Raw genomic sequence first — 56,395 nt, 5'->3', positions numbered from 1 at the left:
GGGCAGGACAAAGCGAGAGGGAAAGCAAATCAATATTTATACCACTGGCTTGTAAGGTGCCCAAATGAAATAAGAGATGCTGTTCCAACAATTTGAATTGTCTAGCTTGATGGTTGTTGGGAAGAAGCTGTCCCTGAACTTTGAAATTAGAGTTTTCAGACTCACTCATGAGCACCCGAGGCAGATGCCATCGCCCCTCCCTTTTCCCAGTGCTTTCGTTCGGTCCATGGGATGAATGAAGGGCTGAATCTGGCGAGCAGAGGTTGAACCATCTGTGTGAAACAGAGCACACATTATTCCCTCGTGGCTTTGATAAAGCAGTCCTGCCATTAAGTCTTAGGGTGGGAGATCCTTCACATGGTCCACCTGTTTCGACTAATGCAATCAACCCGACGTGCACAAACAAAAGATCAAATAGAACAAGTTGACCTACAACTTTAGGCTGTGCATGCCCTATGCAAGCAGAAGATGATCAACTTTATTTTTAGGGACTGCACAAAGCCCTGTAGAATGGTAGAGAGAGAGATTGGGGGCTTCATGGTTTTCTGTGCTTCAGTTCTATTTGTAAATCGCCCAGCTTTTGGACAGAATGGAGGCCTCTGCTGTGTTTCCAGGCACTGTATTGACCATAACAGCGATCCTCTGTGCCACAGAGGATTCTCTTGCAATATGTACTTGTTAGGAGAGAGCAATAGCGTTAATCCATTGAAATGAACCAGCAGCTATTCAGTTACAGCACAGATTTGTGCTTTTTTTTTTAAACCATTATATTGAATATAAGAACTGTTATATTTGAATCTTTGTTGTTATGCTGTTTACAAAATGTTGTCACAGCATGGTGCCATTTTGAAATAAAAACAGTGATCTAAGATGCCGAACAATGAACTGTGTGCGCTACTAGCTGCAGCAGATTTACATCTAGCAGGTCACATCCTCCCTGGGTAAAACACAACCCAACCTCAAAACTAGCTCAGTTAAATCAATAATCGTGTGTTATACAGGTAAACGGATAAGGATAACAAAAAGTAATATTTAAAATCACAATTACAAAGAACTGAAGGGAAGAAATTCTACCCAGGTAATAGATTATTTTGGTACAAGGAAGGCTGACAGTGATTATTGTTTGCCAAACCATTAACAGGACTTGGTTCAGGCCGAAATGTTCTGAGGTAAATGAAACATTAAAAAAACAAAATCAGAACCACATTTCACACTGACTAGGTCACGCAACAACCCCAGGATGAGAAACCAAGTCAACAACTCAGATCTGAAGCCCTGTCGTAGCTGCAAGGGTAAATAATTGTCTCAGAAAAGTCTAATTGAATTAGCTAAAATATAGAAAAGTAAACCAACTGATAGACATGCAGCATCTTTGTTACGCTAATAAAATTGATATTTGGCCTTTAACAGTCAAAGATTCACTGAGAATAACTAGAAACAAGGAACTGCGGATGCTCATTTAGAAAAGGCACACCATGCTGGAGTAACTCGACGGGTTAGGCATAATCCCTGAAGAACACGGATAGGTGACATTGAGTCAAAACCCTTCTTCTTTTGGGTCCCAACCCAAAACATAACCTATCCATGTTCTCCAGGGATGCTGCCTGACCTGCTCAGTTACTTCAGCACTTTGTATCTTATCACACAAAATAATATGGGCATAGAATGATCTTTACCCATTTAGAGTATAACATTCATCACTCAGTGGCTCAGCATTGACAAATAGATTGTGTTGGAGAAGTTGCAAAGAATAAATGCAATAAATCCAAGGACTCACTGATCCATATCACTCTGTTTCGGAGGCTACTCTAGTTATTATCTTTCAACATTTTATAGATTCTGAATTATTCCTATGAATTGCACAATAACAGCTATAATCACCACTAATTAAGAAGGAGATTAAAGTGGGAACTAACAAGTTGTTACACTTTGCCACCAGTAGGGAAATTGCTGGAAACTATAAAGGATTGAGGCCAGAAACTTTGAAAAGAATAATTGCATTGAGCAAAATCAAGCATGGGTTCGGAAGGCAACTCAAATTTGACTAATCTGGAAATATGACTGTTACAATAGAGGGGAAACCAATGACAGTGGGTTTTCAGATGGCTTTCGATAAGGTCCTATGCAGGAAGTTTGTCTTTTACTGTTTGCATGTGGTTTATTCAGTTAAAATGTCACTGCCTTCCAAAAACTGACTACACTCCTTAGTAGGAGCAGTGTTGCTAAACTTCAAGACCACAATGATTTTGTAGTTCTGGGAAAAGCTTATGTTGGTCAGGTATTAAAAACATTTTTTCCACATTGGCTTGCATTAGTACACAATTCCAGTAATTTATGGTGGTGTAGATAAATATAAAATACTGATAATCAAATAAAGCTATTATTAATGCACACTGACTGATAGTGTAGAGAAAGTAGTCTCAGGTTGCAGGGCTGATTGCATATATTAAATGATCAGCATGGATAAAAAGTTTAATGCGTTTTCCCATTGGTTAAATCAATTTGGGATTTACCCAATGATAATATGGTGTTTAAAGAAATGTTATTGGAAAATTGGCTTTGTCTAATGCTTTAATTCTCTCTCCAACACCCCTTCGTATCCAGTCATTTGTCCACTGCTCCCACCTCAATAAAGCCCCACCAAATCCAGGTCATCTGAACACAAATTTAAGTTTTCAAAATGGATGCACAAAGTTCTGTACAAATGCATAACATTGAAATTATATTAATTGCATGAGAATTTCACTTTCCATCTCTATCCCCTCACCACAATCTTCTAATTAAGCTTACAAGATGTTAACAAATCCAATGTTCCAACTGGCCTTTACAGCTCGAGAAGACATTTAATAATTTTAGAAGTCAATTTTGCTTCTTGTATTTATTCGGCCTCCAGATAATTTTTGTCTTTGTCATTCTTTATTGCCATTTTCTCTCTTGTGCTTGCCAATTTGCCCAATAACCTCTTGCTCTTTAACCACTTCCCCCCTCCACCAACTTCCCTGCATATTAAACTGTTTCAATTCTCAAAGCTTTTGTAAACTGTTATTCATTTCAATTGCCAATGCAATCCTGCTTGATAAGCATTTGGATTTTTTTTTACATTCATTATCCAGATTATATTGTTTTGCATACTGTCTATTCTCAATACATCTCAAAGATTGCACGGAAAGCTAAGCAAAGCTCCATATCTTAAACAAAACAAAACTCAAATGATCCATTATTGGAAGTTCAGCCATCTTGTGTTTAACACGTGTTTGATTTATGAGTTTTAGAAAAAAACACGCTTGTTCCTTTAATACCAAAGCTTGATTTATGTGCTGGTATTTTGGAAACACGTGTTCAAATTTACTGCTGACAGCATAGTCACATAAATATTTAATTTAATAGATGTTTGAATTACACACCGCTTTAAGCAAGTAACCCCCACCTAAAATGTGAGGTGTCTGTAATTTATTATATGGGAGGCAAACAGAAAATAAAAGTACACGTTTTCCAAACAACAGTCCAATATCAATGTTGCCATATTTCATGAAGTATATATTTCATGGTTATTTTGGAAATAAAGTGCAGCAGCAGCAGACTTTAATTTGCTTATTTGAAAAGAATCATACAGTTCGCTGTACAGTGGGCATGTATCTGAGGGAGCTAGTTTGTGGGGGAAGCAATGGGAAGGTCAAATGGCGGTGCTGGCTCGAAGGGCCGATTGGCCTACTCCTGCACCTATTGTCTATTGATACTGTGGAAGGTAAGACATAGGAGTAGAATTAGGCCATTTGGCCCATTGAGTCTGTCCACCATTCAATCATGGCTGATCTATTTTTCCCTCTCAACCGCATTCTCCCACCTTCTCCCCCCAACATTTGACACCCTAACTAATCAATAATCTATCAATCTCCACTTTAAAAATTGTAACAACCATACAAGGTAAAATCATATTTATTAGCAAGGATACATTAAATTTTTAGGGCATTTAAATTTTTTTATTTTAATAGCTGTTCATTTATTACCCCATATAGCAGCTGTGAAACAAACTGCAATTATGCCAAAACTGCATTCTTTCATAATTGAATGCACAGTCATAATGCCTATCTTCACTACAGTAATAAGTTTTTTAAACAGTCTGAAACAATGCAGCTGTGCAAATACTGGCAATTAGGTTTCTGACTGTGCAATTATTTTTCCCTACAAAATAACACACTGTTAACAACCTCAAAGAACGGACATAATATTTTAAATTAGAATTAAGATTTTTGCATTCTAACAATGTTGCAGCGTGTGGTCCAATTTTACATTTTCTTTTGCAGAGCAGCATATTCCTAAAACGGAGAATGGCCAGTTTATTGACTTTTCTAAAACTGCATCAAAAAGGACCGTAATCTGGTCATTTCAGGCACCTGAAAAATGCTGTGCTTTCAGAGCAGAGTTTGACCATGGTCTTACCAAAACTGTAGAGTTGTGTCTTCAACAATTTGAATGTTAATGGTGACATCATAAGTGGATTAGCCCTGAAACAAGATTATTATTGGAGCATCACTGCTTGTATGAATTCTGAATTAGAGATATTAGTATTCCCATTTTCCAAACTGAAAGAAAGTATAAACATTTGAAAGATGGTGAAAGGAGACTTGTAATTTATAGCAAACAGAATCTTTTACCTTCCAATGTTAACCCACGCCGCAAAATTTCTCAATAAAAATATAAAATGTGCTACTTTATTTTGCAGTGGGTATCATTTATCACAGCTCTGAATACACTAATTTTGCATGATCAGATTGAGAATATTCATTCCAAACAAATTGGGAATTCACCCCAATTTCTGTACAAGAGAAACATTTGAATTAATCATTTTGAATAGCATTTTTTAAAATGCTATTCAAAATGTGCATTATATATAATTAAGTGCAATATCATTTAATGTGTATAATATGCAAGCTACTTGACATGAAACAGTTTCAAAAGTACATTTCATGTTGCTGCACCATTGTAGTCTTTGACTATTCTAGTTATCAATGTTCCCAAATGATAAAAGGATTGGCCTGTATTTTTTTAATTTAAAGAGTAAAGAAGCATACAAAAGACAAAATCTGTTTATTCATGAGCTTTTATTGTTATATTTAACAATATGCATGTCAAGTTTCCTGTTCCCATTTCCACAGAATGCATTTGGTACCGAGTCAACACAATGCAAAAAATATAGCAAAGGCAATTAAAGTGCAATATGTCAGTTATTTCCATTTAATTAATGTACAATTTGATGGAATAGTTTAAGTAATTTCAAAATTTAAAATCCTGATCACAAAAGTGATCGAACTCTGCAAATCCAAGATTATGTGGGTGCAAATCATTAACTCAAGGCTTTTGATTATCTTAATTGCCAAATTGCTCAGACATTTCTCTGAACATATTGGATGATTTGAAAACTCATGATCAAAGTATGGAAAGAAATTCATGAACTGCATGAAGCACATTTGACCATTAATGTCTTAATCCCAATTGAAAGAAAAATTAAAAAAAAACCACAATGCTTTCTGTAGCACAGGAAAACCGGATCTCAATAACTACAAAATTGAAGCCTCTACTTTCTCCAGTCCATACAAAATATATTAAGCACGAGGCTACAATCTCCAATTCTAAATCGTAAAGTTTCTCTCTAGTGTAATCATATAAATGTACATTGTATAGTGGTATGAAAATACTGATATTTGTGCCTATTCTTTACAAATTTTCCCATATAAAAGTGGTAAAAAAAATCAAGCCATAGCACATTTTTCACAAGGTATAGTTAAACACAGCACAGGAATTTTCAACTATAGTTGTTTTAAAGAGAAGCAATTTGTGGCTGTATATTCACCATGGAATACAAACTAGTTGGAATGATGTTAATTGGTCAAGAACAAGTCAGAGTGTTTAAAAGAACATAATTCAGAGGTAGTAAATGAAACAATAAAGACTAAGACCAAGACTAAAGAGTATTGATAATCTTCAATTAGTTTTCTCATTTGAGTAATTACTCATGCAATACAACTCGACGATAACAATTTTGGAAAGTATTTCAATTACACATTCTCTCCAGCGGTTGGAGATGTAATTAACATTGGCCCACAATGAAACGTGCTTCACAGTCATACGAAATGGTGTACTACTCATAGCCAGCAGAGGGTGTTTGCACAACTAAAAATATACCGTCTGAGGTATTGTACCATTAGCTATTTTGTCCATTACCCTGTTCTTCAATTAATTATTGAGCAGTACAATGTTCTGAAAATACAAGTCTGTGCTTTATAAAAAAGATGCAATTAGTTTGTAAAAGGAAGATCAGCGTTTTGATTATTTAGAGCAAACGAAAATATTTTCACAATATGGTTCATGATATCCAAACGTTGTCCAGTGTCAATCCAAATTGAAGTGCATGTTGTATACTTTGTCCAGTATAATTTAATAATTGTTTAGTAACTTTTAGTTTACTAAATACACATTTAGTATCTTGGAATGCAAAGGTGAATCTTCCATTTGAAAGCGATTCAAAAGCACATGATCACACATGTGCAAATTAATAAGCTGGGGAGGGGGCAAGTGAAATAATTACATAACATTCATATATTCAGCCAATTCACACAAATTACTTCAGAAAATCATGTGTGTATTTTAGATTGTACATAAACTTTCCAACATAAAAGTCTTCTGCACCCAGGAATTAAACATAACTGTACTGCAATCATGGCATCATTAAGCCTATTTTAGTCCGTTTCCCCTCTCACCCGCCACCCCTTCAATAAAGAACAATTTTAGGAGCTAAAATTTAAGCTAACAAAGCACAGGATAGATTGAGTAACAGATTTTTTTAAATGAATAAACTAATGTAGGGAAAAAACTTCTAAAATTGCCCATTTCATTCAGTATCAGAGAGATTGTATCTGCAATGTTCTGGTAATTATGTAAATTTCAATTTGCAGTTATCAAGTTTATAAAATAAATCTACTTCTTTCCCTTTAAAAGTTGTTCACATTTTAATCTCTTTACTAAAGAAACATTCTAGGAACTCTTAGCTCATCAAAAGATGTACAATTAAAAATGAAATCCTTACCAATGCAATTCAGAAAGTCAAATTAGTGTTGGTTCAAAGTCAAGGTTCTCAGTTACATTCAGTATTCTTGCATCTACTAGGCTATTAAAAAAACAATAACTGAACCAAGTTAATGTGATTTCAATAGCACTTACACTACCATGAGATTCAAACTATGTAAATTATGTTTCTTTGTGATGGCAGATATAAAGTATTGGGAAGCACTGCATCATCAATGAAAGACAACCACTCAAAGCACTCCATTAATTTGATAGGAACCTTTACAAAATTCTCATACGCTTTTTAGCTGTTTGATTTCTGCAAGGGTCAAGTATTTCAGCTGTCAGCTAATTATTTTTAAAAGATAAAATTCTAGAAATAATTAATATATATCAAGTGGCAATTGTGGAGAGAGAAGAAAGTTTACATTTCAGGTCTGTAACCTTACGCAAACAAGAAACACTCTTGAAAAGATCATTAACATGAAACAAATTTATTTTTCTCTCCACAGACTTTATGAGTTGACTACAGTATTTTGTATTTTTATCAGAAATTTCAAGCATCTACATTGCCATTGGTTGATTATCAAAACTCTGCAGACAAGAGAATTCAAAACTGATGATTTAAAAGTTTACAATTTCACTCTGGACATTTGACAAATTATTTGCACCATTAGCAAAAGGAAAATGAAGTTACCTTTTATTTGATATGAAAGAGGTATTGAATTTATGCAGAATGAAATCTCTTCTCTATAATAGATGAAAAAGAAAAAAAACTAGGGCAAGACTATTAAAATTTGTGAATCTGTATACAATTTTATTAAATGGTATCGAATAGATAGCTAAACAAACTTTTATTATGGATTATAGTTCCATTAGAATTTAATTTGGATTAATGATCAAGATAAACGTATAAAAGAGTGTATAAACCCATATTCAATTATAATTTGTTAAGGATCAATTATTTAACTACATTTATGTTGATTAACATAAATGCATGAAGCATATTGCAACTTGCCAATAGAAAAATCAGTTTTGATAATAACAACTGAAATTCAACAAATTCTGAACAACAGTTGCAATTTCTTAAATTAGGTGAATTCTGGCCTGCATTAAGCAAACTTGAAGCATACTTAACTCAGGTGGTTGGATCACGGATGTATGTTTAAGCTGCACATAGACATCAAATGCCTACTTTGCACCAGGTGCATGTGATGGAGTAGATCAATTTATCCAACTCAGAGTTGCCTACTTTTGTTTCCATTAAACAGGCAGCAATTTTGAACCAGTAGTTGGACTACAACAAAATCAAATTGCCATGCAGCCTGTCAAAATGACAGCCGGGCATCCTGCTTCCTAATCTCTGCCAATGGTGCTCTAATCTGAGCAGATGGGCGAGTTTGAGGAACAGACTACTCAATGTATTTTCCCTTTTGGAAGAGTGAATGAAGTGGCCGAATTAATGAAAAACATCAATGTGAATACACACTCAATTTGTGCAGAATATAGTGTAATCAAACATTTAAAAAAATAGCAGTGAAATCACTCTGAATGGAACACCACTGATTGGTCAAAATGGTTGTTCTTCCATCATTTAAAGGCTTCAAGTGACTTCTCAAACTATGAATTCAAAATACTTAAGTCTCTTACAAAAATATCAATCCTATGCATTCAAATAAAAGCTGCATACCATAAAATGTCTGGTATACATTGTTATTAGAATGTTTGCTTAAAAAAAAAAATCAAAGTGTTAGAACAATTATATTTATATTGTTTAAAAAAACACAGGGATGCTCAAATGACAAATCTGTCCTGATGAAAGTCAAGTATTTCTCTCTGGCAATGTCACTTAACATTGAGTATTTATAGTATCCACGGAGTTTGATTTTGTATTAAAATGTTAGTCCTACAGCATAGAAACAGCTCCATCAGTCCTACCCACCCATGTCAACCAAGAAACCCTATCTGAGCTAGTCTAACTTTTCCATGTTTGGGCCACATCTCTTTCAACCTTTCCGATCCATGTACCCATTTAAATGCCTTAAATACTATTTGTACCTGTCTCAACCACTTCCTCCGGCAGCTCTTTCCATCTATCCCTATCTTAGAAGGTAGAAAGGTCTGTGCAAATACTTCCAAACCCAATTAACATGTACAAACTAAACTTCTGAATGTAATTTAGCTAAATGTGCTACAGTAGAAACATATAGAATTTGGAGGAGTTCTCGCATCACAACCTTGTTCAGTTTGTTCCAATCCTGACTCAATATGGAGAACAAGTGGAAATCAAGGGCAAACTTCTTTAAAACTATAAAAATATGTTTTAAAGTTAAAAAAAGCTTTTAAGTTAAAATTATAACGATTTTTAATCTAAAAGTTAAGCTTGTTACCCAATTCAAAATATATAGATAATCTTAAATTTAAAGGAGATATACTGATTGTGCTGGGTGACAACTGGAATTCATGAAAGCTAATGGGCCTGTCCCACTTAGGCGACTTTTTAGGCGACTCTGCAGTCACATGTTCGCAGGTGGTTGCCGGGTAGTCGCCTTCATGGTCGTGAGGAGTTCCCGCATTCTGGGAACTAGTCGCGGCCTCATGATGGTTGCCGCAAATTTTTCAACATGTTGAAAAATTAGCGGCGACTAGAATGAAGCCGCCATGGAGAGTAGAGAGAATTCTCGGTCCGTAGGTGGGTCGCCAGGAGGTCCTAGTGGGTTGCCAGGAGATCGCAGGTTCTCTTAGGTTCTCGTAGGTTGTAGCCGGTGCTGACTGGTGAATTTCATTGGCTCATTGGGGGAAAAAAAAACATAAGCAGTAGTTTCAGAACCAAGGATAACCGACCGGTAATGTTAACGTCTGCCGAGCTTCACAGCCGTGTATCTCTGGCTTCTTAAGAGTTGTCTCCACTCCTTCTCCCCCCCCCCCCCCCCCCCCTCTCTCTCTCCCTTCTCCCCACCTCTTTTACTGTTCACTGTGCTTTTTAGCTTCTTAATTACAGCACCAACCTTCCTGTTCATTGCGGTGTGTCTGTTTCACATTGGCTTTACACCGTGTGAATTTCATTCACACAGCGCTCCCCCAGCTTGCTGTGTGTGTGTGTGTGTGTGTGTGTGTGTGTGTGTGTGTGTGTGTGTGTGTGTGTGTCTCTCTCTCTGCGTGTGTGTGCGCGTGTGTGTCTCTCTGCATGTGTGTGCGCGTGTGTGTGTGTGTCTGTGTCTCTCTCTGTGTCTCTGTGTGTGCGCGTCTCTGTCTGTGCGTGTGCGCGTCTCTGTCTGTGCTTGTGCCTGCGTACGTGTGCGCGCCTGTTCCACTTTGACAGTCGCCGTTCCAGTTGCCAGTTTTTCACCCAAGATCGGAAAAATCGCCTAAGTGGGACAGGCCCACAAGGCAACAGACTGAGAAATCAAGGTCAAGTGAAAACATAGCTCCACAACCCCAAACCCATCTTAATTGCTCACCTAAAATGGCTCACAAAATATGAATGTATTCTTGCAAATCCTTTAAAAAATATATATATATATATGCAGGCATGAATCAATAAGTTAAGGAACTTAAAAAACCTCAGAAGTACCATAAAACTCTTCCTTAAATAATTGGGGTTAAAAAAAAATTCATTAGCTTTTGAGCTTGATGAGGCACCTAGACATACCCAGAATATTAAAAAGAAAACCCTGGCAACTTGAACACTCAGGGGATTGGATAAGTAAAGGATGGGGAACCAACCTTTTGGAACCACGGCTTCAGTCAAACCAGAAAGTTTAACTTTTTTTTTCTTTTTTTAAGTATTTTATTCCGTTATTTTTACTATTATTTTGTTTTAAACAAGGCCTCCCAAATTAATTTAGTTAAACAAGATGAATAGGGTTTTACAAGACAGTTTTTATACCTGCTTATAAGTTAATTATGTTGTTTTATAGAGGCAGGGTTGGGAACTTCACAATTTTCCAGTTCAAAGTGCAAATCCCACTGTCCATTATTTTTTTTTAAAAATCTGATTTTAAAGGTGCCGAAGATAGGACAACGGGGTTGAGCTTTGGACAGACAGAATTGATGCAAATGCAGTGATTTGGAGATATCACGACCGTGGGTGTTTATCAGCTACTAGTTATATTGTTGAGGTAGTAAGAGATAATTTTAGTAGGACAATAAGGGCGACACGTAATAACTGGCAGAATGTAGCGTTTGAGGCCTGGAATAATATGGGATATCAGGGAATATGTCTCATATTACAAAAAATGTGCTCCAGACCCACAGCTGGATTGACAGATTTTCATCCCTTAAGCAATCAAAATACATCACGTCTTTACCATTTAGAATACACACCTATCCCAAAAGGAATATCCTAGCCCTTTTCAGAAAATATTTGTTGAGGATATGGTCTGTTTGACCTTTAAGCAAGAGGTAATTTCTGCCAGCATTGCAACCACCCAACATGTTTTCAAAAGAGAAGACAAGTGGACCTTGTATGCCTGTACTTGTTCTTTGATGGAGCTAATTCAGATCACCAATAGGTCTGTTTGGTTTTCACTGTTATGATGCTTGGACAAGGCAGAAGAATTACACAATGTGTACGAGCACCGGCACTTAAATTCATGTCCCGAATAAATTCCCAGGTTCATAAATACAGCAGCTCGGCAGACAATTTCTTGTGTTTAGAAAAGAATAATCAGCTAGGAATATTCTGGTAATTAATATTAAAATTTTACTATCAGGAATTCCTGAATTCCTATGAATTTTATTGAGTTAGTTATACACATGTACTGTTATTACTTCAGTTTGTCTTTGAGCATTTGTTAAATGTATTGTTCATTTAACTTGAGCAGTATACTTAATCCAGACTAGTTAAAAGACAAAAGCCCGAAAGAACAGATTTTGTGCAGTCTCTGCAACATGCATTTTATAAAGGAATTAAATAGCAACTATATAATTATAGAAAAAGGGTTATAATTATACTTAATCCCATTTTGTTGTTAATGCATGCTTCTTATAAAAAAGTGCCTAATGATACCTTACCAATTGCATGCAGACATGCAACAAAGTCTTCTAAATTAGGGAAATAAAAACACACGAGAAGTGTCGAGTGTGATTAATAGTCATTTTTGAAAAAGTTTACAATCTGTAAAGAACATTTTGTAGACCACCACTTCCAATAACTACCGTTTACAGCTATCCCAATCTACTTTAATAGCAATTAAAATATATTTTTGCCTATAGGTAGGAACAATACCAGTTCATTCTTTTCTTTGTTATATCTGTTTGGGAAGTAGTGGTTCTGTTTCTCTTTTCTAAAAGTGGGGTTTTTTTTTTTAAATTTCCATTTGTAAAAAAAATATACACAAGGAATGAGCCCAGCCAGTGAAACTCTTACTACCCTGTCCACTTAAGTCTATACTTCTGGTGATATTAACTCGATAGATTATGAAGCTCATTTCATAAAAGTGAGTAATTTACAATGATAGTGCTACTGTACAACAGGCAAACTTTAAACAAAACACTGGCACCTGTAAGTGCAGATCAAGAAACCTAGAGTGTAATAACAGTGCCATCCTCCTCAATGCTTTGCCTGTTCACGTTTTCAACAGGATCCGCTTTTATGGGACCTGATGGCATGTACACGTTTCCTTTAACTCCAGCAACAGAGCCATTTGAAGTTACACCATGATTATGGTCATTTTTTGTTAACGATGCTATGCTAGCACTGGTAGAAGTTGCCACTGAAATGTGTTGTGGCTCACCACTGCCCTCAATGACAATGTCAGTATCTTCATCACTGTCCATGTCTTCTGAATGGAAATTTTGCACAATGTGTGGAGACGCCATATAAGCAAGGTGGCTAGTTCCACTGTCAGTAGACTGACCTGAACTACCAGAAGTCCGACTGATTCTCACAATATTATTCCTTTGATTTGCTGGCTTCACAGTAATGATGAGATTATGGCTGTTTGCTATCATCATATCAGTCACTTGATCAAGACTTTTTCCTGACACTTCAATCCCATTCACCTCAAGAACTTCATCATTTACAGCTAGCAGACCAGTGCTTTCTGCCAATCCCCCTTGCACCAATCTGGAAATGAAAATTCCAGGGACTTTCTCAAGTCCATTGGGGGTTACTCGAACACTTGAGCCATCGCGAATATAGAATCCAAGTGGTTTATCAGACCCGTGCTTGTACAGCCGCACTCTTCGGTGGGTTTCTGGCAGAATATCCACATCAATGATTGAAGACACAGGACGGAAGTCACGCGGCAAGCTGATTGCAATTGAGGATTTTTTTCGATTAACATCAGGACGCAGTACGTTTGACAGGACGTTCTTTCTCCGCGTTAAAGTGTCTGTACCAAAAGCACTGTAGTCAGCATCCTCTGCAAAACAAGAAATATCTCGTTATATATACACACCACATTAATAGACAGATTATACATTTCTAAAGCTTTAATTTCAAAAACCATGAAAATATCGAATAAAATAATTGTCATCATCCAGTTTTTCTCCCTCGCTTTGTGGAAAGTTTTTCATATGTGATTGTATTGAAATACTGGCAGTATAACCATTTCTCAGTTGCCTTCTGGTACAGCAAGTGCCATTTGTTTGCAACAGAATTTGGCTATGCTTTTGTACTGCAAATCGATGGTGTATGACTACAAGCTCAAGGAAATTTCAACAATTCAATTAAGACAATGAAATGTAGGCAGCTGAACATGTAATATGTTCATGAAATGTGAATGTCACTGGTAATGCTAGCATTTATTGTCTACCTTTAATTGTTTCCAAATTAAGGAGGTTATTAAGAGTCAGCCACATGAGTATATCAAGAGTCACATATACCCCACATAGGGCAAGGATTGTTGATTTTCTTTCCGGAAGGACATGTGAACCAAATGTGTACATTTTATAACTATTATGGAGTAAAGTTATTAAATAAATTACAGCAAGTTCTATAGGAGTGAAAATCTCATATACCCTTCACTAAAACACTCAATAGTGATATCCATGCAAAATCATAGGTTAAATGGCTAGGTTCAGTTCATTTTTGGGAAGGCTGGGATGCAAGCCTCGATAAGTCTTTCCAGTTAGGAAAGTGATTAGAAATGGTAAGTATAAGCCTACATGACCATATCTTCACCAAGTTACATCGACATGCATCTGTCTATGGTAATGCTGGTTGATGTCATCAGTACCGAATCCTTGTACAGCCAAATCTCCGTTTCCACACCAAGAGCACTCACCAAAGTGTGTGGCACTGTACAGTGTAAACAACAACAGTGACCAGTAACAGGCCCTCCAGCCTATAATGTCTGTGCCAATACTAATGCCAATTTAAACTAATCCCATCTGCCAGCACATGGTCTATATCCGCCCCAAATCCCTGCCTATTTCTGTACCTATCAAAATACTTCTGAAATGTTTTATTGTTTCTGCTTCACACCTCCCTTCCTCTGCCGCTAACACAGCACCAACCAATCTCTGTAAAAAGATGACACATCAACTTTAAACCTCCTCCTCCGCTCCCTTTCACATTAGAGCTATGCTCTCTAGTATTTAACCTTTCCACCCTAGGGGAGAGCCAATCTACCCTACTCATGCCTTGCATTGTTTATATACTCTATGAGATTGTCACTCATTCTCCAATACTCCAGTAAAAACATTCCAAGTCTGTCCAGCTTTCCTGATAACATACTTTCTAAACCAGGCAACATCCTTCTACTTCTGAACTACTTCTGCTCTCTTTCCAATCACTATGGCCAAGAAAGCACACCAATACCTCTACTTCCACAGAAGAGGATGGAAATGTGGCATGTCCAATTTCAGTAGATGCCCTGCAGAAAACATATTTTTGTGCTACACCACAAATTAATTTGGCAATTGCTCTGCCCAATACTGCAATTATTGTCATATGTCCCAGATGGGACAATGAAATTCTTACTTGCTGCAGCACAACAGAATATGTGAATATGTAAACAGAGTACATAACGGGAAAAATCAAAAAGAAAAAGTAAAATAAATAACAAATATAGTGCAAATAACAATATAGTCTTTTGCAGTTCAGAGCTCAGAGCTTATTTGTTGTTGTGTTTAATAGCCTGATGACTGTAGGGAAGAAGCTGTTTCTGAACCTGGACGTTAGTTTTCAGGCTCCGGTACCTTCTTCTTGATGACAATGGTGAGAGTGTGTGGCCACGATGGTGTGGTTCCTTGATGGTTTTGACTGCCTTTTTGAGGCAGCGACTACGATAGATCCCTTCACCGTGGGGAGGTCAAAGCCGGTGATGGACTGGACAGTGGTCACAACTTTTTGCAGTCTTTTTCGCTCCTGGACTTTCAAGTGGCCGAACCAGGCCCTGATGCAACCAGTCAGAATGCTCTCTACCGTGCACCTGTAGAAGTTTAGGAGAATCCTCGTCGACATGCCGAATCTCCGTAATCTTCTCAGGAAGTAGAGTCGCTGATGTGCCTTCTTTATAATTGCAACAGTGTGCTGGGTCCAGGAAAGATCATCGGAAATATGCACGCCCAGGAATTGACCCTCTCCACCATCGTCCCATTGATATGAACATAGCATACCACCAGATTCAGGAACAGCTTTTTTCACACTGAACTGACCTCTCATAAGCTGAGGTAGATAAAAATGCTGGAGAAACTCTGCGGGTGAGGCAGCATATAGGGAGCATATAGGGAGAGAAGGAATAGGTGACGTTTTGGGTTGAGGCCCTTCTTCAGACTGATGTGGAGGTGGGGGGGCGGGAAGAAGAAAGGAAGAGGTGGAGACAGTAGGCTGTGGGAGAGCTGGGAAGGGGAGGGGAAGGAGGGAGAAAGCAAGGACTACCTTAAATTGGTGAAGTCAATGTTCATACCGCTGGGGTATAAACTGCCCAAGCGAAATATGAGGTGCTGCTCCTCCAATTTGCGGTGGGACTCACTCTGGCCAGGGAGGAGGCCCAGGACAGAAAGGTCGGATTCGGAATGGGAGGGGGAGTTGAAGTGCTGAGCCACCGGCAAATCAGAATGGTTAATGCGAACCGAGCGGAAGTGTTGGGCGAAGCGATCGCCAAGTCTCACCGATGTAGAGTAGCTGACATCTAGAGCAGCAGATGCAATAGATGAGGTTGGAGGAGGTGCAGGTGAACCTCTGCCTCACCTGGAAAGACTGCTTGCGTCCTTGGAAGGAGTCAAGGGGAGCGGTAAAACGACAAGTGTAGCATTTCCTGCGGTTGCAAGGGAAAGTGCCAGGGCAGGGGGTGGTTTGGGTGGGAAGGGACGAATTGACCAGGAGTTACGGAGGGAGCGGTCTCTGCGGAAAGCAGAAAGGGGAGGGGATGGGAAGATGTGGCCAGTGGTGGGATCCCGTTGGAAGTGGCGAAAATGTCAGAGGATTATAAGCTGAGCGTCGCCTCAATCTCCCACTCCTACCTTATTGTGGCACTTGCACTTTGCTTTATATTAACACTTTTTCTGCAGCGGTAACTTTTTTCATAAGTTCTAGGTTGGCCCATTCGGCCCACCAAGTCTACTCTGCCATTCACTCATGGCTGATCTATCTTTCCCTCTCAATCCCATTCTCCTGCTTTCTCCCCATAACCCCTGACATCTTGAATAATCAAGTAACACTATTCTGTCTCTGGTTATTTTTCTCTTTGGATCACCCATTGTACTTATGTGTATGGCTTAATTGTAAGGTAGGACTGGATAGTATGCAAACAAGGTTCTGCACAATATTGAAAGGCACGACAATAAACCAATAATAACCAAGGTCTTCACATCCTTCCTGTAATGCACACAATATTCCAAATGTGGCCTAACCAAAGTTTTATAGGGTGCGAGATGACCTTGCCAACTTTTATATTCAATATGCCAACTGTGCAGAAGACCAGTGTGCAGTTTGTTTGCTTGCAGTTGTACTGCTTGCAATTTTGCCGTCCGGTATAGTCTCAATACAGATGTGGCATGGTGAATTTCAGAAAGGTTGTAGGCCATCAGTAACAACAGAAATACAGTGCATTCAGAAAGTATTCAGACTCCTTCATTTTTTAAAATCATAAATCTACACACAATACTCCAGACTGAAGAAGTGAAATCAGGTGTTTAGAAATGTTTGCGAAGTAATTAAAAAGAAATAACTGAAATATCACATTTACATAACAGGGCTCTCACTTAACTTTTTTCCCCTGTCAAGAGATGGCCAAAGGGCATAACTGCAGCAAATGTTCTTTTGGTAATATGTTTAAGGGTGTCAAAACGCCACGTTACCGGACATTCAGATTAGATGTACGTGTTGTGAACAGCAATGAAGATACCCAGTTTGTATGCAACAGATTAAAAAAAAATTATTGATAAACGCTGTTTTCATCATTCCCACCAGAATTAACATTAAAACTTCAACTGAAATATCTCCTGACCAAATTCGTGATGTATATGACTGACTGTAGAAGTTAAACCTGGATAAATCCAACGTATAGTTGTGAATGTTGCTCATTAAATAACTACAGTACTGATACTCCATTTTAAGAGCATTGATTTGCCGTTAAAATTAATTCTGTAATACGCAGCCATGGTAGCAGTGACAATCAAACACTGCGGTTTTAATGTTTCACGTGTTCACAATTTAATTAATCCATCTTTATGGATTAAAATAATAGCATTGGAAATTAAAACACATTTGATTGCATTCCGTTATCAAATATAGTCAATGTTCGCTCTGAAGACATTTCCAGCACAGTGGGGTCGGGGGGTTGGGTGAATCAGTGCGGGATGGATAGATGGCGGTGGGGGGGGGGGGGAGGTGAGAAGGCAATCGGTGCGGAATGGATGGATTGAGGCAGGGGAATTAGTCCGTGTTGGTTGGAGTAGGTAAAATTGTGAGGGGAGAGTGCAGGGGATGTCAGTGGGGGTTGAATGGGGGATCAGTACGGGATGGATGGGGGGGGGGGGGGGGGAGGATCAGTGCAGGATGGATGGGGGGAAATCATCAGTACAGGATGAATGGGGGGGGGGGGGGATCAGTACGGGGTGGATGGGGGAAGGGTATAAAACAGATGTGGGGAAGGATATAAAACAGATGTGGGGAAGGGTATAAAACAGATGTGGGGAAGGGTATAAAACAATGTCTGCAGCATTGCAGGTCCCAAAGAGCACAGTGTCCTCCATCATTCTTAAATGGAAGAACTGGAACCACCAGGACTTTTCATAGAGCTGGCTGCCCGGCCAAACTGAGCAATCGGGGGAGAAGGGCCTTGGTCAGGGAGGTGACCACGAACCTGAAGTTCACTCTGACAGAGGTCCAGAGTTGCTCTGTGGAGATGGGAGAACTTTCCAGAAGGACAACTATATCTGCAGCACTCCACCAATCAGGCCTCTACCATAGTGGCCAGATGGAAGCCACTCCTCGGTAAAAGCCCGCTTGGAGTTTGCCAAAATGCATGAGAAACAAGATTCTCTGGTCTGATGAAACTAAGATTGAACTCTTTGGCCTAAATGCCAAGCATCACGTCTGGAGAAAACCAGGCACCGCTCATCACCTGGCCAATACCTTAGCTAATGTGAAGCATGGTGGTGGCAGCATCATGCTGTGGGAATGTTTTTCAGCAGCAGGAACTGGGAGACTAGTCAGGATCGAGGGAAAGATGAACGGAGCAAAGTACAGAGAGATCCTTGATGAAAATCTGCTCCAGAGCGTTCTGGACCTTAGACAGGGGTGGAGGTTCATCTTCCAACAGGACAACGACCCTAAGCACACAGCCAAGACAACGCAGGAGTGGCTTCATGACAAGTCTGTGAATGTCCATGAGAGGCCCAACCAGAGACCGGACTTGAACCCGATCGAACATCTCTGGAGGGATCTGAAAATAGCTGTGCATCGACGTTCCCCATCCAACCTGACAGAGCTTGAGAAGATCTGAAGAGAAGAATGGGAGAAATTACCCAAATACAGGTCTGCCAAGCTTGTAGCGACATACCCAAGAAGACTTGAGGTATGCCAAAGGTGCCTCAAAGTATTGTAAAGGGTCTGAATACTTATGTAAATGTGATATTTCAGTTATTTCTTTTTAATTACTTTGCAAAAATTTCTAAACACCTGTTTTCGTTTTTTTATTATGGAGTATTGTGTGTAGATTGGTGATATTCTAAAATGGATTAAATTCATTTTTAAGGCTGTAAAATAACAAAATGTGGAAAAAGTGAAGTGGTCTGAATACTTTCTGAATGCACTGTATGCATAAGATGCAAGTTCATAGCCCACCATTTCCATCACTCTCGTTACTGATCAGGCCAGGGGATCAATGAGTGCAAAAGATCACGAGCAATTTAAAGCTATACTTAGAGATGCCAGCCCAGTGAAGCTGCAGAACAGGATTACATGTTTTTTTTAAACAGCAAAAAACACATGCAACAGATATAAGCAATCTCATAACAGACAAAAGCTGTATAGTCCTACCACATGAATGGTGGCACCCAATTAAACAAGGGCAAGTAGGGATCAGTAATAAATTTTGCGAGTGACACCCGGATGCCAAAAATGAATCAAAAACAACCCACTAAGAATAGAAACTTTGCACAAAATCTCTTTCCAATTCACCAAGCTTCTACCATCCCGCAGAGTACTAAGCAGCTTAATTCGCTCTACATATATCAAGCAGTACAGGAATTCCTTTCACTAATCCACTGAAAAATGACAATTTAACTTTTAAATGAATTCATACTGCTGGCATTGTTGTGTTCCATTAAGTGGACTGTATCCCAATGTAAGAAAACGAGTAGTGACTCCTGGACACAATGTTAAAAAAAAATAAAAAATAAAAAATCACAAAAATCAGTTTTGTAAGATCACAATACAATTTCTTGCCTCAACTTCCTGGCTGTGGTAAGAGGTAGGGTTTCACAACAGACTGCATACAGAAAATAGAGAAACATTAATGGTGGGAGAGGAGGTTGTTTCTGGGGTGTAGAATTATTATAAAGCAGTAAAAGGAATTAATCTTATGGAAAAAATGCATTTAATTCCAGAGAAACAGTTTGTTGCTTCGATTCAATTTGTGAGAATCAATAATAGGAGGGCAAAAATTATTCTTCATGTGGAAGATGGGGAGGAGCATGGGATCTCCAAAAAAACTAATTTGCATGCAAAAATTGAAAAATCCATACCTTCTGAAATGCAGCCAGTCGGATTAAAAAGAGAATTAAACCAACATTATGAAATAAGGGCAAAAAATATATATTTTTTCCATGGTGCTAGTGACTAACATAGATAACGCAATGCCAATTCTGATGGGCAAGCCAAAATCTTGTGTACATAAATTTCAGTCTCAAATTGAGACAGCCTAATGTGATATTTCTGTTTCTCCATCTGATGGGAGATTCAATTTTACTGTTTTTTGTACTGTATAATCCAATGCATCAACCAGCTGAATTACCCTCCATGGTTGGTTTTCAATAGTCAGAACTATGGCAAAGTGTAATACCATTTGGTTTTCATTTTTTCCCCAAATTTGTTTGCAAAATATACTTGATATTCTGAAAACTGGTTATTACTCATTAGTTTCCCTGAAGCAAGATGGTAGATCTCCTTATGTTGCTGGTGCTTACATAAATGATACAGCGAAGAAAACTCCAGATCTTTGTCCGTGAAGTAACAGCAATAAATTCCCAGCTCACAATGCTTGTTATTAGGGGTCACGGTGCCCCTACTGCATGGTTCTTTTTTCTGTTTGGTTGTAGGCAGTTAGGAAGACTACTGAAAATGAAAGGTTGGCAGGATGCTGTAGCCCACCCTTTTGTGTGCATATAGTGCAGCCAAAACGAAGGGCTACATTTTAAATGCAAATGCTTTTTTCAACCAAAAAAAATTTACATCAAGAACAATGAGAAATTTAACAAATTAGAAGAGAGCTACATTAAAAATGATTGGCAAAGCAATAGTTAACCTATTGTTTACATGTTATTGAGTGTTGTACTGTGTGCAAACTTTTACAGTAGTATTCCCTACTCCTCCTGTATATGATCCAAATAAGTTCCAACCATGGACTATTCTAGTTCAGTTGATAAAATGGAGAGTTAGCCTATTTTGATTAAGGTGACAATGCACTGGGGTGTTTTGATTAGATGAGGAGAAAACTGCTAAGATTTCAGCATAGAAAACGTCAGAGAATGTTCTTCTTCCGTCTGAAGAAGGGTCTCGACCTGAAATGTTGCTTAACCATGTATTCCTGAGATGCTGCCCGAGCCGCTGAGCTACTCCAGCACTCTCTTCTTCAGAGAACGTAAGCAAGGGATATGGGGAGAAGGCAGGCATGGGTTATTGATTGGGGATGATCAGCCATGATCGCAATGAATGGCAGTGCTGGCTCGAAGGGCCGAATGGCCTCCTCCCGCACCTATTTTCTATGTTTCTAAGATTGGCCTCTCTCGCTGCTATGGTTGGGATTGCGGTGACATTTATTGCTAATTCTCAAAAATGAAGGATGACTATTTGGGTAAAGTAGTACATATATTCAATCATGCAGGAGAAAAATCAAAAGCAAAGGAATGGGATGACTAAAGAAAATGATGGCTGACAGATTTCAACCATATCTTGAAAATATTGGGGATTCTCATTTGCGCAATCACTAGATTGAGGTAACAGGGTGTAACACAAGATCATAGAAATTCTTAAGTAACAAAGTCATTTCCAAGTTTAAATTACAATTTATCTCAATGTTAACTGTACAAACTGCTTAGTTTGTTACAGCTTGGCAAGGGTGGGTGGGGAAAAGACTGATTTAATGTTTTCATCAGGTACACGCTTATCCAGATTCCATTGAATGAGTCATCATCCTGGAATGCGTATAAAGATAAAATCAAATTAATTCCCCAATAAAGGGACTTTGAATATGTCAACAATATCACTTATTAATATTACACTGGAATCATGTCTAATGTCTCTCGCACCTTTGTAGATAGATATTTGAGTAAAAATATTACTTTTAATCACACAAGTAAACCAAGCTCTGCGAATGACCTGTCAAGAAATGTTCATATGGTATTCAAAAAGATAACAAACATTTCACTTTTGACCCCTTAAATTGTGGTGTATTTGGATGATGTTAACCAGATGGATATTCAAATGGCCTTAATGTCCATAGACTGAGGAATAAGAGAATTTACCAAAATTCTCATCCAATTGTGCATCAGTGACTAAATATGTCTATTTGAACAGAGTCATGTGTCAATGCTTGGTGATTGAAACACTTGCAAATCAGGTTAACATGAAAGGTCATGCGAGACTTGTTAATATTTGGGATGCAGTAGAGGAAAAAAAATGTGCTTTAACTGCAGTGGCATGCTAAGAATGCTAGATTGCATAACAACACAAGGGAAGAGGAAAGAGATGATAGTGCCATATTGCACTGGGCTTTAAGTATTAAAATAGTTAATCGAAACAAATGATGGAATCACAATCTGGACTAAGTTAGGGTGAAAAAAATGAGGAAGAGAAAATGAGAGGCTGATAACGCTGCTCACTACCCTCAAACATTTTCTGCTAAGAATATGATTTACCCTTTCATAATGTACCAGTTTTATCGTTGTTCAGGTTTGAAATGGCGACCCATCAGTGGTGTGGACAAAGATAGTAATAATTTATGACCGAGAGAATTAAACATTCAAATTTTGTAAAATTATATTTAATTTAGCTACAGTAAACTACTATCTATGTTTAGAGATTCTCAAAAACTGGGGACACCATTCAAAGGAACATTAATACTGTCAGTATTAATATAGAAAATAGGTAATGGAGACTCAAGGGTCAGATCAATCTTTTTAAAGTTCTTAGTTGGACAGCAGCTGGTTAAGTAAATTTGGGATTTTTTAAATTTTGAAAATGTTACAAATTCATTCAATTGCTCAAAGCTGAACCTTCGTAAGTGCCAACATAATCTCCTTTCAGAATATCTGTGATGGGCATCTCCTAACAACTACAAGCTGAAGCAAATGACTGACTAACTGGTTCAATGAGAGCAGAAACTAGTTTAAGATCAGTGCCTCATTAGAGCCTTCGCCGCTCCCAAACATTTGCTTGCTGCCAACTTGGAGGAGAGAGAGTTGACAATCATAAGATAGGTAATATTCCAAAGATTTTATGGTGTGTTGGCAAGTCTGGAGGCAGCAATGAGATTAGTACAAATCAGTTTTTCACAAATGGCAAGTACCAGAGAGTAGCAGGAGCACCGTGGAGAAAGACAATTTGTATGAAAGGTTTTATAGCTTCAGCAGCAGTCTCCATTAAGTTCTGGCAATCTACTGGTTCTGACTATATGATTGCATTGGTAGAGGAAGGAGATCAGATATTCTAACTGTCCAAATTCTTAATCATATTGAAACAATATTTATTTAACATTGAAAATTAAACATTGAACAAATTTCAATTGTATCATAGTGAATTTCAGATTTATACCAATTTTTATTTTAAGGGCAAAATATTAATGAACGTGCAGAAAAGGATAGCATTGATGACTGAACTTCAATAAGGACTTTGATAAGGTCCCACATAGGAGATTATTGGGAAAAATTAGAGCACATGGTATTGGGGGTAGGGTACTGACATGATTTTAAAAAATGGTTAGCAGACCGGAAACAAAGAGTAGGGATTAACGGGTCCCTTTCAGAATGGCAGGCAGTGACTAGTGGGGTACCGCAAGCCTCGGTGCTGGGACCGCAGCTACAGTGCCCTCCATAATGTTAAGGACAAAGACCCATCATTTATTTATTTGCCTCTGTACTCCACAATTTGAAATTCGTAATAGAGGAAAAAGATTGCATGTGGTTAAAGTGCACATTGTCAGATTTTAATAAAGGCCGTTTTTATACATTTTGGTTTCACCATGTAGAAATTACAACAGTGTTTATACATAGTCCCCCCCCCCATTTCAGGGCACCATAATGTTTGGGACACAGCAATGTCATGTAAATGAAAGTAGTCATGGTTATTATTTTGTTGCATATCCTTTTAATGCAATGACTGCTTGAAGTCTGCAATTTATGGACATCACCAGATGCTGGGTGTCTTCTCTGGTAATGCTCTGCCAGGCCTGTATTGCAGCCATCTTTAATATGCTTGTTTTGGGGGCTAGTCCCCTTCAATTTTCTCTTCAGCATATAAAAGGCATGCTCAATTGGGTTCAGATCGGGTGATTGACTTGGCCACTCAAGAATTTACCATTTTTTAGCTTTGAAAAACTCCTTTGTTGCTTTAGCAGTATGTTTGGGATCATTGTCTTGCTGTAGAATGAACCACCAGCCAATGTGTTTTGAGGCATTTGTTTGAACTTGAGCAGATAAGATGTGTCTACACACTTCAGAATTCAGTATGCTACTACCATTGGCAGTTGTAACATCAATGAAGATAAGTGAGCCTTCAGTACCTCCAGCAGCCATGCATGCCCAGGCCATAACACCCCCACCACCGTGTTTCACAGAAGAGGAGGAATGCTTTGGATCTTGGGCAATACCTTCACTCCTCCATACTTCGCTCTTACCATCACTCTGATATGTTAATCTTTGACTCATCTGTCCACAAGACCTTTTTCCAGAACAGTGGTTGCTCTTTTAAGTACTTCTTGGCAAACTGTAACCTGGCCATCCTATTTTTGCAGCTAACCAGTGGTTTGCAATTTGCAGTGTAGCCTCTGTATTTCTGTTCATGAAGTCGTCTGCGGACAGTGGACATTGCCAAATCCACACCCGACTCCTGAAGAGTGTTTCTGATCTATCAGACAGGTGTTTGGGTTTTATTCTGTCATCAGCTGTGGAGGTCTTCCTTGGCTTTCCAGTCCCTTTACGATTAGTAAGCTCACCAGTGCTCTCTTTCTTCTTAATGATGTTCCAAACAGTTGATTTTGGTAAGCCTAAGGTTTGGCCGATGTCTCTAACAGTTTTATTCTTGTTTCTCAGTCTCATAATGGCTTCTTTGACTTTCATTGGCACAACTTTGGTTCTCATGTTGATAAACAGCGATAAAAGTTTTCAAAGGTAATAGAAAGACTGGAGGAAAGACTCGGTGCTGAGAGCTCTCTTATACCTACATTATGAGGCAATTAAACATACCTGTGCACTTACAAACAACTGTGAAGTCATGTGTCCCAAACATTATGGTGCCCTGAAATGGGGAACTATGTATGAACACAGCTGTAATTTCTACATGGTGAAACCAAAATGTATAAAAATGTTAATAAAATCTGACAATATGCACTTTAACCACATGCGATTTTTTTCTATTACAAATCTCAAATTGTGGAGTACAGAGGCAAATAAATAAATGATGGGTCTGTCCCAAACATTATGGGGGGCACTGTATTTACAATATACATTAATGATTTAGATGAAGGGATTAAAAGTAACATTAGCAAATTTGCAGATGACACAAAGCTGGGTGGCAGTGTGAACTGTGAGGAGGATGCTATAAGGATGCAGGGTGACTTGGACAGGATGGGGGAGAGGGCAAATGCAGTTTAATGTGGATAAATGTGAGGTTATCCACTTTGGTGGCAAGAATAGGATGGCAAATTATTATCTGAATGGTGTCAAGTTAAGAAAAGGGGAAGTACAACGAGATCTGGGTGTCCTTGTACATCAGTCACTGAAAGTAAGCATGCAGGTGCAGCAGGCAGTAAAGAAAGCTAATGACATGTTGGCCTTCATAAGAGAAGTTGAGTATAGGAGCAGAGAGGTCCCTCTGCATTTGTACAGGGCCCTGGTGAGACCACGCCTGAAGTATTGTGTGCAGTTTTGGTTTCCAAATTTGAGGAAGGGCATTCTTGTTATTAAGGGAGTGCAGCGTTGGTTCACTATGCTAATTCCCGGGATGGTTGGACTGTCATATGTTGAAAAAATAGTGCGACTGGGCTTGTATACACTGGAATTTAGAAGGATGAGAGGTAATCTTATTGAAACATAAAATATTATTAAGGGCTAGGACACGCAAGAGGCAGGGAACATGTTCCCGATGTTGGGGGAGTCCAGAACCAGGGGCCACAGTTTAAGAATAAGGGGCATGCCATTTAGAACGGAGACGAGGAAAAACTTTTTCACACAGAGAGTTGTGAATATGTGGAATTCTCTGCCTCAGAAGGCAGTGGAGGCAGATTCTCTGGATGCTTTCAAGAGAGTTAGATAGACCTCTTAAAGATAGCGGAGTCAAGGGATATGTGGAGAAGGCAGGAACGTAGTACTGATTGTGGTTGATCAGCCATGGTCATAGTGAATGGCAGTGCTGGCTCGAAGGGCTGAATGGCCTACTCCTGCACCTATTGTCTATTGATAGACAAGTACAGGTGGCATATTTTATTCTGAAGGGGGCTAAATGGTTTTTGTAATTAAACAATCTAAATTAGCTGGACAAACAAAGACAACAAAGAATTTGCACACCAAAAAATTAAAGATGCAGATTAATGGGCAAACAGCACTGAGAGCTCACCTTTAGAGAAGGGAAATTAAATAGGGTGTTTTACATTGTGGATGAGGGAAGGACATGAACAGGCTAAATAAATGGGCAAAAACATTGCAGAAGAGGTATGATGTGAATAGGTGACAGGTCACCCACCATGCTGGAGTTCAAAACTATATATATATTTTTAAATGGCGAGGTTGAAAAGGTGGTGAAGAATGAATGCACAGAAATCACTAGAAGTTAAGAAGCAAGTACGATAAACAATTGGGAAGGAAATAGTATGCTTGCCTTTACTGCAGCAGGATTTGAATGCTGTTATAGCGATATATTGCACCAACTACCTGCCCACCTACTGATAATCCAGTTGTACAAGCCTCTCATATCCGAAACACTTCTTTGCATTTTTGTTCCCCCACGCACAATTTAATTTAAATTGTGCATAACACAAAGTTACTACTTATTTTGCACACAAGCATCCAATTTTGAAAGAAAATTGAATGAAAAAAGGTACAATCTATTTCAAATTAAACAATTTACTTGCCACTGTAATGCTAAGTAGTTTAGTAGCCCTACACAAGTTGAAAATCCCCCGGCTTTAGAAATACAAATCAGCTACCTTGGATGGACAAAAGCATTTTTAGCCTATTATTTTGTTAGTTATTTTTATAACTATTTTATAACTTATATAAACTATTTTTAGATAGTTTTATAAATTATCTGAATTCCATACACACTGAAATACATAGTACAGCTTTGATAACAAATACTATTGACATTATCTTCATAAACTAAATGCTGGCTGTAATTAGTAGTAGCTAGTGCCTTTTAAATCTGTAGCTCATAATCAGTCATAGTGGCAATAGTTGTTTAATCATTAGCAATAGGAATTCTAAGAATCTACTCTAGCTTGAAACAAATTTCATGACATAAATCAATCTCAATACAACTATAACTGATCTGATTGGCTATACTTCCTCACAAAATTGTGCTTTTGTAAAGGATACATCTTCCAAGATTATTAAACATTTCAATGTCATTATTTAGATCAAAGTAGAATTAGGTGTTGTGGAAGCCAAAAAGGTTCAAAAATCTAAGTGTTTTTTTTAAACCGAAATCTGCAAAGGGGTCAACTTAATCTAAAAGAATGGATGTCCACAAGTACTTTGTGCCAATGGATGGGAATCTTATTTTTAATCTTCAAAGTACAAATTTAAATTACAATATTCCAGCTACCATATTAACATTTTGTTCCATTCCCCTAAGAGATGTTCATGCATAGCATAAGCTATCAAGTAATGATGCACATACAAATTAACAGGAAGATTTTCTACATTCCCAAAAGCATCTTTCAATATTCACGGGTGTAGTTTAAACAGTTAGGAACATTAATTTAAATGCCAAAACTGAAACGAAGATAAACATTAATAAACCAAGTTACCGTGCAAGTCCTCAAACAGATACAAAAACATATTCTGTGCCTCAAAAGAATTATTCATTGCCCTCAATGCCTGAAGACAGAGGATTTTTTTTCCTTTCCCATCACTATGGCAAGTTAATTGCTCAACTGGGAAAAATATAATCTCATTGAAAATAATGAGTGTGGCCCACAGTCTGGGTCTTTTAGATCATTCTTGGTCAAAATATAAATCCATCTAATTTTCTTCACCCATCTGATGGTAAGAGCCAATTTCATACAAAAGATGAAGACAGTCCATGTGCCCAACAATACACTTGGTCACATGACCATCTGCTTCAAATGATGCACACATGTCTAGTTTCCTCAAGGGGCAACCTTATATTTGGTATCAGTAATTTGCCCTAAAAAGGACCAATAAGTATTATGTAACCCATGATCAGTAATCAGTACAATGAATTGTTTTGAATTATGGATGTTCTCTCAACAATTCTCATATTATAGAATGTCTGTACAGTAGCATTCATTTGTTGTTGCATTGTGAATTACTGACTCTTCAAGGGTCTTCCAACACTAAGATTCCATGATTTTGTCTCCCTCTGAACATTTCACGTCAGTGTAGTTAGTTGCTTTACTGAGCTATACAGTATTGAATAAACTTAAAACATGTTCCTTGCTTGCTGACTCATTTCTGTGTTACACTTCTACTGCTACCAGTGAATCTGTGGCACATCCTTTTCCCTAACCTCCAGAAAGGCACAGCGTTTTTTGTTCCTTCCATGCCTACAAAGTAGGAAAATGAGAAATGCAATCAGCTTATTCCAAATGAAAATCAGTTATAAAAAGACAGGTCAGAATTGGTCATCAATAGATCCAATCAATTTCTCACCTCAAAATACTGAAATTAATCTGACCATTGGTCTACAGCTAAAGAGGAAACCTTAACAATGCAATTGGATTTCAACTATACACAAATCAGTAGCAAACAGCTGCAGATGAAGGAATCTGAAGTTTAAAAAACACAAATTGCTGGAAATAGTTAGTGGTAATGCCTAATAGAGAAACAACCTTGACACTTGGATTTTACAGTCAACAGCTAAATAATAAAATTTGCATCTGACCACAACAGAAGAATTTTTGCATATTTAAAAGGAAGAAAATTATAAAAATTAATTTATGACAGTGTACAGATGATATTTTGTTGACATATGTACAAATATGGGCAAGGACACAGTGTTAACTATTCTTTTTGTGATTGAAATAGTTCCGTAAGCTGTTATATCCAACTGAGAGTGCAGGGTACAGTGTGAAACAAAACCAGACCAGTCTGTCCATTGAGCCTCCTATGCAATGTAATAAGAGCATGGCTTATCAGTTTGTTATCTCATGTTCACCTTCCCATCTACTGATCAACATTTCATCCACATTTCTCATTTAGATTCTGATCTTTCTCACTCTCCAAACTCCAGTGGTTACAAGCAGAGCCTATCAAATTTATTTTCAAAATATAGCCCAACTATAATAATAATAATAATAAATTTTATTTGTGGGCGCCTTTCAAAAGTCTCAAGGACACCTTACAGAAATTAACAAGAATAATAAAACATATAATCGGAATAAAATAAATAATAAAGACATCACCAATACACAAATTAAAGACAGAATTCGATCCAAAGACAAAAAATCAAAAACACAATGTGAAGAGAGAGCAGCGGCAGCCAAACCGCGCCAGCGTACACTCTCCCTTCGGACAGCCATCTTGGACACAGACTAAAATATTAACTCACACACAAAAATCATCCCCCCACAATGGTTACCACTGTGGTATAACTATTCCACACAAGTCCAGTAAACCCTTCTTTGAACTGCTTCATATGCATTACCATACATACATTCTTAATGCTTTGATAAACTAAAAATGAGATGCTGAAGCTTTTACTTTAAAATAAGTCTCCTTTAGTAGAATATATTCAGGATGGTGATTTTCCAAACTTTCATATCTGACAAATAGATGGAATTACTTCCATCTATGCCGCAAAGTGTATCCTGTGTGCTGGAATGTCAGATTTTTAAAAAAGCCTGAAACAAGTTGGATGTAATTATTCTGACATGTTACAGTCAGTCATACTGCAGGGAAATGGGTCCCTCAGCCCAACTTGTCCATGCCAACCAAAATGCCTCATCTACGCTCTTCCCGTCTGGCCCATATCCCTCTAAACTTTTCCTATCAATGTGTTTGTCCAAATATCTTTTAAATGTTGTTATTGTACCCACCTCAACTGCTTCGTCTGGCAGCTCGTTCCGTATATTCACCACCCTGTGTGAAACATTTGCCCTTCAGATTCCTATATTAAAAAAAACTTTCCCTCTCATCTTAAACTTATAAGATCACCCCATCTCCTATGCTCCAAGGATGTTATCTCTAGCAAAATGACTATTCATGACGGCCAAAGCAAAATTTTATTCCATCTAAAATAGATTCTCCAAAAAAGTCAGTACTTCACTCTTTCAATTAGGAGACAGGTTGTCAGTGACCAAGACCTGGAGTTACAATTTCCAAACCAGACTTAACCAGTTCTTGGCTCAAGTATATAAACATTCAGAACTCAAAGAGCTTGCAGTCAAAACTTCCACTTTACTAATAGGCCTTTTTCACGGGGCGACTTGACGCAAGAGTTAACCAGAGTTTAACATCGTGGGAACCACGTGCGATAACAGTACGGCATTCGTGGACCACCGTGGCGCTAACGGCAGGTAATCGTGTAACTTGGTGACTCGGGAGAAAATTCAAGCAAGCTTGAATTTCTCCAAGAGTGACTTGTACACTTGTGGTTGAGCATTGCAACTTTATATGAACGTAGTGGCCAGTGCGATATCCGTGCGATATCCGTAATAACTCTTGCGGTTACCGTGGGAACTCCTGCGAACGGTAAACCCGGAAGCTGGACAGAGGGGACAGAAGGTGAGTAAAAAAGGTGTTCTCAATATCCTTTAACTGGCGAAAACTTTGGAACTAGTCGTTCGGTGCGAGTTGATTAAAAAGTGTTTGGAAATTTCAAACTTCAAATCAAATGTCTCTCAAACCTGCTGATTGTATCTGATTCCACTTTTCGTAGCAAGTTCCACTTTTCGACACAAAATGCTTGAATAACTCAGGCAGGAAGCATCTCTGGAGAACATGGATAGGTGACGTTTCGGTTCCAGCTGGGAAAGAGGAGGCAGAATCAAGCGTGGCAGGTGTCGGAAGGAACTGCAGATGCTGCTTTAAATCGAAGATACACAAAATGCTGGAGTAACTCAGCGAGTTACTCCAGCATTTTGATCTCTGGATGGAAGGAATGGGTTTCCCAAACTCACCCATTCCTTAAACCCATTCTTTCTCTCCAGAGATGCTGCCTGTTCCTCTGAGTTACTCCAGCATTCTGTGTCTATCTCAGGTAATAGATGGACACGGGCGAGGGGGCAGATGGTTTGAACAAAGACCCCAGATTAAAGCATAGTCTGTAAAATAGGATTGTGAAGCATGGGGAAGAAATGTTTGGGGGGGGGGGGGTGAGAGGGGTGAGGGGAGGGCTGAAAGAGGTGCGAGTCTAGATGGGCCACAGTGGGGTGGGGTGCGGGCGAGGGAAGGGTAAGAAATGGGAGGAGAGAGAGGTTGTTAGAGGTTACCTTGTGGCTAGTATCCGTCCATCCATGAGAGATGATGGTGTGGCTTTAGAAACATAGAAAACAGGTGCAGGAGTAGACCATTTGGCCCTCCGAGCCAGCAGCACCATTCACTATGATCATGGCTGATCACCCAAAACCAGTACCCCGTCCTGCCTTCTCCCCATCTCCCCTGATTCCGTTAGCCCTGAGAGCGAAATCTAACTCTCCCTGATAGGAGTAGAATGAGGCCATTCGGCCTATCAAGTCTACGCCATTCAATCATGGCTGATCTATCTCTCCCTCATACCCCATTCTCCTGCCTTCTCCCCATAACCTGTGACACCCGCACTAATCTCTGGGTTAGGCAGCAACTCAACTATTGTGCCGCAGTGGCGTTCCAAAATTCCCTGTCTGCGTGTGTTTTAATATCCCAGCCCAGCTTTAAACCTGGGAATGGGAAGGGTGATTTTACAGAAAATAGAACAATACAGGAGGGGACCAGTAAATGGTCAATTAGGGGAGGGCACCAGTAAATGGTGAATTTGGGGAACGCACCAGTAAATGGGGAATTAGAGGAGCGCACCAGTAAATGAGGGATTAGGGGAGCGCACCAGTAAATGGGGAATTGGGGGAGTAAATGGGGAATTGGGACAGCAGCAGTGATAGTCATTGATTGTGTTATGTTATGCACGGATATTACACTGGTGTGAACTTGTATAATACGCTGTGCAGCAAAACTGGACCATGAGTTTAAGATCAAAGATTTGCGTGTAAATTGATATCTGATAAGACACAAAATGGACCCTTCTTCAGACTCTCTCCAGAGATGCTGCCTGTCCCGCTGAGGTACTCCAGCTTTTTGTGTCAATCTTCGACAGATTGGGTTTGCTGTAAATGTCTGTATGTTAATATGTGTGTTTTTTCCTCTTGGGCATTACTTTGTTTCTGTTGGAGGCTCCACATTTTATTATAGCCTGAAGTGTGATAAAGCTTTTACCTCAGCAGTTTGATTGTCAGTGCTTGTTTACCTCATTGTTAAAAAAATATATTTTTTACTATCAGCTTGATGTCTGCAATTCTTCATTAACACATCACTACAAGATGAATGTCTCTAATGTTATAATCCCTCTCATGCTGAAACACAAAATAGTTGAAGGGAGGTGATATAATCACATTTTCATTAAGTTTCATTTTTGAGTGTTCAGGTCCATCAATTGTTGAGCTATTTAAACGTTTGAAAGTTTCACCTCTCGGTAGAAAATAAAATAAGCCAATCAGCACGGTAAATGTGAGACAAAGTCTTTATTCCTATTTGACAATATAAAAAGACGACTTCTTGCACATATTGAGAGAAGGTGCATCACACCAAACATTTGTCTATAAAAGGGCCTCGCAAACACGAAAATCAACAAATGAGGCACGCTAGATTATTTTAAACACATTATATTCATTAACCTCCGCAACAAGCCTAAACTCAGGCATTAAAAGGGACAATGCAATGTGCTAAATGGCAGGTTTTGCGGACGAACATCTTATAGGAAGCACTTTTCAGAGGACAACACTAGAAAGTCAGCTTATTTGCTATGCATTTCTGCTAACATGCAGTAGTGTTCCTGTGGTCTGCTACCCATCAATATAGCTGTCCTGCCACTGCACACTCCCCAATTGTGAATTGTAGTAAGCGCAGAGATGGCCTCTTCGCTCTTTCACACCCAGTGAGACTTCCTCTTAATTCTCTTTTTAATTAATCTCTCCCTTCTGCCTTCACGCAAGCGTCCTCGATGCACATAGTGGGCTGCTGCATACAGCGCGTCAATGAAAAAAAACACCATCCTGTACTCGAAACTACTTAGTATAGGCATGTCTCCAAATGAGCCAATTCAACCAAGGGAGGATATTTATAGTGTGTGAAAAAAAAAATGACATCATTTGTGCCACGTGTAGTTCACAATGTTCATTCAAGATTTAACGGGAAAGCTCGGGAGACGGACAAGTCACTCGCACAAATAACGGAAATGCCGAGTACCGTGGGAACTCTTTATCTACACCCCGTTATATCGTGTGATATCGTGCTAGACCACGACCACTTCACTCTGGTTACATCTTGCGTCAAGTCGCCCCGTGAAAAAGCGCTTTTACCATTTCAAAATGTAGGTTCTCAGCAATGTCTGCAACTAAAATCAAGATACAAAACAGACCAACTATTGGAAAGTTATTCAGGAATCCTTGTCTAAATATAAAATTAGTATCCTGATAAGATCTCTGTATACAGTGACATAAATTCGTTTTAAGTACACTGTCTGTCATGTACAAATGAAGAACAGTAGGAGATCTTGACATTATGCCTTCAATTATATTCTCCACCACCGATTTCCCAGTACCCTCAATTCCAGAGCCTTGCTGTATTATCTGTTTTGCCGGACCAACAGAGGTCACGCAATAATAATAATAATACACCTTTGAACCACTAATTATAGCATTCCTATTTCTCTAAAGCACCACAGATTGCTAGAAAAATAAAACATTAAATTAAAGTTCATTTTACAGAAAACCTGCATTTCTTGCAGCCCGAGCGCCAGTTAACAATTTGCCCTCGGATGTCCCGAGGGTTGTTTGATCGACAGCCACCCTACTATTTTACATTACAAGTGTACTATTTTAATAAGTTACCATGCTTGCTTAGTGTCAACATTTCTTCCAAACAGTTTTTTTGAAAAAACAATCTGCACCAAGCAACTTGGTTTTCAAATTTTAACAAAATCAGTTTGATTTCATTCAATTCAAGTTTTAATGCACAAATCCAGCAGCAAAAATATGGTCAGAACCTCAGTCATTCACATCAGCCAACACATGGCATCAAAAAGACTGAAAAACACTGATCTTTTGTACAACAAATAAGATTAATTAACTAAGACAATTCAAACAGCAGATGAAATAAACTACAGTGAATTCTCCCTGTAGAGGTAGGCTACGTTTATCCAGTGAAGCGTAGAAGGTTACACAAATTACATGCATAAAATCACTATCACTTGCATTGTGTTGGCATCACACTTGACAAAGGAATTAATACATCTCAACTCTGGCTAAAGTGCTGTCGCCAAAAGTTGACAGACTAATACTAGAAAACATTTAGACTGAACAAAGTCCATCTCAGGGATTGGGCAAAAGTTATCAAAGCAAACTGGTATCTCTGTGATCTGCAAAACACAATTAAATCTTAATGGCAAAGAAAACTAAACTGAAAATTAGGAATGTCAACTTTTAACGATTGAAAATTCCTTGTCAACATTAAACTTTAGAGCAAAAAAGGCACAATAGACACTCAATATTTGTAGAAATTAGGATCTGAACTTCCATCTGATGTTGTCATCTTTTCCCTCCTTTCTCATCTTCTTTGCAGGGAAATTCATCTTGCCTCACTTCACATTCAACTACACCAGAATGATATATTCAGTCCTGATCAAGTATCACCTACTTATCCTTTCACCTTTCCCAAAAAACGGATTAATATGCTATTATCTTCATAAAGTGTGCACATTTTATTGGAACTTTGTACTATTGGGTAAACTCAGTACACTTGTAATGTATCTGCCACATTTGTAATATGTCTGGTTATGCAAGATAGCCTTAAAAATCTAGGGTGTCACATGGTGCCAAATACTGCTGCACTGAGCTGATGAGGTACAATAAAAGAGTGAACTACTAAAAAAAAAAAAAGTTCTGTCATTTTACAAGCACAAAGCATTCTAGATCTTCAAATGCTAACCAGCTGTGCAACAACAGAAGCAATAATTTACATAATCCCAAATTCAATTCCAGTGCCTATGCAATCTATCTATAGCTTAAAAGCACGCCGGTTCAATCAAATGACTCGGGTTTTTTTTGGCTTCCGATTGAACATCTCTTCAGCTTTCCAGCCTGGGACATCACTTTCCGAAAGTCAAGTCATATCATGTTTGATCAGCCCATGTACATCAGATCTTTGTTGCCTTTTGGGTAAAGTCTCTTCTAAATTCCCATTCAATTTGTTGAAGACTCCTTTATTTTTATAAAACTAATTACTGGAGTACACAAGCACAGAAAATGTTCCAGCAGCATGTAACATACACCATAAATTTCATAACGTGGAAATTTTCATCTGAACAATGACCATGTTCTGAATAATATACTGTTAATATTAAAGTCTTGTTGGTACATAATGTTATTAGAATGGGTAATATGCAATTATATTCTAGAAGTGTTGGTATACTAAAAAACGTGCAACAGTGTTCATTTAATTTTTCCCTTTCTATATCTTTTCTTGAACATTACGTACCCTGCAGATCTCTAGCCAAAATGACAATTAACTGAATTTTATTGAGACTTGCTTTCTTCACAAGTTTTTGTCACACCTCAGTTCAGAATTACTCCTCAATTTAGATTTAGGGTGTTTATTCACCATAAAGAATCGAATCCTGTCCATTGTAAAGGAAAATAAACCATCTTTCATATTTTGAGTAGCGCTTCATAATTGCGTTCATTCTGTGTAAAAATTCTCCATAGACTGTCATGTTTCACTATTCTCAACTGCATTATATAGAAAGGATTGTGATGTGAAACAAAACAAATCCAAACATGGAATCCCAAAGTTTGTTAATCACACATTAAAAACACAAGAATAACTAGGGAGAAGGTAGAACCACTCAAATGATAAAGATGTAAATTTATACTTGGAGTCAGAGGATGTAGGCGAGGTATTACACAAGCACAGTAAACCCTCGTTATAACAGACCATTGGGGCGGTGGGAGAGGGGGAGGGGTAAATAGTGTCCGTTATTGTCAATTGTCCGCTATAACCAAATAAGGTATTATCATTGTATTGCAGTTGACACAAAGAACTGCAGATGATGGTTAATACAAAAAAAGACACAAAGTGCTGGAGGAACTCAGCAGGTCAAGCAGCATTGCTGGAGAACATGGTTAAGTGACGTTGGGATCATTCTTCAGACCGAGTCACTATGCTGGTCTGCACCAGTGAGCACTTCTTCACCCACCACACGGCTGTTGTTGCAACTCAAGCTGTAGCCCCTGGCCAACAACTCTGTCTCCAGGCCGCTGTCAACAACAAGACATGCTCAGTCACCCTGGGACTCCATCCCCTCTTACGTGCTGCTGCTTCCAATGTGGGGTATGCGTGCGACTCCGGGGAAAGAGGGAGAGGGGCCGAGTGGACAGGGTGACCAAGCAGCGATGGTTGACAAAGCAACAGCCAACACGAAGAAACAGCAACAGGTTGTGGGGAGCCCCATGGTGATGAAGCACATCCTATGGGTGGTGGCAGACCGAAGAAAGTGCTGTCCCCAGGGGCTACACAAGCTGAACTGACTTGGAACTAACTTAGCCATAGAAGCAGAGGGAAGTGGAGGAAGGCTGCCAAAGGATACAATGGGATATTGATCGGTTACAGGTATGGGCAGAGAAATGCCAAAAGGATTTTAATGCAAGCGAATGTGAGGTGTTACACTTTGGGATGTCAAATACAAAGGGGTATTGTACAGTTAATGGCAAGACCCTTAACTGCATTGATGTACGGAGGGATTTTGTCTATAGGTTCCCGAAAGTAGCAACACAAGAAGATAGAGTGGTAAAGGCAGCATTTGCTGTGCAACAAAGCAACTTTGTAGCTCCAACCCCCGACTACTCTTCTGTAGCTGTAAAAATTTCCATCTCCATGTTTATCCAATTTCTTTCAAGGCCATGATGAAACCTGCCTCCACTGTATCCATAAGCAGTGCATTCAATTTGTTCCTCTTGATTCTCTTAACTTTATATCCATAACTCCCAGTCCTCAAACCTTCCATCAATGGGAACAGCCTGCATCATCCATTCAATCCAGACTTATCTTTTTACATACGTTAACAAATGTCCTATGGCTTTCTCCAAAGAAGAAATCCCAGCCTGGAATCATTCTGTTGTATCTGTGGTCTGACGATGCAGGAAACATTCTTGCAAATCTATTCCAGACCGTCTTACATACTTCACATATATCCCATAATGAGGTGAACAGCTGACTACAATACCCCAATTCCGTTAAACTTCAATGCTTTTTACTCTCATGCCTCTATTGATCAATTCTAGAATGTATTCCTTATTAACTGCTTTCAAACCTGCTCTACCATCTAATTGACTAACACTCATGTTCGCCCAGGTCCTTCCTGTAACCTTTTTAGAACAGCATCGTTCACTCTATATTATAGAGCCATGAAGTCATACAGCACAGAAAAAGGCCTTTTGGCCCAACTTACTCATGCCAATGAAGATGCCCTATCCTAATAGTCCCACCTGCTCATGTATACCCCATGTATCCTTATAAACTTTCCTATCCATGTACCTGTCCAAATGCCTTTTAAATGTTGTTATAGTACTTGCCTCAACTACATCCTCTGGTAGCTCGTTCCATATACCCACCACGCTGTGTGAAAAAGTGGAGAAGTTGATGGTGGTTGAATGGGTGAGCAGGCAGGCAGTTTGGGAGGTGCTGCACACCTTCTGCCACTTAGATTGGACAGGAGGTTTTCAATGCCATCCTGAATGCTCCTCCATAAATTCTGAGCAATCGTATACCAGCAATTTTCTCAATACTGTGGGGACGTTACATTTTTGCAAAGAGAATTCAAGAAAAACCTTGAATCTTTTTCTACATTGCTTCGCAACATAATTTACAACCATTAGAAATGCTTTTTAGTCTTTTTTTTAAAATCCAAGTGTCTACCAGATGGTCTCCTGCCAGGACAGCGCACCGAACAGTGTAACTGTTGCTTTGAAACTGGTGTCAAGCTTGCAACACACATAACATGCTCAGAGACAACTGCAAGAGTTGGGAATGTTGGCTGCAGACAATAAGCTGCAGACATTGATTGACTCATCCTTCATGTGGATGAGGATTTTGCAGATATATAATCCAGTAGCGTAAACTATCAGTTGTAGACAGTAAACTAAAAAGCTTTACACAGTACCTTAGTTCAATTGGCAATAAACTAAATTAAACTTTTAGAGGATAAATAGTTTCATTTTAGAATGAAGGGCCTTTGTCTCAGGACATATTGGGGTTAGCACAAGTAAACAAAGGACAGTTTATGGCTGTGGTTTCATGTAGTAATTTGCTTGTCATCTTGCTCCAACAACAGGACTGCAAAGATAAAATGCAAAAAAGGATCAGTCAATGATTCAATAGACAATAGGTGCGGGAGTAGACCATTCGGCCCTTGGAGCCAGCACCCAATCATCCCCAATCAGTACCCCGTTCCTGCCTTCTCCCCATATCCCCTGACCGCTATATTTAAGAGCCCTATCTAGCTCTCTCTTGAAAGTATCCAGAGAACTGGCCTCCACCGCCCTCGGATGCAGAGAATTCCAGACTCACAACTCTGTGTGAAAAAGTGTTTCCTCATCTCCGTTCTAAATGGCTTACCCCTTATTCTTAAACTGTGGCCCCTGGTTCTGGACTCCCCCAACATCGGGAACATAGAAAATAGGTGCAGGAGTAGGCCATTCACCCCTTCGAGCCTGCACCGCCATTCAATATGATCATGGCTGATCATCCAATTCAGTATCCTGTACCTGCCTTCTCTCCATACCCCCTGATCCCTTTAGCCACAAGGGCCACATCTAACTCCCTCTTAAATATAGCCAATGAACTGGCCTCAACTACCTTCTGCGGGAGAGAATTCCAGAGATTCACCACTCTCTGTGTGAAAAAAGTTTTCCTCATCTCGGTCCTAAAAGATTCCCCCCTTATCCTTAAACTGTGACCCCTTGTTCTGGACTTCCCCAACATCGGGAACAATCTTCCTGCATCTAGCCTGTCCAACCCCTTAAGAATTTTGTAAGTTTCTATAAGATCCCCCCTCAATCTTCTAAATTCTAGTGAGTACAAACCGAGTCTATCCAGTCTTTCTTCATATGAAAGTCCTGACATCCCAGGAATCAGTCTGGTGAACCTTCTCTGTACTCCCTCTATGGCAAGAATGTCTTTCCTCAGATTAGGAGACCAAAACTGTACGCAATACTCCAGGTGTGGTCTCACCAAGACCCTGTACAACTGCAGTAGAACCTCCCTGCTCCTATACTCAAATCCTTTTGCTATGAATGCTAACATACCATTCGCCTTCTTCACTGCCTGCTGCACCTGCATGCCTACTTTTAATGACTGGTGTACCATGACACCCAGGTCTCGTTGCATCTCCCCCTTTCCTAATCGGCCACCATTTAGATAATAATCTACTTTCCTGTTTTTGCCACCAAAGTGGATAACCTCACATTTATCCACATTATACTGCATCTGCCATGCATTTGCCCACTCACCCAGCCTATCCAAGTCACCTTGCAGCCTCCTAGCATCCTCCTCACAGCTAATATTGCCCCCCAGCTTCGTGTCATCCGCAAACTTGGAGATGTTGCATTCAATTCCCTCGTCCAAATCATTAATATATATCGTAAATAGCTGGGGTCCAGCATAAACGTTTCCTGCCTCCAGCGTGTCCAAACCCTTAATAATCTTATATGTTTCAATAAGATCCCCTCTCATCCTCTACTCCAGAGTATACAATCCCAGCAGGTCCACTCTCTCAACATATGACAGTCCCGCCATCCCAGGAATTAATCTTGTAAACCTACGCTGCATTCCTTCAATAGCAAGAACGTCCTTCCACAAATTAAGGAACCAAAATCGCACACAATACTCCAGGTGTGGTCTCACCAGGGCCCTATACAACTAGGACCTCTTTGCTCCTATAATCAACTCCTCTCGTCATGAAGGCCAACATGCCATTCACTTTCTTCACTGCCTGATGTACCTGCATGCTTACTTTCATTGACTGATGACCAAGGACCCCCAGATCCCGTTGTACTTCCCCTTTTCCCAATGACACCATTTAGATAATAATCTGCCTTCCTGTTTTTGCTACCAAAGTGGATTTCACATTTATCCACATTAAACTGCATCTGCCATGCATCTGCCCACTCACCCACCCTGTCCAAGTCACCCTGCATTCTCATAGAATCCTCCTCACAGTTCACACTGCCATCCAGCTTTGTGTCATCTGAAAATTTGCTAATGAATCCCTTATCTAAATTCTGCAATGGAATTCTCTCCAGCATAAATACTGCTACAAATGCGATTGGATGCAGATATGATGCACTCCATTGTAAATGATTCATTAAGACACAATTTTTTAATATGAAATAAACAACCACCAATCATTCAATAATCAAAAGGAAATGAAAACATGCAAGAAATGAACATGCATAGATCACACTGAGAAAAGAACAGATTTTTAAATAACTGCTCACCTGAAACAAATCCAAGTGCTAACATTCCAGACCCCCCACAGATCACAACATAAAATCTTCTCGATATTTCTAATGCCATGAGAATGCTATCATATCTTAAACACATACCTACACTTTCTCAAGTGATGAAAGCCTTGATTACAATTTACCGCCCTACAATTTAACCAATAAAATAAGGGAAAAGAAATGTAACAGTACTTTCAAGGATTAGTGAAAATTGGCTACCCTAGTAGAAAGCAACTCTTTCAAAAGGCAGAAGTTTCTGCCAGAGCAGCAAGTATACCCCGGGGAGCATCCTCTCTTGGCAGATACAGGAGCCAAGTTCAAACTAAAGAAAGATTTCCATCCCATTAACCCCAATATACAATTCTCTTTGCATGCAACTTCAGGAGCATTAGCTTGATCTAATTTGAAGATAGACCTCACGAGACAACCTTCAAAATAGTCCAGGAGAGCATCAGGAAATGAATTAGATCAGTGCTTGCTGAAATGTTGTACATTACATTGCTCCATTAATACAATTAAGAAATCACTTAAAAAATGTTAAAACAACAATTAGAAGTATGTTTAACATCTGCACAGCCTTGTGGAAAAGTAGCATAAACTAGCCTTTTTTTAAATTCCTGGTCTATGGTATCAGCTGACCGGGGGGGGGGTAACAGATGTCATAACTGCCTTAAAGACTATCAAACAAAGAGTGTGGAGGTTGAAATGTTATGCTGGTGATTCTTGATCCCATTTTCTATTTCACAACTTTTACTTAAAAATGGCAGAACACAGACATGTCCATTGCTGATGTTCAAATTGTCTTTCATCAGGACCACTCTGTTCCTCAGCTCACTGCAGCCTCAGTCTTAACGTGAATTAAAGAATTTCATTTAAAAAATGTTGGGCAAATTCAACTGACTTGAAATCAACGCTGCATTTGGGAGAGTAGTTACTGACTTAAGTCTTCTCACAAAACAAGGTTATGGTTATTGAAGGTCAGTCCCAACTCCAGGTCATCACTGCAGTTCCACATCACTATTTCCTGTACTCAAGAAATCACTTCAGTTGTTTTATCAATGATCTTTCCTTAAACATCGTAAATGGGATATTTGATCAAATAATGTTTACTTCAATTCATAACTCCTTAATAAAGGGGACATCAAATGACACACAGCCTGTAAATATCTGGGTATTTGTTAATAAGTGTCAAGTGACATTAAAGTCATACCAGTACCATGCAATGGTCACCTCCAAGAAAAAAGTCCATACCATGAACATTGTAGGCATTAGCAAAGACCATATACTTATCTGGGCACACTTCAAATGCAGATCAAAAATCAAGTTCTTTGCTGTAGAATAAGGACTCACCACCTCACTTCCCAAAGCCATTTACCATGCACATTTGCAGACAAATACAACTCAAACACTGAAGAGGCTTGCCACCATCCAAGTTAAAATAGCCTGCTTGAAAAGTACCTCAGTTGGAAATATAATCACTACTCCTACTTTATTGCTGGTTGGAAATACCAGAGCCCTTTACTATCACTATGATTTACAGTGGTTTAAAGACACAGTTCACCACCAAGTAGAGTTTAGAATGGACAAGGTGCTGGCCTTGCTGGCATCTTCCACGTCCTGCAAATGCATAAAAGTCATGCTGATGGGCTAAAGAAATGTCACAGCACTGTTTTTTGCTATTAAGATGACAACGATGAGTATACAACAATCTTTTTAAAATGGGCTTGCAATCTAAATGGACAACTACAAAGATTAAAAAGGGACAAAGTAAGGCTCTGGAGAGTCCTATACTGGTATAGGTTGTGACACTTTCACCTGTAAAAGTGCTAAAAAGAATGTGGAATAAACCTTACTCATTCATTATCAACATAACACTAACAAAATGCTAAAATATTTCACTTATTTCATATTTATCCACTATTTACAACATCCGCCTGTTTTGATTTGTTTTCTATTTGGCAATCTATTTCCAATGCCTCCAGATGTTTAATGTAATAGAGGAGCCAGAATTTGAAAAGAAAACATACCCAAGTGTAAATCAAATCAATGCTTTTTTTGCACAAGCATTTTACCAACTAGGACTTTTACTTTATTTCTGACAATAGACAATAGGTGCAGGACTAGGTCATTCGGCCCTTCAAGTCAACACCGCCATTCAATGTGATCATGGCTGATCATCCACAATCAGTACCCCGTTCCTGCCTTCTCCCCATATCGCGTGACTCCGCTATCTTTAAGAGCTCTGTCTAGCTCTCTAGAAAGCATCCAGATAATCTACCTCCTCCCCTTCTGAGGCAGAGAATTCCACAGATTCACAACTGTCTGGGTCCCGCCATCCTGGGAATTAACCTGGTGAACCTATGCTGCAATCCCTCAATAGCAAGAATGTCTTTCCTCAAATTGGGAGACCAAAACTGCACAAAATACCCCAGGTGTGGTCTCACTAGGGCCCTGTACATCTGCTGTCATTTATTTTTTATTGTTGCTGCATATTATGGCATGGCCTGATAATAAGCGTAGATTTCTCTCCTGCATCCAGTCAATATATTTACTTATATTGACTCCATCTGCTATCACAATTTCAATGTCCATCTTAAGTGGTATTCACATCATCTTTCTAATTATTACATTTACCCAAATGTTCTATCATATTTGGAATCTACATCATACACAGTTTAGTAACAAACCATGATTCCTTTCCAGGAGTGCGGACTGCTTTTAGTTAAGGGCCTGTCCCACTTTCACGACCTAATTCACAACCTCTGCCGAGTTCGCCCTTGACTCATACTCGCAGCATGGTCGTCACGAGGTCGTAGGTAGGTCGTAGCCGGCCATGATGCTAGTCGTAGGTATTCGTGGCATCAAGTAGGTCGGGGCGTTTTTTCTAGCATGATAAAAATTGTCCACGAGTAAAAAAGGTCGTGAATTAGGTCGTGAAAGTGGGACTTGTTCACTAGGTCGTGAATTGTTCTTGTCCATGAGATTATCTTTCTGAAAATAACTAACACTCTCAAAAACAAATACTCAATTTATATTTTGTTGACTGTCAGGCTAATCCAAAAAGTAAGAGTCAACTACAGGCATCAGATTGAAGTTTCTGCAGCAAAGCTCTTGTATACTCCAAGCTGTGGAGGTAATTCTGAACTGATACAAAGCAATTCACAGGTAGACAAAAATGCTGGGGAAACTCAGCGGGAAAGGCAGCATCTATGGTGCAAACGAATGGGTGATGTTTCAGGTCGAGACCCTTCTTCAGACTGATGAGGGGATGGGGGTGGCGGGAAGAAGAAAGGAAGAGGCGGAGACAGTGGGCTTTGGGAGAGCTGGGAAGGGGAGGGGAGAGAGGAAGGAAGCAAGGACGACCTGAAATTGGAAAAGTCAATGTTCATACCGCTGGGGTGTAAACTATCCAAACAAAATACGAGGTGCTGCCCCTCCAATTTACGGTGGGACTCACTCTGGCCATGTAGGAGGCCCAGGCCAGAAAGATCAGATTTGGAATGGGAGGGAGAGTTGAAGTGCTGAGCCACCAGGAGATCAGGTTGGTTATTGCGAAATGAGCGGAGGTGTTGGACGAAGCAATCGCCAAGCCTATGCTTGGTGTCACCGATGTAGAGCAGCTGACATCTAGAGCAGCGGATGCAATAGATGAGGTTGGAGGAGGTGCAGATGAACCTCTGCCGCACCTGGAAAGACTGCTTGGGTCCTTGAATGGAGTCAAGGGGAAAGGTAAAGCGACAAGTGTAGCATTTCCTGTGGTTGCAAGGGAAAGTGCCAGGAGAGGGGATGGTTTGGGTGGGAAGGGACAAATTGACCAGGGAGTTACGGAGGGAGAGGTCTCTCTGCGGAAAGCCGACAGGGGAGGAGATGGGAAGATGTAGCCAGTGGCGGGATCCCGTTGGTAGACAAAAATGCTGGAGAAAAAATGAGCGGGTGGGGCAGCATCTATGGAACGAAGGAATAGGTGGCGTTTCGGGTCGAGACCCTTCTTCAGACTGATGGCGGGGGAGGGGCGGGAAAAAGAAAGGAAGAGGCGGAGTCAGTAGGCTGTAGGAGAGCTGGGAATGGGAGGGGAAGGAGGGAGAGAGCAAGGACTACCTGAAATTGGAGACGCCAATGTTCATACCGCTGGGGTGTAAACTACCCAAGCAAAATATGAGGTGCTGTTCCTCCAATTTGCAGTGGGCCTCACTCTGGCCATGGAGGAGGCCCAGGACAGAAAGGTCGGATTCGGAATGGGAGGGGAAGTGCTGAGCCACCAGGAGATTAGGATGGTTATTGCGAACTGAGTGGAGGTGTTGTGCGAAGCGATTGCCAAGCCTGCGCTTGGTCTCACCGAGGTTGATCTTACGCTGAATAATCCAACCACATTTTTGTTTGGAAGTGGAAATAAATAATAGAAATTGCATTCATTGCAAAGTGTAAAGAGTTGAGATACTGTATTATAATTTTGCTGCATGTCATCGTGGTATATATCATTTCTTGATTGATGATTATGTTTAGTTTGTGACTTTATTTGAAGCAGAAATAATATGTGAATGCTTCATTGAGCATAATTCCGACTGGTAACTACGCACTTCTTCCGAGCACATTATCGCACGCGTCATGCAAGCAGTCTTAGATGACCACATGAACTGTCATTTGGCAACCTAAAAAGCTGCCTAGGTTGCCCGTCTAGCAACAGAGAAAAAAAGGTAAGTGAGAGCCCTGCATCATACAGCTAAAGTTGAAAGACAAGTTTCATCAAGTATAACAACCTTTTTGTTATATAAAACTCTACAATTCAGGTAGAGTAAACAGCCTTACAGTTTGAAGCGAAGGTAAAACTTATCATAGAAGATTCAGACTACAGGTAAAAAGGCAAGCACAAATGAAGTCAAGAAGGTGGATTAAATTGAAAGTGTTTTACTTTGAATGGGGCAATATGGACAGAAAAATACAACCAATGATACGAACAAAACTATCATGGTATCCAGACAAAAATCCCTAAAGAGCTGGCAAGGCAGATTGATTAGTTGAAACGTGCCCAATTTACCCGTATAGACAGAATGTAAAATCAAAATGATAATAGAAAAACTATATAAATGAGTTATTAGGAATTATCTGGAGCATTACAAATAACCACCTGATTTGTTTAAACAACATTCTGCTACTTGCATCAATATTTCAGAAAAGTACCAAAATAAACTTCAGTTATATTTGCATATCAGATGTCCTGCAAAAGGGGAAACACTGAACCCCTTTTCATCACCAAGATGACAGAGACTGGCAATGGATGATCTGCAGTGATCCGAAAAAGCTCATACGTGAAGTTGGCATGTATATCAACGACAGGGATATCCATTCTTAAATGGAAACCAAACCACATACGTTGTTTCAAAATAGTAACAAAACATCTTAATTTCCATGCTCAAAATAAATCATGTTTTATCCGTCCCACAGGGATGCCCAAATCAAAATTCCAGCAAAGGTTTACACCTGTATATTTTCCACTACAAACAGAGCAAGAACTTATAATATAAAAATTCAGACAGGATTTAGGCTTCTGCAGTCAAGATCGTTTAAAAAAAAAAAAAACTCCTTATACAACGTAGAATTATTCTAATATTTAAGTCTTAGTGCTAAATTCATATTTAAACTAAATAAAATAGTATTTCAGTTCGAGGATCTTCAACAAACTACAGGCGCACAACCTTTTATCCGAAATTCCGGAAACTGAAAAGCTCCGAAAACCGGACATTTTTTCCAGGATGTCGTCTGCACACCAAAGCCCGTGTTTGGCGCCAAACCTGACCCGAAACGACCCACGGTCAACCCAGGTCTGTACTACTGTAGCGGCTGCCTCCTCCCCGGAGACACACTTAAACATCTGTAAATGTTAGTCAGTTAGTTTGGAGGGCTTTTATGTGAGGGGGGGGGGGGGGTGAAGGGGGAAACTTTAATTCTTAGTCCCCTACCTGGTCGGAGAGGCGGGGAGCGGACAATGCCTTACCGGGTCGCCGTGCAGTAAGCTCCGGAGCGCTGTGGCCGCCGACTCCCAACACCGCGGAGCTGGGGCTGCGGGCGTCCGGCCGCGGGCGGCGCCGGTTGTAGCTCCGACCCCGGCAACTCTACCCCTGGCTGCGCGGCGCTCCAAATCCAGCGCCGCCCGCGACCGGATGCCCGCAGCCCCAGGATGTTGGGAGTCGGCGGCCACAGCGCTCCGGAGCTTACCACACGGCGACCCGGTAAGGCATTGCCCGCTCCCCGCTGGTATCCCAGCGCTGTGGCCGCCGACTCCCAACATCGCGGAGCTGGGGCTGCGGGCGTCAGGCCGCGGGCCGCGCTGGATTTGGAGCGCCGCGCAGCCAGGGGTAGAGTTCGCCGGGGTCGGAGCTCCAACCGGCGCCGCCCGCGGCCGGACGCCCGCAGCCCCAGCTCCGCGATGTTGGGAGTCGGCGGCCACAGCGCTCCGGAGCTTACTGCACGGCGACCCGGTAAGGCATTGCCCACTCTCCGCCTCTCCGACCAGGTAGGGGACTAAGAATTAAAGTTTCCCCCTTCACCACCCCCCCACCACATAAAATCCCTCCAAACTAACTGACTAACATTTAAGCAATGATTTACAATGATTCCCCGGTCTCCGGGGAGGAGGCAGCCGCTCCAGACTTTTCAAGCCGCCCGCGCTACCTACCTAATCTACGCTAAAAATCTACCATTCCGAAATCCGAAAAATTCCGAAATCCGAGAAGTGTCTGGTCCCAAGGCTTTCGGATAAAAGGTTGTGTACCTGTATTTATACCCTAACAAAAAGGTAGAACCAGACTCCACAAATACAGCTTAACATGTTTAGAAATGACAAGACAGCTAAATATGTAAACCACAAATCATCCAATGACAGAAGCTGCCAAACAGGAAGCTAGGCATTAAATGTTATTTTTTACCATTGTACACAGATTACACAAAGTTGCAGGTACATTAAACAGGAATTTCAAGCACATCTTGGAAAACACCTAGAGATAGCCGAAAATATACACCACCCACAACATATTTGGAACAGTGACTTATGACTAAAATCTAAAAGACTTCAAATTTCTATCCTACTTTTTTTTCTTTTTTTTTTTTAAACAAAAATTTCATAAAATAATTAAAGAAAAAGTGCTAGAAGGACTCAGTAGGCCAGGCAGCATGCCTGGAGAAAAAAAAAAACACTTTAGGTTGGTGACCAGGTATCAAAAAATTTTTGTCTCGCTAATGGCCCCTCACACGTGATGTCAGAAGTACAGGTAATTTGGTCTGCCACAGACAATGATGTCAGTAGCCATAACCGATTTCAGACTAGCAAACATACCCATTCAACTATTAGTCTAGCCCATGCCTGAAAACTTAAAACAGGGGAAAAAAGCACCAGATTTTCTTACACCTCATTCACCACTTAGAATCACAAACTGTGCTCCATCCTTCCACACTCACTTGTGTTGCAATGTCCAGACTAAGATCTTATCCCATAGTAATGGATGGATGGACATTAACAGTTCCCTTCAGAATTAAACGTTACAATCAGAAAAGTTCAGCTCCATGGTTTCTCTTCAAAGTAGTGAAAATAAGTGGAAAATGGACTGAAAATCTTTAACCAAGTAACACGTAGCACATAATATTGCACAGAGTCAGTTCTCTGACTGAAAGGCAATTATTCCCCTGAAAATCCCCTGTTCCTAGGTCAGGATCATTTAATGTCAAAGCTCTTCAGTAGTTTTTTTTAATGTTCTGAAGGAGCAACATTTATATGTTTTGATTACATAGAGTTAATTCTAAGAATCGGAATACCAATTTTTTAACTTTCTTACCTTTCCTTTGCAGAAACACTCTGAGCAAAGGCATTGCAGTCTTAATTGCCTTTAAATAGTTATCATCATTGTTTATTGGTAACAAGTCTCCATGAATGTCAGCATATCCAACTAAAACATCAACATTTGGAATTCTGTGGACATGCTGCAATAATCCATAAAATTCTTCAAACTTCCCAGGTTTGGATCGATCCAGAGAAAAACGACGAAATTCAGCCCCAAACTAAATAAGTAAAGGGGGGGAGGGAAGAAGTGAAAACATTTCAGCTGTATAATTTGGGATTATTTTCAAAAATGCATCTTGTGAATTTAAATGGCAGAATTCTAAAAGTAATATTACAAATATTTTATATAATATAAAAGAAAATTGACATAAAAGAAATTTAAGCCGGTAAACTATTGCTTAGTTTAGATGTATAGTTTATGTTGCTCAGGATTTTTTACTTGTACGAAATTCATATCTTTGGAACATATTGCAAATCAGCATTTCTTTACATGGGCACAATTGAACAAGATTGAATGGGTTCATGTATTTTCATATTCCTATGATTTTACCCAAAATAAAGAATTCTAATTAGAGCGTGGAAGCAAAAAATTCTAGAAAACCATTATTTCCTCTTTAATAGGTACAAAAACCTGTTTGTTAAAACGTTGCGATTACTGATCAAAGATTAGTAAGGAGCAGTCTAACATGGAGGCAGTGATAAAAGTATTTTTTTGCAATTCTGCATACCATGTCCATTTGTTATCGTATATTATCACAATCCTGAACACTGAATGCCTCATTTTCTAACACAAAATGAAAAATTGTCTGCCAGCAAAGAAATTGATTTAATTCAAGAAGAATAAATATCATTGTTTAGTAGCAAATGAAACACACTCAAATATATTTGTAACTCATAGACAGTATTTCACACACTTGAGCATAGAACTGGATAGACTTGGCTTGTACACGCTGGAATTCAGAAGATTGAGGGGGGGATCTTATAGAAACTTACAAAATTCTTAAGGGTAGGCTAGATGCAGGAAGATTATTCCCGATGTTGGGGAAGTCCAGAACTAGGGTCACAGTTTAAGGATAAGAGGGAAGTCTTTTAGGACCGAGATGAGAACATCATTTTTTACACAGAGTGGTGAATCTGTGGAATTCTCTGCCACAGAAGGTAGTTGAGGCCAGTTCATTGGCTATATTTAAGAGGGAGTTAGATGTGGCCCTTGTGGCTAAAGGGATCAGGGGGTATGGAGAGAAGGCAGGGATGGGATACCGAGTTGGATGATCAGCCATGATCATATCGAATGGCGGTGCAGGCTCGAAGGGCCGAATGGCCTACTCCTGCACCTATTTTCTATGTTAACAGTATAGCACAGGAGCAATCCCTTCTGCCAACAATGTCTGCGCTGAACATGAAGCCAAGTTAAACAAATCCTATATGGCAAAGGTGAGAGATGAGATTTAACAGAGCAAATTGGTTCATCCAAAGAAACTAGGGACAGAGAAACATTGAAAACCTAAAAAGCAACACCCATAAACAGGTTGGATTAATACCACTTGGATGGATTCTAGTTTTGATTTATCATCTTAGTTATGTACTTTCCTTTTGCTAAATGATTCAAGTTATAAAGAAAAGCTCACAACTTACATCAAGTCAAATGATCAGTTAACTAAAACCAGATCAGTTAACTAGACTCCCAAGATGTTGATTTCTATCCATGTACAACACGGTCTAATTAATCAACATGTTCACACGAAGAAACTGTTGGACACGATCCAAATTACAGGTCCATAGTTTACATTCTATGTACAGCCAATGTTGCATGTACTGCCAAATTATTGCAACGATCCCCATTAAAAGTTATAATTTAAAATGATAGTTTTAGTCATATTCATTCACTAGTGAAATTCTGCAGACAAAAATAAAGATGATGTAATTTCATTCTTCAAATATAATGTTTTAATGGTTCAATCTTAAATTAAGTCGAGTACCCAGATAATTAGAACCTCCTTTCCATTTAAAATGAGCTTACAGCACAATCCTTTTGGGAACTCTGTATCCGAAATGCTTTACTAATTGCTTAGGGATGGCATTTACAAATCACATTGCTGTCCAAATTTTTATTTTAAGGGGCAGAAGCATTCATAACCAAAAAAATAGGTGCAGGAAAGATTTATGTTCATTGGACTGTGCTATCACATGCTTCAACTCCCAGCAGAACCTGAATGGTGAAACAAGTGGAATTACAAAGCAATGGTTTAAATGTTTGAAGTTGCAGCAGGCCTGCGTCTGACCAGACGATTGAACCCTGGCAGCGCCAACACTGGTCACAGATCCTGCGCCAACAGGGGTATTAGTCAGGACACTGGATCTAACTCATCTCCTTCGTCGACGGCTTCACAGACATTCCCACACCCAGCCCCCATTTCGCCAGACACACCGTGTCCGTCATCCACGCACCTTGCTCTTCACCTCCACCGTCTCCAGGCACTTGGACGACGTGCGATGGTGAGTCTTGATCATTTTCGTAGCGCCGTTCGCCGACCCGGTGCTCGGTCGTTCGTTCGTTCGTTCGTTTCCCCCAAGGACAGCGGCTCAGCGTGAGGGGGAGGTCACGTTAGGTTAGTTTGGAGGGGAGGGAGATAGTGCAGGATGAACCCCGTCGCCGCTAATGGCGGTTGCGTGTGCCGAGCAACGGCTCAAACTCCGCCGCCTCCTCCTGACGACCTGCACCAAACTCCGGACTTTGATACCAGATGACGTCAGCCTCCCCGGAAACCCAACCTGTGCATGCGCGCGCCCGCCCCCAACCAGCCCGCGCCCGCGCCCGCGCCCGCCGCCCGTTGTCCCGCAGATCCTTCGCCGCGCGCACTGGCAGTTGAGGGGCGGGGAGTGCGGGCGCCCGGAGGCCTGACCCACCTGTGCACCTGATGCTTGCCATGAACAGGTATCTCAAGTCAGTGCCCAACCCCGAAGCTAACAGGCACTGCAAGATCTCCTCAAGCAACCTAGATAACCCCAATAGTTCTCCAACTCTCCTTTCTTTATAAAAGCATGCCAAATCTACGCAAAGCTTTAAAGCAATCTATAAAATGAGCACACAAACCTTCATCAAAATATAGTATTTTGCAGGTACCATTTAAATGATCTTTTATTATTGCCATGCATTTCAATGCATTAGACTAAATGGATGTTTCTAAGTCTGATTAAACTCAGTTTTGTTAATAAAGCATATTTTACAGGTATTTATCAACTTTTTATATTTAGGCAGAACAAAAGACGGAACGTAAGAAACGGTGTGTATTTGGATTTCCTGAAGATCTTTAATAAAGTGAAAAGTGTAAAAAAAACACATGGGGCTGCATATAATATTGTGTGTTTTGCATGATTTGACACCTGAAATACTAAATTTACATGTCATTTGTAATTTAGTGGTGAAATAGAGTTGGCATAAATTAGCCTTTTTTTCAAGATGGTGAATTGGGACAAGGATCACTGCTTGGGGTCTAGTTATTCACAATACAGTATCAGTGATTTAGATGAGAGAACTGAGTAATATTTCTAAGTTTGCTGGCACCATGATACTGTAAGAGGATTATGAGATGTGAGGGGAACACAAACAAAGTTTCATTATAATGTAGATGAATGGAATATGCAGTATAATATGGATAAATATAAAGTTAAGATATGGGACTGCAGATGTTGGAATCTTGAGCAAAACACAAAGTGCTGTAGGAACTCAGTAGGTCAGGCAACATTTGTGGAGGGAAATGGGCAGACGGCATCTGAAGAAGGGTCCCAACCCAAAATGTCACTCCACAAATGCTGCCTGAGTTCATCACTTTGTGTTTTATACAGGGACCTTTTTCATCCCAGTTATTCCCTCTCCAAAACCTCTGTTATCAGACAACTGAGAAATAAAATCTGTCAGTTCGGGGATAGTCCCAATCTTCCAACCTACCTTCATTGGAGACGCTATACTTTTACTGAGTCTGTTATGCTACAATGCTATAAATATATATTGTGCTTTCGAGTATTTTTCTCTTTGCACTACTCGTTGCACTTGTGCAAGGCTTGATTGTACTCGTGCACAGAATGATTAGATTTAATTAGATAGTGCAGCAACAAAAGCTTTTCACTGTACTCAGTACATGACAACATTAAAGCAATACCAATAGAGGAAGCTGAAGGAAGAAAGGGATAAGCACTCTGGCCAGGAGTCTATCCCCAAAGGTCTTCCATAACAAAGTTCCTATCTCGCTAAGCACCATTGTTGCTTTGCCAGCAATACAGGGACAATTCTCAAAAATTAGGAACTCATCTTCTGAGGAAGTCTAATGAAGGGTCCTGTCCGGGAAAGACACACATCAATGTTCTCCATCGATCTGTGGTGTAACCCACTGAATTACTCCAGCACTTTGTGTCTTTTATGTTGTAAATTAGCATCTGCATTTCCTTGTTTCCGCTCCAAACTCATTTTCTTCATCTCATACTGAACTAGTAGGCAGTGGAGCCATGCTAATTTGCTGAGGTAGGGGAGTTGTTGAAAGTTTAAATAATGATAAACTTTACACATGTTCATGCTCCACATTTGAACCCCAAGTTGTCACAAAAGAATATTTCTGGAGATAAAACACCCATTTGCCTCTGTACCACTAAACAAGCTGAAATCGACATGCTATGCTTATGTGTAAGAAGGAACCACAGATGCTGGTTTAAACCGAAGATAGATACAAAAAGCTAGAGTAGCGGTTCAGGCAGCATCTCTGGAGAGAAGGAATGAGTGACGTTTTGAGTCGAGACCCTTCTTCAGACTGCTTATGCTTATCTTCAAGAGTGTTTTATTGTCATATGTTGCAGATAGGATAATGAAATTCTTACTTGCTGCAGCACATCAGAATATGTAAACATAGTACATAACGGGAGAAAAAAAATTCAGTGTGTATATATACACATGCACACATACTCAATAAATAAACAAATATAGTGCAATAATAATAGTATGTTGTAGTTCAGAGCTTATTTGTTGTAGTGTTTGATAGCCTGATGGCTGTAGGGAAGAAGCTTTTCCTGAACCTGGATGTTACAGTTTTCAGGCAGTTTTCAATGAAATGAGTGTATGGCCAGGATAGTGTGGGTCTCTGATGATGCTGGCTGCCTTTTTGAGGCAACTACTCCAGTAAATCCCTTCGTTGGTGGGGAGGTCAGAGCCAGTAATGGACTGAGCAGTTTTCACAACTTTTTACAGTCTTTTTCGCTCCTGGGCATTCAAGTTGCTAAATGAGGCCGTGATGCAACCAGTCAATATGCTCTCTAATGTACACCTGTAAAAGTTCAAGAGGTGGGTAAAATCCCTATGGACTCCAATTGAAGTTAATTTTCAACCATTCCTAGGTAAATAATGGGGTAAAATTAACTGCAGATGCTGGTTAAGAATAAATACATGATATCGAGGTATGTGAATAGAGGGAGGGTGCACATTCTTGCTACTGCAGATGAGCGACTAGTTCTTGTATGTTTTTAGGGGTGATGTACTCCAATGTGCCATCTTGCTGGTTATCTGATGTGCAGTATTCATCTACTCTGGGAAAATAGCTAGATATTTATTTGTAGTCTCTTTGCTTCATTAGAACTGGAAGCTGCTCATAGCTAATATGCTGTGGCCATTGACAGAGTAGACAATGCCAAATGCATCGTAGAAAAATGTGGTCTAATTTCTCAACACCAGTCTAAAGTCTATGGCATTTCCTATAAAGTCCCATTTTATAGGAAATGCCATAATTCTGTGCATATCTGGTGAAATTGTGCTTGTGGCAGAAATGCAATTCTGAACTGTACATACCAAATTAATTTAGGTTGTTTCCATGCATAAATTGGGCATTTGCTCCAGAAATAACTACAGTATTTATAAATGCAGTACAGCAAACAGTTGCAATAATGGACTATGGAGGGGGGCTTTGTGTCCGTTATTGCCGATTGTCCACTACAGCCGAGTGAGGGGGGTAAATTTAACCCAAGGCCATGAGGGATGTAAGTTGGAAGGGGTGAACAAGAGAGAATGCACAGGCCAGGGAGCCCCCAATCCCACATGCAATGTGCCACAGATGGGGCCAAATGCTGCTCATGCTGTTTGCTCTCCTCCCGCCACCAGAAGTATGTCACGTGATGCCAGCTCATTGGGTAACTGGCGGAAGGAGGGGGGAGGGAGCAACAGGCGTCTCGTTATAGTGTTTTGGTTATAGTGGATATCCAAAATCCACTATATGGAGGTCCGTTATTGCGAGGGTTTACTGTACTGACAAAAAGAAACCAGCATGTTAAATTTTCACTGCCATTACTCTTTTGCAGCAATGTTGTTAAAGTGCACCGCCTGGTGGAGTTTTGGCATTACAATTATCTGCAGGAATAAAAATCATTCCGTTGTTCCCGTTGTGTTAACTGTTAAAGAAATCTTGAGTCTTAATCAGGTTAAATATTGGTTTTGATTCATACCTAAATATATCCTATTGATTGAGATAGCAACTTGATGAGCTCAAAAGTGAAGAACCTGACCAACCTTTCACCCCCGCCCCACATTGCCCCCCACACCCCTACTTGTTTCAGATGCAAATAAACTAAATGTCTGCTAAAACTGGGTAACGTTAAGGATTTCAACGATCACAGAGGAAGAGCAATAGATTAATATCTAGATTAAATAATTGTAATTGAAATATAGAAGCAGACTAATGCTGTACTTCCCCTTCAGCCAGTTCATCATTCAATAATCCATGTACAAACAGACCTGGGTTCTTTCTCACAATTTAACAAATTATTTTTTCATTGTTATGTGCGCCAATGCGGATGACCTTGCAATTATTTGCATAATATTCCATCTGCATGTTCTTGCCCAATGAATCAGCATGATATCTCAAACCCCTTCATATTCATAAATCCACTTGGTTTAGTATTATCAACAAACATGGAAATACAACTTTTGGTCCTTTCAGCCAAATTATGCATGTACAGTAAAATTGTGCTTGTACAGTAAAAGTCCAATAATCTGGTAAATTGGGAACTATGCTGGTGGTCAACTAGTTGATTTCCCTGTAATAATAATTTTCCACTGCACCTGTTAAGTTTAAAGGTTGCAGAAAATATGCAAGCATTCTGGACTCTGCCCTGCCGCAAACCTATCCCCATCGTGACCCCTGTATTCCAAGTCACAACCCCAGCTCAAGCACACACCTGACCCACTGTACGCACCCTGGTTGGTTCTGGCTGCACATCCAGCTCGCACTCTGGCCCTCTGACTCATGATCTGGACTTCTGACAACTAGATGCCAAACTCAGGATTTTTAAACAATTGGATGTTGGATTATTTTTGTTTTGCAATAGACTATGGAAAAAATGGGATTTAAACACTGACGTTTTGCTGTAATCCGCTAATTATAGCCTGTCAACTTGAGAAAGATCCATTCATTCCTGCTCTTTGCTTTCTGTCAAAAGTAATTCTCAGTTCCTGCTACTATATTACTCTCAATTCATTATGATCTCACATTGGTGATTAACCTCCTGTACAGGATTTGATCAAACATCCTACCTACATCCTCTTTCCCCCTTATTCACACTTTCCAAACCACATCGTCAAAGAGCTCTCATAAATTAGTCAAGTATGATCATCCCCTCAGAATTCACAATAGCTCTGCTTAATACTATT

The 56,395-nt window shown here is 39.8% G+C and overlaps 1 protein-coding gene and 1 long non-coding RNA gene across 2 annotated transcripts; one reads left to right on the top strand and one right to left on the bottom strand.

Annotated features, from left to right (window-relative positions):
• Positions 1-7,591: 7,591 nt before the first annotated feature.
• LOC116986226 lies at positions 7,592-28,698 on the top strand. The gene is made up of 3 exons (XR_004415444.1): positions 7,592-8,389; positions 27,917-27,921; positions 28,688-28,698. It is a non-coding gene; the product is annotated as an uncharacterized LOC116986226 (long non-coding RNA).
• On the bottom strand, positions 10,571-51,472 carry pard6b (par-6 family cell polarity regulator beta). Its single transcript, XM_033041540.1, has 3 exons — positions 51,160-51,472; positions 48,707-48,929; positions 10,571-13,430 (listed from the first exon to the last, which is right to left on the bottom strand). Exons 1-3 carry the CDS (start codon positions 51,220-51,222, stop codon positions 12,589-12,591), a joined length of 1,128 nt encoding a protein of 375 aa, XP_032897431.1. The 5' UTR covers positions 51,223-51,472; the 3' UTR covers positions 10,571-12,588.
• Between the last annotated feature and the right edge of the window lie 4,923 nt (positions 51,473-56,395).

This window comes from Amblyraja radiata, chromosome 23 (genome assembly GCF_010909765.2).
Source record: "Amblyraja radiata isolate CabotCenter1 chromosome 23, sAmbRad1.1.pri, whole genome shotgun sequence".
Lineage (NCBI taxonomy): Eukaryota > Metazoa > Chordata > Chondrichthyes > Rajiformes > Rajidae > Amblyraja > Amblyraja radiata.
Note: the sequence above shows the minus strand (reverse complement) of the source record. Positions and strands in the feature narration are given on the sequence as shown.

Bases quoted from the DNA above. Each gene is read 5' to 3' on its own strand.
- pard6b (XM_033041540.1), bottom strand. From the start codon at position 51,222: ATGATCAAGACTCACCATCGCACGTCGTCCAAGTGCCTGGAGACGGTG. The intron at 48,930-51,159 runs GTGCGTGGATGA...TTACTTATTTAG, and splicing joins CGGTGGAGGTGAAGAGCAAG to TTTGGGGCTGAATTTCGTCG. The intron at 13,431-48,706 runs GTAAGAAAGTTA...CTTGTTTTGCAG, and splicing joins AGTGTTTCTGCAAAGGAAAG to AGGATGCTGACTACAGTGCT.